This window comes from Mesoplodon densirostris, chromosome 13 (genome assembly GCF_025265405.1).
Source record: "Mesoplodon densirostris isolate mMesDen1 chromosome 13, mMesDen1 primary haplotype, whole genome shotgun sequence".
Lineage (NCBI taxonomy): Eukaryota > Metazoa > Chordata > Mammalia > Artiodactyla > Ziphiidae > Mesoplodon > Mesoplodon densirostris.
Genome location: NC_082673.1, coordinates 65,864,403 through 65,936,491, shown reverse-complemented (window position 1 = coordinate 65,936,491; position 72,089 = coordinate 65,864,403). Strand labels below are relative to the sequence as shown.

Here is a 72,089-nt window from a genome sequence, read left to right as displayed (position 1 = left end):
ACAGAAACTAACAGCATTGTGAAGCAGTTATACTCCAATAAAGACGTATAAAAAAAATCTAGCAATTACACATCTGGGTATCTATCCCAAGGAGATGAAATCTATCTTGAAGAGGTATCTGCAGTCCCGTGTCCACTGCAGCATTATTCACAATAGCCAAGATATGGAAACAACCTAAGTGCCCGTGAATGTATGAGTGGATTTAAAAAGATGTGGTACATACATACAATGGAATATTACTCAGCCATAAAAAGAAATGAAATTGAGTTATTTGTAATGAGGTGGATGGAACTGGAGTCTGTCACTCCAGTGATGTAAGTTGAAAAGAGAAAAACAAATACCGTATGCTAACACATAAGTATTGAATCTAAAAAAGAAAAAAAGGCTTCTGCAGAACCTAGGGGCAGGACAGGAATAATGACGCAGACATAGAGAATGGACTTGAGGACATGGGGAGGCAGAAGGGGAAGCTGGGATGAAGTGAGAGAGTATAATTGACATATATATACTACCAAATATAAAATAGATAGCTAGTGGGAATCAGCTGCATCACACAGGGAGATCAGCTCAGTGCTTTGTGACCACCTAGAGGGGTGGGATAGGGAGGGTGGGAGGGAGTGCAAGAGGGAGGGTATATGGGGATATATGTATACATATATGCGATTCACTTTGTTATACAGCAGAAACTAACACAACATTGTAAAGCAATTACACTCCTATAAAGATGTTAAAAAAAAAGAAAAGTGCTCCCTGAGAGAGTTTAATAATATGAGCCAAAGTATCTCAAAACCCACTATAGTTAAAATCTCAGGAACAAATCGAAAGAGAAGAAGGGTTATATACTCCATGCAAGCCTACCTTTTGTTCTAATATAAAAATTCCACTCTTGAGTATATATCCAAAAAAAATGAAAACACTAATTTGAAAGACTACATGCACCCCAGTGTTCACAGCAGCATTATTTATGTTTGCCAAAACAAGGAAGCAACCTAAGTTTCCATTAACAGATGAATGGACAAAGAAGATGTGAGATATATACACATATTCATACAACAGAATACTAGTCAGTCATAGAAAAGAATGAAAATTTGCCATTTGTAACAACATGGATGGAGATGAAGGGTATTCTGCTAAGAAAAATCAGTCAGACAGAGAAAGAGAAATACTGTATGATATCACTTACATGTAGACTCTAAAGATAAAACAAACTAGTGAATATAACAAAACAGAAACAGATTCACAGATATAGAGAACAAACTAGTGGTTACCAGTGGGAAGCGAGGAAGAGGGAGGGGCAAGATAGGGGTAGGGGGCTGAGAGGTACAAACGACCATGTATAACATAAATAAGCTATAAGGATATACTGTACAGCACAGGGAATACAGCCAATATTTTATAATAACTATAAATGGAATATAACCTTTAAAAATTGTGAATCACTATGTTGGACACCCAAACTTACAATGTACATCAATTATACCTCAATAAGCCCACCCCACACACAAAATATATATATAAACTTGGAGGGCAAGAATTAATATGTTCATTTTATGGCTGAAAATGAAATTAGAGCACTTCTGTGAATGAATAGTCTGTGTTGCTTATCTTGCTAAGTAGCATATTAATTTATGGTTTCTTATTGGTGCCCAAACACCAGGAATCATGGGAAGCAGTATAATGTATTAAAGAAGGATGCAGGATGCTTTTACGTATCTGAAAAACATTCAGGTCAAATTAAGTGAATAACAGTTCACATGGTAAGAATTAGGTTGTACCAAGAAGTTAGTCAATTTTTCAGGCAGACAGGGTTAATATTGCTAGTGATGGGGTGGGCAGCTATCAACATGCTATGATGGGTGGGGGACAAAAGATCTGCCTGCACAAAGAGGCTTTTTCTCTCAGCCTTTCTGAAAATCCTCTTGGAGTCACTTGTATTGTCACTGTCTCCAAGTGGATCTGGCAAATGAATTAATGCCTCATTGGACGGCATGATACCTTAACCTCCTTTATAAAAATGACCGTTTATCTTGACATGAGTGTCTGTCTGGTGGATCTAGGGCAAGGGCTCTCCGTGCTCCCAAGGTGATCAGGGATCATCTTGTGAATCAGTTAAGGTAGAGTAACACTCGTAATCTACCGATGGTTGATGGTTAAGTGGCAGAATAAGGGTTCAGTGTCTTAGAATCTGAGGCCTGTCCTTTATTGATTCCTAAACCACTTATCCATTCTTTCCTGAAATCTTAGCAATTTTTCTGTCCATTAACATTCTTTGACATTTTCATGCTCGTTGATATTTTGTGCTTTGCCCATAAAATTCCCTTTTCCTGAAAAATGTATTTTTCAGTTTTTTTCTCTATCTCAAGATTTTACTTATTTTAAGGACCTTTCTTAAATGCTTCCTCCTTTGTATTGGCTGTCCTGATATCTTCAGGAAGAATTTACCATTTATTATATGTGATTCCAAATACTTTGCAGATCTTAAAAAGCTTATTTCAGTGTAGCTGTGCATGTATCAATTCACAACTGAGGATGGGGGTAGCCTTGACCTTGCACAGTGCACACTGTAGGTGCTCAATAAAAAATTATTACTTAATACATGAGCTTTCATTATATAATTCATTGACTCCAGGTGGCATGGGTCCATGACTCGGAGAATGTGTAATCTAAGCTAACTCTCGGGAACTAACACTTGCAGACAGCTGATACCTGAAGGATTTATAAACTCAAATCATTGCCTCAGATCACAAAGTCTGATTTTAAAAAACTGGCCTTTGGAGTTCAACAGGCTATGCTCTAATCAGATCATATTCATTCTTCCATTCGGTGAAATGGATTTTAGCTTGAACCATCATTTATTCAATTCTCTGCAGAGTACAGCTTAGACTTAGATATATGCAGGCTATTCTGTCATTCAGGTTTAATTCTGTTTTTGATGCTGGAGGCTGCTGACATAGTGGAGTCCCGGACGGAAACCTAGGCTGCGCACCCACAGGGGGTTCAGGACCAGGTGCATCCAGCCTTGTCTGAATGGCTGACAGTGGGGAGTCACCAGCAACTGATTTTCTGGAGGTTATCTGAAAGCCTCATTGTGACGAGCTCACCCACAAAGAAGGAAAAGTTAAGGAATGAAATCTTGGTGTGAATACAATGTGGCCTTTTGAATTTAGGAGTGTGACTTCTGGCACAACCCTCTTAGCATCAATTAAGTTATCTGTGAACTCAGACCAGAACCATTTTTCTTTTTCATGCTACTTGCATACTGATGACAGAAATAACTGTAGACCTTCAGAAAGTTGCTCTTCCAAGTTGCTCAAAATAAAGAGAAACCCCTGCCATTTCCGAAATATGTAAGCTACTCCCAGGTGGCTCTTGGTCCATAGTTTCTCTTTCCTACACCCTCTTCCTCAGGAAAACAGTCTCCCCACATGACTGCTAAACCCAGGACTGCTGGCTGACTGCACTTCATCACACCGTCTTCCTTCCTGCCAAAATCCTGATTTTGCTCAGCTATCTATCCCTGCACCACACAGAGCACATGAGTAAGAGGAAACTGACACCATCTCCAGTACCAAGTGTGGGTAGTAATTAGCCTAAAGGAATCATCACATGGAGTTCTCTTGGCAACTATTACTGATGCAGAAATGGGCTTCTGACTTTAGTTGGCTCAATTAGATTAAAGTGAAAGACATATTCCTTCCTTGAGGGCAGTGGTTTCTCTTTCTCACTCTCTCCCCCCGCCTCCTTCTTCCCCTCCCTCCCTCTCCCCCTCCTTCTAGATGTGAACAAGAGATCACATGGCTATAGTTGCTGCTGGCAGCCATCTTAGGACCAAAACAAGAAGGACCATAAGGATAAAGCAAACACTCTATAGACAGCAGAGCAGAAAGACAGAAGAATCTGGGTCTCTGATATTGTAGCTTGAGCCCATGAATCAAATCACCCTGCAGTTTACTGCCATACTTCGTGCTATGTGAAATAATACCATTCCTTATTGTTTAAGCCTAGATGAGTCATGGCTTCTGTTACTGCAGTTGAAATCATACCAACAGATATATTATGAAAATAGCTAATTATGAAACTGCGAACACAAAATTTTGTGTTGTACTCAAACAAAACTTAAAGTTAACCTGACTCATTTAGTTAGTGATTTACATAATTGTTATCACACTGCATAATAATTAGATTTAAATTATAAACAATGCACGCAAATGACTAATTTCCCAGGGAGATGGTGGGAGAAGGTGACATGGAGCAATGAAAAGCTTACCTTATTCAGAACCACAGATGGAAATGTTCTACCCCATGTACTTCTAAGAAGAGGAGCTACACATGCATTTTTGATCAATAATCAGCTCCCAATTGGCAAGGGACTATTGCTTATTGAGTACTTACTGGAAGAGAAGCAGTCTCCTGGGTGCTTTTTATATAGTTGGAGTCATGCAGTCATTGAGAGCAGGAGATGTGGAGGAGTGGCTTAGAACTTGTTCCACTGGGGCACGGGCTGGATGCAGCCAATTCTGAATTGAAAGAGCAGATGGGGTATACGTATTCTCTACTCTGCTTCATCCAGATTCCACACTTGGATTCCCAAGATTACTGTCCTCTTAGTGAAATCAATCTTTCCCAGAGCACAACCACTTTGCCCCAAGGGACTGGTTCCAGAGGAACTTCCGATATCAGCCACATACAGTGTCAGAATCAGCCCTTCCACATAAAACTCTTAGACCCTGGTGTTAAGGCTGGATCAAAAGCTGAAAATAGCTACCCTTTTTTGTCAAGGTAAATTTATTTCAGGTGCCGCATTGCTACTTCTTGTCAATAAAACCTGACTGGAGCAATCCCAGAAAGCCTCATCGGGTCTCACCAAGTTCCGTTCTCAGGAACAGTGTTGGACCTGTGGTCCCTTATTCCCCAGAAGTCCTCTGGGCGCCTAGGTAACTCTCTTGAGATCCTGACTTGATCAAGTTTAAAAAGCACTAATCTAAGAGTGCCTGCTTTCCTACACTTGAACAACCAAGGGGGCTGCACAAGTGACTCATCACTTGATAAAGGATTGTTAAAATTTATATAAAACAACATATATTCAAATTATACACATGTATATGTATGTAAAATCAGATCATTACACAAATGTTCTATATCTTTTTAAAGGTCTCATGGAATTCCATCTATAAGAATACGATAAATTACTAAATCAATCTTCTAACGTTGAACTTTTAGATTGTTTCTATTTTTTCTCTACTATAAATATTTCCTCACAATGAACACCAAATGCATAAATTTAAATGTTCCTGGTAACATTTTAAAAGAACTTTCCAAACTGATCTCGGGGAAATCCAGAATCATTGTAAATGAATACGGGGACTATTGCGGAATGCGTCACTAAGTCTACCAGAGAGATTACGAGCCAGAACCACACAGCTGCTCCTTTTCAGGGCAAACGCTACCCGAGCAATGGACCCTAATTCCTCTTCTTTGACTGTCTCCTTGCTTTGTCCTGTTGGGCCCTACTAGCCTCCCACATCTACTTCCTCAGATTTTAGTGCTTCCTCTTTGCTCTCCCTCCCCGCGACTCCTGACCAAGGCCTTGCTCCGATTCCGCCAGCCAGGCACTGGGGTGCTGCAGGGAGCCCAGTCCAGGGCTCTCTGCTTTCTTCCTCAGCATTTTTTGGAATTGACAGCTTGCCCCAGCCCAGCTCTCTGTGACCACACGAGGGTTTTAAATTGTTCTGAGTAAGGCAGGAGTTACGGGAAAAGGCTGAAGAGCAGTGCTAAGACCTGCGAGTTGAAAACTTAGGGAAAACCCGCCGTTGGGCAGCACCCAGCGGCCCTGCAAGGCCTGTACTTGCCCAGCTTTAAGACCCAAGAAGGAGCATGGAATCAGCAACACAGACATCAGGGGTTTAATGCGTGGGGGAAACTTACGTGTCTGAAGCCAGGTCCTGGAGCGACACCCCACCGTGTGCAGCTGACTGCGGACAGAACATGGCGGCAGTCTTCTCCGGAGATTGCCAGTTATAGGGGTAATTGACATCAGGTGCGCTCATTAGTTACCAGGGAAACCAGCAGAGGGGTACGCCCCTTCCGGCCCCTTTGATGAGAACAATCACCAGCTGGGGCCTGGGGCAAGTACTAGGCAAGTTAGTCATGTGCCTAGGGCTTAGGTGAAGCAGGCCCTGGTCGAGCAGGGGATTACAGAGAGCAAGAGGACAGCCATGTTGAGTGGCCTGACCATACACCCACTTTCAGAGCACAGATCCACCCTTTCCCTAGGTGCCTTTTAGCGATGATATTTGATATTCTACTTTATTTCCTTTCTGCCCCAGGCTAATGTTTCCGCGACTGCACCTGAGCTGCAAGTTTCATTTATTTTTATCTTCTGTTGGTAAGCATCTGGACCCCTGCATTTTGAGAGGCACTGGCTTCTGATTCTATTAGTCCTTCTAGCCCTCCTTGGAGCTCCTGGAGACCCAGGTGCTTCCCCTGCCTCTGCTCTCGCGGTAATGAAGAGGCCGTGCTGCTCAGTCATTTAGTCATTCATTCATATTCATAGAAAAGCATAAAGACAATTTGCTTAATTACAGGGCTTGATGCTGCCATGTGTCTCCCAATTTTCCGTGTGTGGTTTCATCAGTGTAACAGTCACTCTGCATGAATTTAAGACCTTCAATTGCTGGGGAAATTTCTCCAGGAGAAGTAAGATGCAAAGAGGGAAATTGACTTACAGGATTCCATTTAAAGGATGCTTATTTGACTCTGGTCTTATTGAGGCTGAGCTGCTGCTTTGTGATTTGCATGTACAAACCAAAGTTAAGCTTCTGGTTTGCATTCTTCATTTGCTAATGAAAGTTTGTATTTACCTGCAGGTGAAGATTCAGACCTCACTCTCTCCTGAGATCACTGTGAAAGAAGGGAATGAATAATTGGATGGTCCCTAAAACATGGAGAGAAAAATGCTGCAGGTTTTCACCATAAAATTGAATTACGTGAATCTATCAGTTAATGTTTACAGGTTGTGAGGAAGTAGAGTGTAGCCTCTGTGACTTTCCTCCAAACGCACTGAAGAAATCCAGCCGTTCTAGGTTTGTTGGGTAGAATGCTTTGCGATCTCAGTGCAGAGTCTATAGGATTTCAAAACAACAGCTGGGGGGACGTCCCTGGTGGTCCAGTGACTAAGACTCCGTGCTCCCAATGCAGGGGGCCTGGGTTTGATCCCTAGTCAGGGAACTAGATCCCACATGCTACAACTAAGAGTTTGCGTGCCACAACTAAAGATCTGGCAAGCTGCAACCGAAGATCCCTCTTGTGGCAATGAAGATCCCACATGCCACAATTAAGACCCAGTGCAGCCAAATAAATTAACAAATAAATATTAAAAAAACAAACAAACAAAACAACAGCTGGAAAGTAGAATAAATATCATCAAATACATTTGCTTTGAGCATCTTAAGAACTAGATCTCCCTGTTTGATTTCAAAATTCCACTTTTATCAGATGTCAGTTGGTCAAACTAAGCAGTATTTTTTTCTTTCCAGTCATTTAGGGTCTAATGAAAGAAATATATGTTTCACTCTGGCTCTGCCCCTCACTCAAGCTGTCTGAATACTTGAGGCTACTGCTGGCTGAGATATGATCTGAAGCCAGGACTGATCATGTCTGAAGCTGGCATTAGTATTCCTTGTTTGGGTAGGATTGAACTAAGATTTGAAGTAAGCTAAGGATCCCTTGAGTTTTGGGTTTTTTTTTTTTCCATTTGTTCTTACAAGTTACAGAAAGAAGACATAAACCAGCATACCTACTTTGTTCCTCAAATTTAATCTGTTTTCAATACAGCTTTAATTTTTATGGACCCTAAACTGGGATTTAGTCACCACTCTGGTGGGCCAGTGCCCTTCATTATTTACATTCATGAGCTGATTTGTATTATAGGAGAAAAAGATGCCAGAGTTGGAAAGTTTTGTGATGAGTGTCTGAGAGGAGAGGTGGGGGAGAAGAAAAGGATATTATTATGGTGCTTTTTTCCAGCCTTTCAAGAGCTTATGTTTATAGGAATCATTGCTACACACAGAACATAAGCAGTGGTATGCAGAACCAAGCTTATCTCAAAACATGGTATAAAATAGGGGGAAGAAGGGGATTTTACATGGAACAAGGAAAGAAATGCAGTTGGTTTTTGTGTGTGTGTTCTTTTGCGGGGTGGGGGGGGGGGTTGGGGCAACTCTAACACTTTACATCTTTCAGAGTCAGAAGGGATGTTTCCTTGGGCAAATCTATATTGTTGTGATGAGAACTGGCAGCTACGTCAGCTAGGAGATACTATCTTGTTGTTTTGCATCAATAAAGAGGCTGAAGTTGAAGACAAATAAGACAGGTCCTGAGCAAAGCGATATACCCCCAGGTCTGCAAGAAATAACTGAAAGGGAGACTGAGGCCTTGTTGTTAGGCAGGTGGGTTGACCAAGTGAATCCCAGGAAGATCCAGAATATATTTGCTTCTATTTTAGGCACAAATATCTATTTGGGACACCGCACTTCAATTTGCTTGGAAACAGAGACACTGCACTCTTGCCTTAGGGCACTTTGAGTTAATGTCACATTACTGGCAGACAAGATCATCCTTTTTTGCTTCATTTCCATTGTTTCAGCATATTTGCATTCAATGTCTTTTTCTAAAATCTGATGAGAAAACTTTTCTGTTTGTTTTGTGCTGTATCAAAATAGGAGATTGTAGAAAGTGGTATCCTCCTAAGGGTGATAAGAACAAATGTGAAAACTGCCTCTTGGCAGAGGATAGTGTATGGAATGAGTCAGCTGCCTTTTTAAACAGAGGGCTGAGAATGGAGCGGGTGGGATGTAGGAAGGGCAACACATAGGAGTTTTGGTGAGTCTTCTAGATGGTGAACTTGCAATGAGAACAGTAAGAGGATGAAGGGTACCAAGAGTAACTCTTAAAAATTTTAAAGAAAGAATTTGTCACCCATTAGTAACTTTAATATTCAAATAGCTGCCTATGTGGTTGGCTCAGCTATCTATCTATCTATCATCTGTCATCTATCAGTCATCTATCCATCCATCCATCCATCTATCTTCCTTAAATATATGATGTCAATCCTCAGTACAATAAGGATATTTTCTTCAATTTATAGTATCAGAAACAGAAAAATTATAACTTTATGTTTATGTGGTTTTGATTTTAAAAATTGTATATTTAACTTATGACTTATATTGCTTTTTTGGTGGGTAAAACAGTGGTAAATTGAATACACACTTAGGATCTTTTCTGGGAAATAGTCCCTAATCAGAGTAAAAAGAGTCTCTATCAATGAACTCTTGCACCATGCTGATGTTTTAGCATCCTGACCTTAATAATGCTCTGTGAGGGACCAGGAGGAGAATGAATGGGAAGAAAATGAGAACGCTTACGAGAAAGAGATGGTGGAGAAGGAGGAAGCATACTAGCTCATTTAGCACAACTAGTCACATGGCACCACTTGACTGCAGAGGATTTGGGATATGTAGTCTTCCTTGTGTCCATGATGGGGAAGAGAGCCAGTAATCTTTATGCTTTATACGGTGCTCACAAAGATAACTTTATTGGACACGGAAGCTCCAATTCCTTTGAAATTCTAAAAAAAATTCTCACAAGGTCTATTGTTATCTATCCTTATTTAGTGACTCATGTGTGTGTCACTGTGCCAGACACAATGCACACATTTCTTATTTAAATTTACCTAAATGTTGCTTTGGTCACTTTATAGATGCTTAGGGAAATAACACAGCCACCCTGAGATTACATATTTAATAGTTGTACTAGTGGGATTTCAACCAACATCTATTTTAAAATCTCAAAAGTAAGCTCCCACATTGTGATTTGATACTCACCAAAGCTGGACTGATCAGTTTTGTAGCAGCTGGTGAATGTTGAGATCACCTTCCCTTTGAGTTGACTCCTTTCTTCCACTGGCTGGAATTCTAAAAGTCTGGAGAGTCTAATTCCTAACACACTCTTCTTTTGGAGAACTGTATTAGAGGCCTGGATTATTCTCCATTACCATAATGATCAAAACATTTTTTTTCCTTTAAAAACTCTATATAAGCCTCATCATATAAAATGTCCTAAAACAAAATAATCCTTTCAGTTATTCTATTATAAACTGTATGGGTCACTACTTGTGATCCCAAATTAAAATCTGTCATGTTACTTGGGATAGATTTTTTTAATGATAATACACACACACACATACACACACAAACACATACACAAGATCTTTTTTTTTTTTCAAATTTGCATAAATTTTATTAAAGATTCAAGGACAACATGACGCCCATACACCTCCCTGTTGCAACCAGGATTCTCTAAAATCAGACACTGAAAATAGTCTGGGGTACAAGATGTTTACTAGGGATCATTCCTGTGAAAGCAAGGGGGTGGTGGGGAGGGGGAGAAGCAGGATTGCAGAGAGATAGAGAAGTCAAATTACAATACAGACCTCACAAAGCCGCAGGAAACCTGACAGGGATCTCTGGAGGTAATTATTTGTCAGACTTGTCTCAGGTATGAACAAAAGGGTTGGGCCTTTATACCTCTGCCTTGCTCACTTGCATGATGAGAGGTGCCCTGGGAAAGGCAGGACCTTAGGCAAGGAGGCTGTCTCTACCAGAAGCTAACCTTGAAGGAGCTGACAGCTGAAGCCTTTCTGATTACCTTCTTCTGAACATCTGGGCTGTAATTCTTCCTTGAAGAAGGATCTGGGCTGCACAGCTCCATGTCTACCATGCTTCTACTTAGGAACCCATTTCATCCATTCTGAAAATCCTCTCCTTCTTCCACTCTACTCCCTTCTCCTCTTTTCTACTTCTGATTATACTCCTGTGCTTGCTTAAGGCAAAAGCCCAAGCAGAGAAGCTCTGCACTGTAAAGACCTCACAAGAGGTACACCACAGACTGTTGGCAAACTGGAGTTGCATATGGGTAGAAGGAGCAACAGGAGGCCCTACTGACCTAAGTTTATTTGTAAATTGTTAGCTAAGCCTGTAAATGAAATAAGTAATTACATAAGAATAGTTGACAAAATGATCTAACAGCAAACTTCTGAAAGTAGAAAACTTTTCCACTAAACCCAACTAGAATTAAACACAGGATGGCTTATAATTTATCCATCACAACAAGGAACAGTAAAATATTGCTATTTGGAGGCTATAAAATTAAGCATTTATAATACTATCTTTTAATTATAATGAGAATTAGAAAATAAGGTATTTTTAAATGATTTCATCTTATAATACTTAAATATAACCTTCCTTCTTACAACAATATTTAAGGTCCTACTGTGTGCCAGCCACTCCTAGAAGCAGAATATATATAGAAGTCAATTGGCAGAGCTCCTACCTTCAAGGAGCTTATACTCGAGACACATAATAAACAAGGAAACAAAGTCACTTCAGATATCCGTAAGTGCTATGAGAAGTGTCATTTAAACTGAGAACTGAAGGAAGCCCAAAAAAACCAAAAGGAGGAGTATTCCAGGAAAAGGAAACATATGCAAAGGTCCCAATGTAGGAATCAGTAGCTGTTCAAGAAACAAAACAAAGATCAGCATCATTGAAGCATTGTGAGCAAGAGTGCTCTTAAGTGAGGTAAGAGTTATATACTCAAAGTGTCTCTGTCAGGATCAACCATTCTTCCTCCTACTTAATCTGTTGTTGATTGTTAAACAATTATGTAAATACTTGAGACTGAAAGCTGATAAGCCAGCACTTTCAGATCTTGCCAGATCTCACATCTCTTGCAAGGAAAATTAATTTTACATGTAACATTAAGTAATGTAAAATATATTAGCGACACTTCCCTTTTATGCAAATATCTACATGTATTTTGACTGAGTTAAAGACAGTAAACAAATCATCTACTCTTCATAACATAAGTATATTCTGCATAATTAAGGTTTCCCTACATGTTAAATCTCCGCAAATAATTTAGTATCAATGGATTTACAGTATAGTTGAGTTCTACTCAGGAAAAGCAAGTATTTATTTGCTGGACATAACAAAGGGAAGTTTAAGCTAATATGACAGTGCCAAGTAGCTTTGTCATACCAATTAATTAGTTTTGATAAACACTATTAGGAAAGAAAAACAAACGATATACTTAAAAGAAAATTGCCTTGAAACATACCTGATAAAAGTGTAAAACAGAAATACTTTTAATCTCTAAGCATGAAAACATAAATGTTAAATTGTTTAACCAGTAGTGTTAAGAGCTAAAAATTTCAACATTAGAAATGACAATTACTGCAAGATATTAACCAAGGTCTGTTTTGTCTCCATGCCTCAGCTGAACAACTGCCAGTCTGGAGGTATCAAAATGCCCCACAACTTGATATTGGGGTGAATCTATGTTATACTAAGAAAAGATCTCAATACAGAAGCCCGTATATGTTAAGTAGGTTAAATCCCATTTGTTTCTTAATCAAACATGTCCAGCTCCTATATAGAGCCCTGTCAAACTGAAGAATACATTGTTATCCTCTATTCCTAACTTGCTGGTACATGTACTCTAATTTGGCCTCTTTCTCCAAAATATTCCAGTTTTGTTCACAGTAAAAATTGGTCATGACATAATTTCTCTCTTCTTGATGATTTCTGCACAAGTGTCATATGAAACTTTTTAGCAGCTATGGTACCCACAATTGCTGCCTCGCCACTTACTTGGGTATCACATAAATTTAAAGGGCCTTAACCCTAAAGGACTATCCCTGGCTGTGACAAATCTGATTAGCAGCACTCACAAACTGATACACAAGATCTTAATAATTTTTTTTGGTTTCTGGGACATTTTTCATTCCTACTTTGGTGGTTAATCAGAATTTTAAAAGCCGTAACTAAGAGGTTCTTTCTCTTCCCAGTAAACACTTGTATTGAAAATATTTAAAAGATTGATGATCAGATTCTTCAAACATGCACCTGCTTTGCTCTGGGAAATACACAATCAATAGTTGGGGCAGCATGTGTTTCTGTTCATCCCATTCCTGAAAAGACACTGAAATTCCCCTTCATGTGAATAGTAATCACAATGTTCAAGTGCGAACATAGGAGCTTAATGTTGGTCAGGTCTGCCTGGTCTTTGAGTCTCTTCAGTCTCCTTTCTAGGGCTGGGGTCACTTGACCTCACTTTGAAAGCTCAGTCTCATTCCAGGCTCTCAAATAAGTTGTGACTTCAGCTGGGTCTATGTAAGCACTTACAGCTCGTGACTGTACTGCTCCACACAGCACCAAGTCACCCACACTTCAGCATGGCTCTGATTATTTACATTGATATTTGTCCAGTTAGATCTCTGAATATCATTAATTTCTTTCAAGTGCTCTCCTTGTCTAAGTCAATAAACAATTATGATGAACTTCCCAGTATCAAGTATATGTAGTGTAAGATGTATGCCACCAGTCATACTGTTGGCACGTTGTAGACGCTTACTACCCATTTGTTGCCTATGTGGATGCCATTTTTCCTAATAGACTGGACTCCCTCTCTGTTTCCACAGATGGATGGGCACTCACCTCAACTTCCTTCTCACAGTGCCTGCTAGATGCAGGAAGCAGTTTTTTTTTTGTTTTTTTTTTTAATTTATTTTTGCTGTGTTGCGTCTTCGTTTCTGTGCGAGGGCTTTCTCTAGTTGTGGCAAGCGGGGGCCACTCTTCATCGCGGTGCGCGGGCCTCTCACTATCGCGGCCTCTTGTTGCGGAGCACAGGCTCCAGACGCGCAGGCTCAGTAGTCGTGGCTCACGGGCCTAGTTGCTCCGCGGCATGTGGGATCCTCCCAGACCAGGGCTCGAACCCGTGTCCCCTGCATTAGCAGGCAGATTCTCAACCACTGCGCCACCAGGGAAGCCCCAGGAAGCAGTTTTAATGCTGGGTTCCAATCTCTTTGGGTCTCCTAAGTGCCACTCTATTGATTATATCATACCAGTAATAAGACATGGTACTATTAATTTTCATAAAATCCCAAACATATGTAACTGATATAAGAAATTAAAGGACAGCAATTCGTACTCATTGTATCCATTGCTGTTTCTGATCAGCGAGCAGAAGTACAGTGTGAGGTATAACCTAGGAGAACAATATGTAATGTGGGTAAACTTAGCAAATGCTCAATTTGAAAGAAGCTGTAGTTCACCATTTGGCTATAAAAGTGAGTGTTTCCACATCCTTCATATCTTGGCATTAAGAAGAATGTGTTCAATATTCCAAGCAAAGGTCATGATTCTTTCAACTGTCTCCGATCCTTCTGGTAGACAATTACATTCTTCTGAAAGAAAACGACTTATTATGAATGAAGTAGCAGTGCTCCTATTAAACATTGAATATTAAATTCTGAAAGAACTTCTTTCAATAAACCCAACACAATGTGATACTTGGAAAAGTTATTTTCATCAATCCTTGTTTTACTTCCTTTTAGTTGTTGTTATTGTATTTCTTCCCTTCGACTGTTGGGATACTGTCTAAAGATGTTTCTGTACACCTCTGTCCAGTCATAGCTAATAGTACTAAGAAGCTAAACAAACAAGTATTTTAATTGTTGCTATTGTCACCTATTTTTAAGCGTTTTTTTTCAGTTTAAGAGTTAGTCTTTCTTAGACCTTGGAAATTGCCACAACCATGTCACCTGCCATAATAGCTGAAGACATAAGACATTATTTTCAAGCTCTGGAGTGTGGGGTAAAAGTTGAAACACTGTTTTAATCAACAATGATGGAGTTTCTCTGAGGGTACCTTGGCAATGGCAGAGTCATTAGAAACTCCTTGAAGTCAACTAGTGTCCACTTTATAATACCTGTGAATGACTGAAGTCATGTAGTAGATGTATATTTTAATATTAAATAAGATTATTTAATATTAAATATATTATTAAATATATTATTTAATTATAAGATTATTTAATTAAATATATGATTTAATTAAATAAGATTATTTAATTATTTAAATAATAAGATTAAATGCTTAAGATTTCCTTAAGCAAGCATTTTCTTTTACATGGCGAGATGAACTTTATCAAATAGAGTCTGTATACTAGAGCAGTGGCCCCAGGAATAAGCCAAATCCACTTCTACAAGAGCTGAACGTTATAGTCCAGATATTTTTTGCCTTGCTTATTCCAGGTAAGTTGGAGATTACTTGGAACTACAAAGGTAATGGAGCAATCTGCTTTTCAATGATACACACAAGTATCTGGGTTTACTTTGCTATTGTTCAAAAAGGGACAGACACCTGAAACAATTACTTCAGCCACTTGTTTAAACCTCATGATTTTTCGTCTTATCTAATATCAACATCAAGTAAACTCATTAACATCGTGAATTTAATGAGCTAGTCATATTTGCTCCAATACACATTAAGATAACTATTGAAATGGAAAACGTCTATCTCTGTGTTACTTATAATCATCTCAAAAAACCACACTGGTACAGGTTGGGTGCCACTGGATTAAAAGGATGTTCTTCTGACCAAGTGGTTAAGAGTCAAGTTGCACCAAAATGAAATAATTTGGAAGATAAAGAAAACTAAAGAGCCAGTTCTTTCAGTCTGATGCTTTATTGCTCACAATACACATATTGGTACAGACACAGTTTCCCACAGCAGAGCACATGATACTGTACTTTCTTAAAGAAGAGTCTTTGTCCCACAAGGACACAGCGATTAATTCCCAAGTAATGAAATGAGTCAGCATACAACTTTCTAAAACTGATAGAAGGAAGCCAAGGCATTCAGGAGCACATCAAAAGCAACATGCAAGTCCACGATGTCACAAGTAATCTGAAGCTAATCACTACTTGCTTTTCAATACAAATTTAATCTTGAAGCTTAAGTTCATGAAGGGCCTAGGTCCCTGAGCTAGCTCTGATTTCTATGGTTAACATAATTGGATAAATCCAGAGTTGTTAAGGACCCCTGGATAATATACACAGGTATAAATACTTTAAAATATATGGTGATGATATGATATAGAAACAAAGATATACATGTATATGTATATGTATATATATATATATATATATATATACACATATTTTCCACTTCGAAAATTAAGACTATAAGAGTACTTTTGGAATTATAATGCTTATAAAACAAATAGTGTACTATATTTTCTATACATAATAAATGAAATATTTAGAAAGTAAATATAGCTGACCTATATGTTTTTAACTCTATATTCTAGTGTATGGGTGAATATTTCCTCACCAAATATAAGCACAGGTAGGCTCTTGACTTCCTTTACTTTTCCTTTACTTGGAGTTTTATTGGTGGTGGCAAATATGAAAGCACTAGCTGCCTTCCTTAATCTCTCATGAAATGGACATACTTTGGACCCGTATCCATAATGTCCAGAGCCTTGCTCTAATGTTTATTTGTACCTCCCTGACCTCACTCATCTTACTTCTCCCACACGTATTGTCTTTTCTTTATCTAAATCAAATGTATCCTTGAAAGAAGTCCTGTGTTCTCTACAACGTTATCCTTAATGACTCCAGGCACCAAAGATGTCCCTTTTCCTCTGAAGAGTTCAATTGTTTGTAGTCTGAAATCACACAATTTGGCTTCCAATTATGCATCCTGTATTTCTTATGTTTCTGTGTTAATATGTTATCACGAGACTGTAATCTCCTTGAGGGCAGAGGCAATGCATTAGTCTTGAATTATTAAATTAGGATGTGGAAGTGCTATTGAAATTGTCAAGCACTACACGTACGTAAGGAATTGTTCTGACCCTCCTCTAGCACACTTAATGTAGTGCCTTTCACTGAGCTGGGAGAACTGTTTAGAAAAATAATAACCAGATAGAACTAGTTATCTTATTGTGTAGAAAGATTTAGAGGCGAATTGGACATCAGCAGAAAATTTAAAAATATATTAGCTTGCATTTCATTGATTTATTCATACATTTACCAGATACTTAGGGACATCATCCAAGTTTAGATAATTTGTGGAATACAAAGATGAAATAGACTTACTCTCAAGGAGTTTTTCATGTAGTTTGTTTATTAAGAATTATGATATATAAGAGCCTTGAAGGTCAACACTGGGGACTATGACTCAGTGGTTTTCAAGCTATGGTCAGAGGACTACAGGCATCAAAATTACCTAATAAGAGTCTTGGGGCAATGTCAAATAAACTGCATTTTAAGATAAACTTTCAGATAATTCTTATGTATATTAAAGTGGGAGTGATTTATTATTCTTGACTAAGGTGTAAACATTTAGCCTCCTTACTGGGGCATTTTGTGCCATTTCAGGAATACAGAAAATGTTCTTAATTGTCTTCTAAATTCAGACCTCTGGTTAAGTTCAATCTTATTCCACTGCCACGTTGTGTTTATTTTTCTGTTCTGGAAAGTCTCCATCTTTATCAATATCAGTTCATAACATTCTTGAGAAAGTTCATTCTCTCTTTCTTACAAGTCAGAGAACGACAGAATGCACAAAAATTAAGTCCATTATTCTGTGAGGAATGAAATAATCACTTATGGGTGTTGCTTAGGGGCTCAGATAAGTTGCAGGAACTCTAGCCAACTCCATTGTTTTTATCCCATCCTTTTAACTTGTATAACTTTCAAAATGCTTTTATTTCCATTATTTCAGCTGAGAGCCTGTAGTAAGGACTTGACCCAGATGCTCCTCCGCGAGGATATACAGGTGATCATTGTGTGGATTTGCTGTTTATTGGCCATAAAACTGTCTTTTGTTCTCTTGCAGGATCCAGATTTGACAGTTCGGACAATGTGCTGTCCCAGCTGAACTATTTCATCCAGCTTAATTTTTCCAGACGTAATCTCTAAAATATAAACCAATCACCTCATGTTGGATTTGCCATAAATGTACTTGGTGTAGAATAAAGTAAACAAGCCTGACAACACTGTCTACAAACATTCTTGGCAATTCTTTTCACAGAGATTACTTGAATATTAAAATCAGAACCATATAGATTTAGTTTATATCAGCATAGTCCATTTGGTTCTAACCATCTCAGAAACAAAACTATTCGCCAATGGGCACTCTCGTAAATGAGCTTTTCTGTTGAGTGACTTGAGATTACAGACTAAACATAAAAACAAAATATTACAGGGCTGTATCTGACCTTTCTTCCCCTGTGTGTTCAATGAAGTTAAAAATTAATCAATATTTCTAATTATAGTTCATAAAATAGGATAATACATGAACAATCTTAATTGCTTCTTTAAAACATTTCTGATGTTTCTAATTCATATTCTAAATATTGCCAAAATGTTATATCTTGAGATGATATTATATTGATTTAGTTTTTCCTTATTGGATTTTGAAATCCTTAAGAATGGGGAGAGCCTTTTATTTTCTTAAATTTCTGCAGTAGTTTTTCACATATGGAGTATTCTTTTATTGGCTTCTCAGTGAAGCTCTGAAATGCCAGACTTCCACTTATCTGTGAGGGAAGAAACATTGAGCAGCTCAATTCTACAGATGACTCCCCACCATGAAAATTGGGACATAAACAGAAACTTTAGAAGCATCAGTTCTTCCACAATTTGAACATGATTTTATGAAACACAAAAGTGTTCAGAGCAACTATATATATACATATACACACACACACACACACACACACACACACACACATATATATATATATATATATATATATATATACACACACATACATATTACATATATTTGAAAGGGTACACTTAATATAGTTCATGTCCAGGTTTAGTCTTGAATAAACTCACATAAAACTGGCTGCTCTGAGGAAAACCATGTTTGCGGAGGGAGAAGAGTTTGATAGGGGAGGTGGGGAAGGAGAGAAAAATGTATTTATTACTACAGAGTGCTGTAAGACTTCTTCATGTGTATTACTCTAAAAACTTATATTTGCTCAGCCAAATCTTGGTTTTGATGGTTATTTGCTGTGGACAACTACAGATAAACAGAAAACACATTGCTAGAGATGTTCATACTCTGCTTTTTCTAAGGAGAACAAGTGACTCCAAATATTTTACATAAATGTTCTTTTAGCCTGGATGGACAGGTTGTCTGTGGCTGCTCCATCATTCATATCCAGTTCCCTTACTCCATGATCAAATAGTCCAACCCCTTTGTGAGTTGCACTTGGGAGACATAAATAATGTTGCATATATTATTTATAGAATTCATAGAGCCATGGGTAAGCTATTTAAAATCTTCCTTTTCCTCCCCAAAGTTAATCTTTTCTCTCTTCTATCATGTTTATAGATTTAACATAGTTTGGAATGATGTAACTCTTATTCTTTAAGAGTAGTCTATAACCATGTGGACTCAGCTTTACTATGACATACTGTTATTATTACTCCAACACATTCTTCTGAAAATGAAACAATTCAAGTATCTATTTAAGACTTAGTTACACTAACCTAAGTTTTATGGCTATAGTTTTCTTTTGACTTAACTAGTTGTTTAGCACAAATCAGCCATGTGTTTGGGTATACTGTCAAGGTGTACTGTTCCGTGCATTTGGCCTGTTTAAGAGTGATTACAGAGTTTTCACTTTTCTCATTTCTCTTTAGCGTTTAGAATATTTGTGTTGGAGTGAAGCTCTAGAACTAAACTCATAATACTGATGGAGAAGTCTTAAGAGGAAATTTATGTCTGCTTGTTTTATTCATGATCTGTGCCCTTCACCTAATTACCTCAGGTCCAAGATCTAACCAAAGACACTCAGCAATTAATGAAATTGGAAGTAATAAAATAGCTCAAGGAATTTTATTAAGGGAGGCCTTAATAACATCACTCCGTCAGCAATTTTTAATCTAACTCTTTATTTTTCATTTGATGGTTTGTTAACTTTTGATTATTTATGGCAATATTTTATGATTTAGTACAGTCTGATAAAGAATACCTTAAAAAGTTATATTTCTGCTGTGTAAACCCAAATATCTATTGGATATTGCATGGGAACATTTAATTTCATAATGGCATTTGCTTTAGAGTTGAAACGCTATGAACTGTGCTCTTTTGAATTTCCCATGTGGTCTAAAACTAACAGATTATTAGCAAATAACTTTTTAAACATTAAAACAAAAACTGAGCCCATATATTAAATTTCCAAAGGTGGGAAGAATATATTGTGTTCTGTGTATAACGTATAAAACTAATCATAATTTTTTTCAACATCTGATATTACCACTCTGCAAAGAATATTTTTTTATTATTTAAGCCATCAGGTCACAAGAATTTTAATCAGCATGCTGGCTTAAAAAAAGAAAAAAGAAAGACATTTCTTCATTTCCTTTCCCTAATATCTATACAGTTTAGGGAATTAATCCCTGATCCCTGGTCTTATCATAAGAAAATCACAGCTATAGTGAGACTGTGATGAAGATAATGTTGATTAAATACCTACCAGCATGCTTGAGACATAGTAGATGCTCAATGATATCAGTTCTTTTCCATAATGAAAAAAATCTAATATATTCCAATCCCCATGGATAAGTAATTTACGCATCCATGTGTATGTACTTGTATGCACCTGCATATGTGCATGTGTGATTTGGGGTTGGGTCACTCTAGTGCTCTATCTATATGATCCCAAAATTAATATTTAATCCAGGATGAAAAGTCAGTTAAAATAGTTTTCTTAGTGTCGTGCATATAGACCTTTAGTGTATTTCCTGTAAGTGTCTGCTTGCATTTGTTTACGGAAACAGTGACAGGATAAGAATGTTTTCATGGAGTAGATGAGGCCAATTTTCACCAAAGCATATTTGGGACTGAGGTTCTGGATGGCAGAGTCTCCATGAAGCAGCATTTAAAAACTGAAGTTTGAAAAATAGAGTGATACATTCTTCGTAAAGAAGGTGTTTATGTGGTTATTATCATTAGCAATTAGGTTTCAGGAAAAAATCCACAAGATAAGTATATACCCTGGAAAGGGAAAATGCCAGTCTATGGGGCACTTAGAAGTACACAGTACTTTTTGACCCAGTCATTAAAAGTCAGTTATTACTGAACCACCACCAAGGACGATTTTTACACTTGGCCAGATCTTAGTAGGTGAGTCAATTGAAAGGGATTAAAGTAGGACCTGACAGATTCACATTCACAACTCTCTAATAATCACTGGAATAGAAGAGCAGGCCTAAGTCATAACTATAAAGAGATATTAATAATGAGATGAAATTAGTTTTAGCTCTATTGGAAATAAAGCCAACAAATTTTTGCATTGCTTTGATTTAGACTCTGTAAACAAAATGTCACAAGCATTTGAAAAAAAAAAAAAGAGAGAGAACCTACAAATGACAAGCAGGCAGGAAACAAAGACACTTGCAGACAAGTTAAAATCCATAGACTACAATGCTCAGTGGGGAGTCTTCGGCTGGAAGTGTAATAGCCAGCCTTTGGCTGACTTAGAATAGCAATTAAGCTTTTGAGAATGTTTCAGACTTTTAGCTAGATTCAGCTAGAAGGATTTGCTTGACATAGCTCAGTAGTTTATAGGATTTTCTTCTCAAATGCTCAGATAGGATTTTCTTCCTTAAAAGTCTCAGAGGAAGAAGTAAAACCTTATTTTGAATACTTGGTCTTGTCTTGGCTACTTTTCAATATTAATTATATGTTAGTATGTATCTTCACAGTTATTTAATCTTGATATTTCTCCTGTCTCACCCATCATTTAGAAGCCTTGTAGAGTACAGAGCTGGGTTTATCTAAATATCAAATCTACATGTCTTCTCAATTAGTAATTTTGGCTATTTTGGGGTTTGGCTATTTGCATTAAAGTTGAATGGTGACCACCTACACTTTGTAAGATATAAAAATCAACTCAGAATTTTATAAGCATTATGACTTTTTTTTCATATCGTGAATATATTTGTCTGAAATCTCATTTTTACTCCTCAAATTTTTTTTCTATTTTTCCCTGTAGTTTCAACTATTCATGAAAATAGCACTGTACTTTATTAAAATGAAATGCTAAATGAAAACATTAAAAATTTTCATGTTGCCAAATTACCACATGTATAAATAATTTGGGAGGGGTGAGAAAATACATTTGATAAAGTTATTTTGAATAAGGTAAACTGATGTCTAGATTTCATCTAAACTTCACAGCCCCAGAAAATACAGTGTCAAATTAAATGGAAAATTTCCACCATTTGGATCTTTCACAGATCTGCTCAGTTTTTCTATGATATACATTTTCTTGATATGAGAAGGAAGCTGTGAATCATTCTAATGGGTTAAAGTATCTTGGGGCAGTAGTGTTAGAGCACTGGTGAGGACTTTATCTGCCCTGTCGTCACATACCAGTATTGGCTGTTTCCTCTCTTAGGTTGATAACTGCACAGATTCTCATTTTCTTTATCATCCATTTTCTTCTACTTCATGAATCAACTTTGGCTAATGGTTATTTCAGAAGCCAAGCAGGTGTCATCAAAAGACACTTTCGTGGCAGCCAAGTAAGTGTCAGTGACAGTGATGTCATCAAGCTCTGTGCTGAAATGATCTGACTCCTTGATGACGCTGTAATTGAGGGCCACACTGTAGTTAGCCGGTTTCTCCACTGGCTTCTGCTTACAGTTGCAGAGCTTTCTGAAGGCTGCACGGAATTTCTGGGACATGAGATTGTAAATCACTGGGTTGATGGCACTGTTGAGATAAATGCAAATTCTGCAAAAGAGCAAGAACCAATTTTCTTGGAAAGGGCTAGAGAGAAATGAGTTGACAACCACAAGAGTTCTGTAGGGCATCCATAAAAGGGCAAAGAGAATGACAACCACTGCGAGCATCTTGGTGACCTATGGAGAAACAGAAATGCAAAGCAAACACAAATTAAAACAAAACAGAACCAAAACATGAAAATAAAACGACTCCGCCTCTGCCCTCCTCCAGCATTTAGTTCTCAAGATGTAGTCTGAGACAAGGACTTAAGTGCAGGCAGTTTACAGTGTTTGGGAGATGAACCCAGGAAGCAGGATTAAAGGCATAGAAGAGAGCGTGACAGAGGAGGAAAAGCCAAAATAGGGTGTGTTTTTGAGACAACTCCCACTGTGGGCAACTGTGGATCAAGTAATGCATTTCGGGATCATCTGTCCAGAGACAGGGAAGCTGAGGCATTTATCTACTGGCTGCCATCTCCCCTTTGTTGAGAGGTGCCTTAGGGGCTTTAAATGCATGGTACTTCCAAGTTTCACCTACCTGGAAACTCCTAAGGGCTTTAGACAGAACCCTGAGGCGGAGAAGAGAAGAGACAGTCAGGGGACATCGGATACCTGTAGTGCAGTGTTCTCAGCAAGCAGGAACCATCCACCATAGCCATGAAATCATGGCTGAAACCACAGTCTATCTAAGAGGATGTGACCCAGGGCACCAGAAGTGTCTGCGGTAAACACTAGGAGACCTAGGGTCTAATCCCATCTTTACTCACCTTTCCTTCAACAGCAACAGTTTACATATTTTAAAATAAGTTTTTAGCTATCTATAGTCTCTTACAGAGTCTGACAAATTTCAGCTTCCTCAGCCCAGACTTTCTAGATGTTCTGAACTTGAAAACTACTGCAGATAGAAGGGGCTGATACTTCCTCTTTCATCTTTCTCAACCTCTCAGCTGTTTTCCTAAAGCCCTCTCCACCAGCCTCTATCTTGTTCTGGCATTGTGAGAGATCCTGTTTGTAGACAGGGCTTTTAAAAGTTCTTTAGTGTAGAAATAAGGATTCCACAGCTAGATACCTACTCTGTCATTAGTATCTACTATAAATTCAGCTCCTGTACTTAATCCTGATAATAGAATCCATCTTGCTCTCCTGTGTTAGAATACCTTCCGTTCCCCTCCTAGCAGTCCTTCTGATACTGGGGCTCTGTCCTACCCTTAACTATATCTTGTCCACCCCAGGAACTCCCCATGAATTCCACATCGTGGGGGTAATGCTACCCTCTTGCTGTTATTCTATAGTAACTGCCTCCTTTCTTGGCTCATATTATTTGCTGTAATACTTCTCACTTAGGGACACACATAGCCTGTATTGTTTTTTGAACCACTACTATCTCTTTTTGAACAATTCCTACAACTTCTTTGCAATGGCACCTATGAGCTATCTATCCACCTACTCTCAAGTTACTGTGTTTCCTCTGCTTCCAGGGCCATTTGATCACTTTCTTGAAGTCCTCCCTCCCCTCTAAGAATGTGCCCCAAGCCCTCCTGCTCTACCTCACTCACTGTTCCCTGAGTGATCACTGTTCACTGTCCCTCTGACTCACTGCATATAGGATAATTACATTTTATATTTGGCTTACTGGGGTAGGGAAGTTGTTCAGTGGGAAGATATGATTTTCACATTGGTTCATATAATACCAAGTAAAACTTGTCAGAGATTCTTGACTTCTTTCAGAGATAAAGAGGATCTATTCAGACAAGAGGTTAATGGAAGTCTGCTTTTTCAAAGCTGACTTTTAAGATTATGAGTAAATACTTTAATTGATCCTAGGAAACTAAAGGCTTAATTCAGTGATAAATACTCTGAGCTTTGGAAGGAGTCATAGTAATTATCATCTTTATCGTCATCATCATCACTCACATCCCTGCTTTTTTCCACTGCCTGGTACTCCAGGTTCTCTGATATCAGGTCACTGCTTCACACTTACCAACATCCTCCCACTCCTTGCCAAGGACTAAGCATCTTATATTTGAGCCCCTGGTTTGATTTACAATTGGATTGCTAGCATCACATTTGAGTCTTTATAATGGCCCGTCATAAAGATATGTAAACATAATCTTATTTAATGCTTTTAATAACTCCACGTGTAAGCTAGTATTGGTTCTCTTTTGCATATGAAGAAATTGAGGTTTAGAGAATATATGTGATTTGTCAAAAGACACATGGCTAGTAAGTGACAGCCATGATTCAAGCTAAGTCTGCTTAAGCCAAAGCCCATGCTCTTTCCTTTATACTTTGCTCTCCCTGTTAAAGTCTTTTGCATTTTCATTAATGATATTTCTACCATGTTAATCCCACATGGTTGCCAAAAACATTTAATCTCTTCTAAGTATAATTTCAACATACTTATTGCTGCTGAATCTCTGAACTTAAAGGTTGAATTTTATATCTGTTTATTTTTCCCTACTATTTTCAGATGAAACACTGAATTCACATATAATATCTACCTACCTCTTTTTACTCATTGTCTCAAAGAAAAACAATCTGTTTCTAGGTTAGTATCTCTGCCATGCGCTTCCACAGGCCCCCAAGCATACTTTGGCATCACTCCCCAAACTTTTTATTGCAATGAGTTACATTTGTCCACCTGTCCAATAGATGGTGAGCTTCTTCAGGACATGAGTAAAGTTTATTCATTTCTCTTTCCTCAGGTATTTAATACAGTATGTGACATAAGATAGACCTCAATTAATGTTGAATAAATTCAGGCATGGAAAGAATTATTTCAAAATATGTAATCATGATCCTTTTCTGTTTTTCTTTTCATTCAGTGAACATTTATTAAGCACTTGCCATATCCTAGGGACTTTTCTAGATGTTGGGGATTCAAATGGTAAGGCTCTCTCCTCTTTTCATGTTGCTTATATCAATGCATTGTGAAGCCACTGACTTTATACATTAAAAATAAGCAGACTATGATATGTGCCTTGTGATATATATGAGTCCAGGGTTATGAGGAAGGATTAACTTACTCCACCGGCAGAGAAGGGGAGGCTTCATGAAGCTGGTTCCCTTGGAGCTGCCCCCTATTCACTCCATACTCCATCCTGGAGGAGACACCATTTCTCGAGTATTCCTTTTCTGGGTTTTAATATTCCAACATATTGTTAGAGGATTTTTGCAAACACTTAATTTTTTAATATTAAAAATCCCTTTAAAATAGAGATTGGTTAATTAGTAAAATGAGTCCTTAATATACTTCAGCCTTTTGTTTGAAATATACATTTTTTAAATGTTAAGGAGGTGTTAAAATAAAACAAATACAGTGATGTTTCTAAGACTGACCCGGAGGAAAATATGTCTCCAGTGGGATAATAGAGAATACATTTAATCTCACTCATAATTATTTTTAGTTAATTACAAATATCTTTGATTGAGCTTAATCACTTTCTAAAATGTTCACAAGTTTTTGGTGTAGCCATAGCTTGGATTTTAATAGTTCTTAATACAGGAGCAAATACCTAGAAAGGAAATATCCTAGAGATTGTCTTTCATACCCAATTAATTTCACTGTTGGTTGCTGAAGTTTTATTTCTGTTGTGGTTCCAAATAAGTGACAAAAATGCAAATTTGAAAATATCTTTGGGCCATTGTTTTTAGGCATTGACATTTTTACTGGGGAAATGCATGGGATACACAATGAGTTGAAAGATTGCTTATTTACAGAAGCCTCTGCCCCAGGACCTAAAGGTCTTTGAGAAACAGCATGAAACAATCTTCAGGGGAAAATGATCTTACCATATATATATATATATTTACCATATATTTTTGATTGGGAAGGAATTAATTTACCCATTTACTCTAGGAGATTCATTGGCATTCCTATTGTGTACCAGTCAATGTCCTGGCTCTTGAGGATTCGACAGTGACCCAGAGACACATTGCCAATGGCTTCATGTATCTTATAATATGATACAATGTGACAAATGCTAAGACAGAGGAAAGTTTTGGTTCTATGAGAGCCCCTGATCTGGACTTGAGGTTGAGGATTGGTGAGTGAGGATTTGGTCTCAGTGATAGTTAAGCCAAAATCTGAAGATAAGGAGAGGCAGGACAAGTGTTACTGCAGAGACTGGGTGTGTGTGACAATTTGGAGGCATGAGATAGTGGGGCATAACATGAAGACCAGAAGTAATTTAGTGTGCAAGTTCTAACTGCAGACCATGGAAAGAAGTGGAGCGATCTCTTTTCTCTAGGAAGCTTGTGGAAATCATAACAAAATCCATCATTTTCTGTGGGGTGCTTGGCATTCCTTCTGCTAGGACAGAAGGGGAGATGCAGCTGCCAAAGGGGATGTAGAGTGTTGAGTCCTAAAAGGGTCAGCTCCATGGAGCTAAAAAAGTCAACGAAGAAGTAGGCAGCCATTTTTGCAGAGTATATTGAGGGCAAGGAAAAGAGGTCATAAAAATCAGTTGATTGAAACATAGTGTTCAGCTGGAGAAACTGCTTACAGAGATGGCTGAGAAGAACAGGATGGGAACAGGAGGGTCTAAGGTGGGCAGGCCTCTGTCCTTGGCCACCATGGTGAAGGGTTATCTTTTTCGTGAGTATCAGCTGGAAACTTTAGAATCAAGCCCCACTATATATATTTTACTCTTTATGATATTTAATTATGTGGAATAAGTACCATATAGTTCTCACAAGAGAGTTTCAATTCAGTCCTCAAAACATCATTTTGTAATCTATAAAATCTCTAGATAAAGACCCTATTCAAGGATTTCTTTTCTTCCTTTAAAATTTTTTTTTAAAAAGACATGAACTGGGTAGATGTCTATCTGACTGTTAAGGTTGAGATTACATTTCCCTGAGTGGACACAAGCTCAACTTTGCATATGTGTGCTGTCTGTGAAAAACCAGAGGCTAACTAGTTTCTCTATTCTAGGCTGCTGAGGAACCTAGTTTTACTAACTGCTATCTCTAGTACTAGTACTATGACTTTTACTACAAGTTCTAAAACTATTAGCTAATGTTTGTATATTACCTTTAAAAAGATAGTGTTAGATTTATAGAAAAGTTGCAAAGTTAATACAGAGAGTTTCCAAATACCCTACACCAAAGTCTCCCTATCACTAAGACCTTACACTAGTATGGTGCATTTCTTTGTCACAATTAATGACTATTCTTACACAGAATTAGTTAACTCCATACTTTATTCAGATTTCATTAGTTTTTCTCTAGTGCCCTTTTTCTGTTCCAGGATCCCATCCAGGATACCACATTATATTTAGTCATTACATCTTCTCAGGTTCCTCTGGGCTGTGACAGTTTCTCTAACTTTCCTTATGTTTGATGGTCTTGATCGTTTTGAGGAGAACTGGTTAGGCATTTTATAGAATGTCTTTCAACTTGAGTTTGGATGATGTTTTCCTCATGGTTACAATGAAGTTATGGATTTTTTGGAGGAAGGCCACAGAGGTGAACTGCCATTTTCAACACAACATATCAGGGGTGCAGGCTATCAGCTTGACTTATGACTAATGATGTTAACCTCATACATTGCTTTATTGAGATATAATTTACATATAATTAAGTTCACCCACTTAAACTGTTCAATTCAGGTGTTTTTAGTATATCCACAGAGCTGTGAAACCATTACCACAATCTAATTTTAGGACATTTTCATCATCCTGAATAGAAACCCTATACCCGTGAGCAGTCACAGTCCACCTTCCCCAGTCCTAGGCAACCACTAATGTACTTTATGTTTCCATAGATTTGCCTATCTGAATATCTCATATAATTGGAATCATGCAGTCTTTTGTGTATGACTAGTGTCTTTCACTTAGTGTAATGTTTTTAACGTTCACCCATGTTGCGGCTTTTATCAGTACTTCATTTCTTTTAATTGCTGAATAACATTCCATCCTATGTATATACCACATTTTATTTATCCACTCATTTGGGTGGTTTCCACTTTTTGCCTATAATGAATAATACTGTTATGAACATTGGTGTACAAGTTTTTGTGGGCATGTATGTTTTTATTTTTCTTGGGTCTATAAGTAAGAGTGGAATTGCTGGGTTGCATATTGATTTTTAAGTTACAAAGTATTCAAGAATATTAAACATTTAATATTGGATGTAATTCTGATAATTATTACAATAATGCCTAGTAAAAAGTACTAACCAATTTTACAGATCAGGACTCAAGAAAGATAAAGAGTAAAAGACAAAACTAAAATAGTTGGGACAACCCTCTTAGGCTACTCTTGTAACTTGGAGAACAACTACAAGACAGAATAGCATGAATAAGAGGAAATGAGTAGTTTTGGAGAAAAGCATTATTTATCTATACAAATAAAAACTTTAATTTATCAGGCAAGCCTGCTTAGAGTGGGTTCAAGAGAAGATGGGAAAAGTGGATAGTGATTATAAACATATCTTTTGAGTTTTTCTGGGAAAAGGAGTAGAAAAGCAGAAGGGCTGCCAGAGGGAGATGAAGAGTCCATTTTTCTAAAGATGAGAGACATCACAGCATGTTTGTTTTTTGCTTAGGGAACAATCCCCATAGAGAGGGGAAATCTTATGATCCAGGAGAAAGAGAAAGAAGACAATTGGAAGAACTATGTTCTTGAATAGGGAACAGAGTCCAGTGCCCAAGTGGTGTGGCTGGCGTCTTCTCAAGTGTAGACACAAAATTACTTTTTCAATATCTTCTTTTCTTTTCTTTTTTTGTTCTTAGCCACACTTGATCTAAGCAATCAAGATAATCTGGGAGAAAATGCCACTTTCTTGTCAATACCCTGAATCCTGAATGAAGTCCTGATAGCAGTTAATTGTTTAATTCCTTGGAATTAACAAAGTACTTTCATTGTCCTTAAACCATTTTCTGTTCATGTCCCAGTGAGATCTGTAGGACAGGTGTTATTATTCCCATCTCATTGATGAATGGAAACAGCTCAGAGAAGCAGAGAAATAAGGTCATACAGCTCACACATAAATAGCAAAGCTAGTTATTAAACTAAGCTAGTTATTAACTAACTCTAAGTCTAGTTTTCTTTCTAGATAATTACAAAAATCAACATATATGGTAAGCTGAAGCCTTCAAATTTGCTGTAACATATATGCAATGGAATATTACTCGGTCATAAGAAAGAATGAAATAATGCCATTTGTAGCAACATGGATGGACCTAGATATTGTCATACTGAGTGAAGTACATCAGACACAGAAAGATGAATATATGATATCACTTATATGTGGAATCTAAAAAAATGGTACAAATGAAATTATTTATAAAACAGAAATAGAGTCATAGATGTAAAAAAAACAAACATGGTTACTGGGGGGATGTGGGGGGGAGGGATAAATTGGGAGATTGGGATTGACATATACACACTACTATATATAAAATAGATAATTAATAAGGACCTACTGTATAGCACAGTGAACTCAGTACTTGGTAATGACCTATATGGGAAAAGAATCTAAAAAAGAATGGAAATATGTATATGTATAACTGATTCACTTTGCTGTACAGCAGAAACTAACACAACATTGTGAATCAACTATACTCCAATAAAAAATGTTTTTGAAGTATTTGGAAAGGATAACGTTATTGGCAGGAGTCACTGGTAGCCCTGGAATCACATACGATTTTTTGCCCCAAATTGGAGTGTTACATTTAGAAAGTACTGATTAGGGAGAAGAAAACTGTCATATCAAGGCAGATAGGAATCCTTCATAGCAATTTCCTAGGGAAAAAAAATTTTTAATGTGAAAGTAATAAAATGGAATAAAAAATAAAATGGAATAAAAAAATAAAATGGAAACTTCTTTTTTGGGTTACAGATCAATTAATAGTATGCCATTTATGAGGATCTGCTTACATAGAATCTGAGGACATTTTGATTAATTATCAGAGATTGGTTTATTAGTCTGCCTAGGAGGTCATGGGGAATGGTTGATACCTCAGTACTCTGGGAAATTTAGTTGGAATTCTTGTACTGATTCAGAAAAAAAATTGATTTTTGATTCTATGTATGATTCAGAAAAAACCCTGTGCCTGGTCATGGGTCCTGCTATTATCTGGACATTCTCTCCTGGGAGATAAATGCTGTGGCATAGTCCTTCTGTATGTTAGGGAGGGACAAAGTGCAGTGGGCATAGAAGGAGCTGGAATTGGTGTCCAGCATCTTGGTTTCACAATCCACCTCTGAGTTCTGAGGAGATTGGGCAGGTCACATCACTTATGTCTGAACCTCATATTCCGAGCCAGTAAATACACAATCTGGATTCCTCTCAAAAGTCTCTCCAGTTTGAACATTCTGAGAAAATCCAACTTATATGTTATTAATGGTAACACAATACTCAGACATGTTTGTGATCATTTTCACATAAATGGGATTTTGTTATTTGGGGATTATAAGGCCAGGCAAAGGGAAATAACACCTGGAGCATATGTATCCCTGAAGATGCTGATGAACTATAGGAAGAGATTCAGTTCCCAATCACAGTGATTGTTGGTAATCATCTTAATTGCTGCATTCAGAGAGGTGATGCAGTTTCTTGAAGTGTTGAAAAATTACTAGAATTTATATTAATTTCCTGTAGCTATCTAAGAACACAGTGCATCTCTAGACCCAGGACCCTGGTTTCCAGACCTACTATTATTTCTTTTTTAAAGTTCATTATAGGGCTTCCCTGGTGACACAGTGGTCAAGAATCTGCCTGCCAATGCAGGGGACACGGTTCGAGCCCTGGTCCGGGAAGATCCCACATGCCGCGGAGCAACTAAGCCCGAGCGCCACAACTACTGAGCCTATGCTTAGAGCCCACGAGCCACAATTACTGAGCCTACATGCCACAACTACTGAAGCCTACGTGCCTAGAGCCCGTGCTCTGCAACGAGAAGCCACCACAATGAGAAGCCCGCGTACTGCAACGAAGAGTAGCCCCTGCTTGCTGCAACTAGAGAAAACCCGCGTGCAGCAATGAAGACCCAATGCAGCCAAAAATAAAATAAATAAAATAAAATTTAAAAAATAAAGTTCATTATAACTGAAATATTGTTGAAGACATGGAGTTATAGAAAGATATAGAGGTATCACTTTGAGAAGAAAGCAAATAATTAAATCCTTTTTTAGGAGTACTGTCAATTTAAAAACTGAATTTATAGAAGATTTAAAAAGAATAGCCAGAGAAAAATTACTTAATAAAATGTACCAAGGCCCATTCAAACCTTTGGCTGTCATTTAGGTGCAGAATATCTAAATTTCAGGGCAATCTGAAAAAGCTTTCTTAGAACTAAAAAGGCAAAGCCATATTACAGGAAGTGACAACCATATCAGTAAATGTCCTCAAAGAATATTTACCACTCTTATAAGTGAGCATCAAGAGCATCTTAGGCTAACTTCAGCTTGTAAAGAGGCTCTTTATCAATATTGGATCCCACATTCTATAATGCCTAAGCTCTGTTTTTGGCTTCATGAACAAAGTAAATCAACAACTAACTTTTATAGGATTGCATAACAGGTTGGGAGAAGCCCTTTGTATGCATGCCTGTGATATAATAAGTGTTCAGTTAACAGCTGAATTATTATTGAGTAAATACTTATTTTTTGCAAATGTTAAAATGTAATTGTGGAGGTATGTGTGGGTGTAGGGCTCTTGAAATTAGCGAAGTGCTCTAGTTCTTGCACTTCTGACTGGAATATCTCCATTTTCAGAAGTGTACATCCTTCTGGACACAGTTTGTTGGTTAATGGATATAAAAGTTAGCCTTCAATCTTCTAATGCCACTTTTTGAAGGGTGACAACACATTCTGTGTTTAGAGACTATCCACGTTCTCCTGCATTGCTGCATATTAGCAAAGTGTTCTGTTACTGGGAATATTTTGCTCTCAGGTGGCCTATGATCAATGTGATCGATGACTTCTTGCATTTTGTTACATCAGTTGAGCCAACTGAAGGAAAAACTTTACTAGACAATAATATAAATCTGAATTTAGCCAAGCTTCTACACTGATTGGGGTGCTCTGGAATTTTCCACTTTCAGCTTGTTCTACTTTGTTCTGACTTAGTATCTGCACAGGCAGTTTAAAAAAGACAGTTATAATCAATGTGGGGTGCTTCATATCCTGGTGTGAGATCATTGACGGGATTTAAAAATTAATGATGGGGCCAGAAAAGGGCTTGGAATCAACTCAAAGTCAGTTAAAGTATAATAAAAGTGAATAAAGGCTGAGTGGTGATTCATGGTGGAGAGATTGTGGACTGTCATATGCTGTGTTGTGGATTACTTACAGATTTCTTCACAAGAAGCCACACAGGGATGCTAATGCATGGGTTCTTGACTCCACCTGTCAAGTACTATATCTAAATGTTCTATTCAGAATAGCCATTCTGGCAAGAATTCTGAAGTGTTTTCTGGGCTCTACTCTGATTAAAAAGGTCCATAAAAATGTTAGCAGAGGTTCACAGTAGAGAAACTGTGGTTGTATTTGGTGATGCTGAGGAAGGAGAAGTAGTGATTAAGTGAAAAAAATGGTGATACAAAATTTTTCAAGTATAAATTTGTAAGTGTGGTATGTCCAGTGAAATTGAAAAAAAATTTCTTCACAATTCTAGGGGTGTTGAGGAAGGTGGACTTGTCCAGCAGAACTGTTTCTTGAGTGAGACGACTGGGGGACAGGAACCTGGACTCTGTGTCCCAGGGGGGCTTCATGTGCCAGTAGAGCCACAAGTAGCCACTGCTGTTGGTAAGATACAAGAGCACAGATGAGAGCTGAAGTAACAGGGTGGCATATTTCTGTGCAGAACATGATGTGACCCTTCTGTTGTGACATGTCCAGGTCTCCAGAATAATCACTGAGCGTCACCAAAAATACCAAGTGTGAGTCACTTCTTGTGGGAAATGGGCAGAGCTCTGCACCCAACTCTGATGTGGGATGAACCCTCAAAGCTTGTACTTTCTTTCAAGAGCAAAGACAGGCAGAGGCACAGACACATGAAGAGTGAGAAAAAGTGATGGAATGTTGAGTTGTCCCAGTTAGTAGAGCTAGGGTTCAGGGTAAAATGACACCAACACCTCTCAGGGTAAGAGAGACTCTGAGTGGCCGGCCGTGAGCCTCACTTTCTGAAAATCTCTGAGAATCTGTGTTAGATGGGGACTGTGCAGTATTTCTTAACATGTTTCAATCTAGAATGAAGAAAACTGGATGAAAATGAAAGGTATTCCAATCTAGCAATGGGAATTGGTAGATGAAGGAGAGAAAGAGAATTAAGACTTATGAAATACTTACTATGTACCAGTCAATGTGCTTGGCATTTTCTTCATGATAGCCCTACTTTATCTGCATTTTACAAAGGGTAAGACTGATGCTGAGAAATGTCATACATTAAGGAATAAAGCCACAGTTTAAAAACATGTATAAACATGTATATTTGACTCCAAAGTCTCCTTATCCTCCTTACTATAATACCTTGAATTTGGGGAAGAAATACTTTTTTCCTGAAGTTTGCAAAACCAAAAAGAAAAAAAACCCATAAAACGTGCTGCTTAAAGGTTGGAATTGATGAAGGCTGTATGTGCAGGGGAGCAGGGAGGATGAAAAACTAATTCTTAAGAGAACCTTCCTACACTGTTGGTGGGATTGTAAATTGGTGCAGCCATTATGGAAAACAGTACGGAGGTTCCTCAAAAACATAAAAATAGAGTTACCATATGATCCAGCAATCCCACTTATGGGCATATACCTGGAAAAGACGAAAACTCTAATTCCAAAAGATACATGCACCCCACTGATCAGAGCAGCGCTATTTACAATAGCCAAGACATGGAAGCAACCTAAATGTCCAATGACACATGATTGGACAAAGAAGATGTGCTATATATACACAATGGAATACTAATCAGCCATAAAAAAGGATGAAATAATGCCATTTGCAGGAACATGGATGGACCTAGAGATTATCATACTAAGTGAAGTAAGCCAGACAGAGAAAGACAAATACCATATGTATCACTTACATGTGGAATCTAAAATATGATACAAATGAACTTATTGACAAAACAGAAATAGACTCACAGACATAAAAAACAAATTTTATGGTTATCAAAGGGGGAAGGGGTGGGGAGGCATAAATTAGGAGTTTGGGATTAGCAGATATAAACTACTATATATAACATAGATAAACAACAAGGTTCTACTGTATAGCACAGGGAACTATATTCAATATCTTGCAATAAACCATCATAAAAAGAATATATATATATTTATCAGAATCACTTTGCTGTACACCAGAACTAATACAACATTGTAAATTACTTCAATTTTTACTTCAATTAAAAAAAAGGGCCGAGATGATGTTAAAAAAAAAAAAAAAAAAAAAAGAAAGCTTCATTCTTAGCTCAACACAGTGTTTATGTCTTAGCACCTAACAGAGATATTCCTATTCATACTGCGATACTAAGTCTGGATAGAACATATTTTTGGAATGTTTCTGATTTCAAGTTCTTCTGCTAAGAGTAGAAAGCAGCTGTGTGCTAGGTAACATGTGCAGCTAGACTTGAGGATTAGATGCAAAACTTCCTGCAACGCTTGCAACTATTGTAGTTTCGGTATTGATTACAGAGACTGATAATTGTGCAGGATGAAAGGCTGGCTTCCTTCCTGTGGCTTGGATGTTTTCTTGTTCACAGGAGGAGGGTATTTGGAAACATGCTGGGAAGGGAAAAACTCAGCTGCCACACCTGGGATTCAAATTATAATAACATCTCAATTTAGAAAATGAAATGTCAGTCTGAATTCTTTCATGAGCCATGCTGGAACAATGCTGCAGTTCATCTGCCGTGGGTTGAACGTCCTATTTAGTCTTTTCTGAGTGTTCTCTCTTCCAGGTAAATTATTGGAGAATGGCTAAGCATGTGGAAAAGCTTGTCTTAATAAGTCTTGCTTTGGTTTCCTTACCTTTGTACCTAGGGTATGTTTAGTTCCTTTGATCATTTTTCTCATTGGAATGAGACCTTAGAAATTCTGAATGAGGCATCTTGGCTGGCTCTGAGCTGGGAATCCAGTTACTGGCTATCACACATCTGTGAAGATACTAATCCTTCCTGAGGGAGCTATTTCCCGATCTCATCTCTCCCCTGTGCTTCTCTGGCCTCACACGGGAGACACTGTAGACTGTAATACAGACGAGTGAGCCCTCAGCTGCTCACCCCCCTACCCAGGGGATGGGAAATCAATGAGAATATTTTAAGACATAGAATATGAATGATGGAGGGGGAGGGAGGTAATCTCTAAATAGCAGTAAAGCTCTCAGGGCTGCCAAACTTTTAGTGGGCATTTAGTGGTCTTGCTTCTAAAGGTCATGGACAAAGTCCCTTATCATGGGGCTGAGAGCACTTGGGAGGCAGCCAACTCCTTCTCTACCTGTGTCCGTCCCTGGAGAGACAGCCCGTACCATGCTTGGGTCCATCTGGAGTTACAGAGCTAATTTTCGAGCTGTCCCAAAAGAACCCACAGAGACAGTCAAAAATGGGGGAGATACGTTTCTTTTCTTCAGCAAGCCATAAATTCAGCATTTTCACTGAATTTAAATTTCTGATGTGTTAAACATGGGTCTTAGAAGATTTGGTTTGAAATTTTAGCTTCACTAGTCATTACCATTCAAAGCTTTCTGGAGCCTTGGTGTCTGAATTTAATATAGGAAAATATATGTTTGAAGATTAATTGCGAGGAGGACATGAAAACAATACTCTCTAAAAATACAGATTGGGGGGTATAAAGCCTCCTCTAAGTTCCTTTCATCTCTTCCTGTTTATTTCTTCTGTACTAATAATCACATTCTGAAGAGATCCTGTTGCTTCATTTGGTTCTTTGTTTATAGTCTCTTTTTTTGTCCTTAGAATGATGAGGGCTGCTTGAGGATCCCTGTTCTGCCTTACATACAAGGAACAACGTGAAGGTCTGGTACCGAGTAGGTGCAATAAATGTTCAGGAAAGAAATGAATGTACAAATGAAGAAACAAGTCACTAACGCTATTCTAAGTTTTGCTCCCTCCATGGAATTCCACGTGGTTGTTTGATACTTCCAGCCCTAATTGCAAACGTCATTCTTATTTTGGGTCTGTTTTCTTTCCTGGTACATAAGATCTTGATGGTGGGAATAATGTGTAGTGCACATTTTTATCTCTAGCCATTGAGGCAAGGTTTGGCATCAAAAAATGCTTGAAGTTAAAAATTAAAATCAGTGTGTAGAGATTCAGTGTCCAGAAGGGTCATGATAGATCAGACTGAAATTATGTTGAAGAAAAATTTCTGGGGAATAGTCTGTAGAAATAGAGAATTGTTGGATATGTTGTTATGAAGAACTTATGAAATGTAAAGAGCTAAAGAGATGCTAACTCAATATGATTTATGCTGAGTTCATTTCCCATTACTGGATGTTGACTGATACTCTGTTAATGTATACCAAAGTAAGGTGAAGGTCGCCTCCAAAAGATACAAATCCCACTTTACAGCCATTCTTGTTCTGTTCTTATCTACTGCTGTCAAATTTAGTCATCTGTGGCTTCTCTGTCACTCATGAAACTGTAGAAAACTATTTTTCTAGATATCACTTTGCATCTTAAATTTGTATTTTTAGAGCCTTTTGAAATCAAGGATCCTCCCATGTAACAGGCAAAGCATTTTCTTCAGGAGATACAGAGTCAAGTGAAGGCAGGGGATATACTAGCTGCTAACTTAGCCTGCCTGTGATAAGCTTGAACTTTTCTGTTTTGAATAATTTTGTGGAATTCAAACATATTTATTTAATATGTACTTATCATTTGTTTTTGAACACCCGTCATTTACCAGTGCCTGTACTAAGTATATAATATTTTTACAAACTCTTTTTTTTTTTTGCGGTACGCAGGCCTCTCACCGTTGCGGCCTCTCCCGTTGTGGAGCACAGGCTCCGGACGTGCAGGCTCAGCGGCCATGGCTCACGGGCCCAGCCGCTCTGCGGCATGTGGGATCTTCCAGGACCGGGGCATGAACCCGTGACCCCTGTATTGGCAGGCGGACTCTCAACCACGGCGCCACCAGGGAAGCCCTACAAACTCTTAAATAGGATTAGTTCAGGGGTCAGCAATCTTTTACTATAAAGGGAGAGATAGTAAATATTTTAGCTTTTTGGGCCGTATAGTCTTTGTCTCAACTACTTAACCTGGCTATTGTAATGCAAAAGCAGCCATAAATAGCACATAAATGACCAGGCATGGTTCTGTTCCATTAAAACTTTATTTAGAAAAACAAGCAGTTGAACAGGATTTGGCCCATGACTGTAGTTTGCCAACCAACTGAAGAGTTGAACACTTTAAATAAAACAACAAATGGCATATAATGTATTTCAAACTATTGTTGTATTTTATGACTAATTTTTTTCAAGTTCTTCATTTCATTATCAACAGAGCTTATGAGAAATATAAACCAAATAATGCTGGCTTTTAGCTCACAAACCAAATTTTGATTTAAAATTTGATTTCTCTTATGACAGAGTCATGGTTAGCATTACCTCTCTAAAAAATATCACCTAAGGGGCTTCCCTGGTGGCGCAGTGGTTGAAAGTCCGCCTGCCGATGCAGGGGACACGGGTTCATGCCCCAGTCCGGGAAGATCCCACATGCGGCGGAGCGGCTGGGCCCGTGAGCCATGGCCGCTGAGCCTGCGCGTCTGGAGCCTGTGCTCCGCAACGGGAGAGGCCACAACAGTGAGAGGCCCACGTACCGCAAAAAAAAAAAAAAAATCACCTAAAAAATGTAACGTTAACACTGTACTTTCAATAATCCTGGGAGCTACTTTTCTAGAAGATATGATGCACTCTCATGGGTGACTAAGTCAGGAGTGTTGCAGAACCAGTATAGGAGCCAGTTGGAGAAGGTGCATTTACATGTTGATTGGTAGTTGGTCCTCCTGTCCCTAAGCAAGCCAGTCCTTTGGTTTTTATATCAAACCCTCCTAATTTACTAATGTCAAAGACTCTTCTTTTACAACAGTCACTCTGTGTTGGTATCCTGGTCCCACCACTTACCAATTGTTAGACTTTGGGCGCTACTGAAACTATTTCTGAGTCTCAGTTTTCTCTTCAGGGAAATGGTGAAAGAAATTTTACCTACCTCCCAGGGTTTTTGTGTGGAAACATGAGATGATGTAGATCAAGTGCTTATGCTAGGGCTTGGGACATAGCAAATGCTAGAACAGTGAAAGGTATTTTTGAAACTAAGAATAGAAAACACTCATTACTTACTATGCATCAAGTGCTGTTCTAAATGCTTCATTTACACATTAACTCATTTAATCTCAACAATATTGTGAGGAAGGTACTATCATCTCCATTTTACAAATGAGGGAACCCATATACCACTTACAAGGGGTAAAACTGGGATTTGATCCAGGCAGTTTGTCCCAATCTGCAATTTAACTACTCCAGCTACCATCGAAAAAACAGAATTCTCTTATCCTGTCCCTAAAAAGGCAACTGTCTCTTCTTCCCCAGTTGAGAAGGGAAGATAGAGGTTGTCAGGCTTTCTCTTACAAAAATGAAGAGGCCTAACTCTGTATTTGGGTAAAGGAACATTTATCACAAACCTCTCTCAATCACTGACCTACCTAGAGGTCCCTATTCCCATTGCTGGGAAATACTTCAGTTCTGAATTAGAACGTAAAATGCATTTTCTTTTAGAATAAGTGCTATACAAGTTTATGAAATATAATTAAATAGTATCACTAATGCTATACTTCCTGTGCATAAAAGCCAAATGACTAATGTTAAGCCAGCCTGTTTTAACATTTCATCAATAGGAAAAACCCTGTTATTTCAGGCATTGATTTATAAATGATATTTACTAATGCCTGCATATAGAATCAAAATAACACTGCACTCTGCAAATGGGCTATTTATTTGATATCTCTGACTGTCCTATTTAAAATCATACCCCTCCTATTTCAAGTTTTCATATCCTCCTTATCTGCTTAATTTTTCTCTACAATCTGATACACTATGTGTGTTTGTTTATATATTATGTGTATTTATTCCCTGATTCCCACCCCCACCCCCCTTTAGGATGTAAGGTCTATGGGACTGGGATTTTTGTATTATTTTTTCATCACTGTTTCTCAAGGTCTAAACAGTGCCTGGATCATTCAAGCAGGTGTTCAACACATTTTGTGGAATGAATGAATCAATTTAACTGTCACATATATAGGAAGAAGTTCCCCTTTTCTTAGGCAGATAGGCCCACTCTATACCTAATCTCTGAGATACTAGTACTGTGGGCAGGTATGTGAGGAAGTAGAGTGTGGCACTGCTATCAGAGGGTTTAGATCAGATGTTAGGATTAAACTCCTTCCCCTCCTATTTTTTGACTGGGGGCCCTGAGCTTAATGTTGCTAAACCTCAGACCCCTCACCTTTAAAACTGAGATGAGAAAGTTATGTCTATGTCAGAGGCACAAATGAGATGAGATGTGAAAATCCCTGAGAAACATGCCTGGTTCAATGTAGCAAAAGCTCAATAATATTACCTATCAAAAAGGTTAATAAACAACCGACATCTAGGCAAGTGGGACAGACTACTTGCCTGGTTACACTGGTGGGAGGAAGACAAGGCAAGTGGCCTGGGGCATGATTTTAACTGAAGAATCTAAGGTAGCATATTTAAACAGTGACTCTCCACCTGGGGTGGGGAGGCTTTGAGGAGGGTTGTAAGAATCCCTTGGAAGTTTCAGCCTTTTCCAGTGAGCGGCCTGAGGTGACCGCTAAAAATGGTTCACTATTCACTTGACCGAGAAAACCTCACAAAATCATGTGAGTCAAGAGGTTCAAATCTTTGTGCTCACTTTAAGAACACCATGAAACTGTCCAGGCCATTAAGGGTATGCATATCCGAAAACGGTTTTGTGAATTGTATCCTTGCTAATCACCATGCTTCAAGTTGTCTTCATGACAAATTATTGGTGTTTTTGAAAGAATAGTTTATATTCCTCCATGTTACTAAATAACTTGACTCTACCCTTAATATTGGGATTGTACTGAGTCAGTTTAGTTGAGGCAGGAACATGGCCTTATTGAATAAATAGAATTCTAGTTATATTATCTTTACTCTGTAACTCTTTAAAAGATAGCAGCAGCATCTGAAAGTGGGTCTACATTTACATCGGTTTGCAAAAATTATTGTGCCTTCCTTAAATGTTACCAAGAGTTTCATAGTGGTCATTAAAAATTATTTGAGAAAATTCATACCATCACAGCCTAGAAATTTCTGTCTTTTGGCTGAGTTTAATAGGACCATGAGTTTTCCTTTGGTGCCTCAGTTTTCATGATTTAAAAAAAAAGTTCCAGAGTGCATGGATAATTTTCTATTTTAAAGCATGTTTAGAAGGGGACAAGAAGCCTGATATGATTTAATAACCTCTTTTGATTAATTATTCTGAGGAAACGGGTAGAGTTGGGAGGAGCCAGCAACAGAAGCTGTTATTCATTAGCTTAAGAGCCACAGAGAATAACAGCAGTTTTCCACCTGTCTGAGTTTTGGGTCTGCGCTGGATTTTGAGTGGCTGGCACAGACTTCTTGAGATGGGAGAGCTCCCCTGAGGAATAAAAAAATATTCTGCGTGATGCTGAAGTGTGAAGAGTAGCACTGATAGAAAAAAGTGTTATTATGTGGAGTCTCTCTGGCTTTTGCCTTTAGCATCTCAAGAGTCTTGGTGAGCCACAGGAAGCTGGTATGCTTGAATTTGAACAAGAAGGGTCAAGCACCCTCGATCGTGTGGATCCCTATTTATTAAGGGCGTCTGCACCTCATGATACCCTCTTTCTCTGAGATAAAGTCAAGAGCAAAGTTAAAGTAAAGGACTGTGTGCAAAATGGAGTGTGTTGCTTTTGTCCCAAGGCTAGTTGCTTTTACGTGTGTTTCTAAAATCCTCTAAAGATAAAGTGGACAAATATCATATGATATCACTTATATGTGGAATCTTAAAAAAAAGGGGGGGTACCAATGAACTTATTTACAAAACAGAAGTAGAGTCACAAATGTGGAAAACCAACTTATGCTTACCAGGGAGTAAGCGGGGTGGGTGGTGAGGGATAAATTGGGAGATTGGGATTGACATATACATACTACTATATACAAAATAGATAACTAGTAAGAACCTGCTGTATAGCACAGGGAACTCTACTCAGTACTCTGTAATGACCTATATGGGAAAAGAATCAAAAAAAGAAGAGTGGATATATGTATATGATAACTGATTCATTTTGCTGTACACCTGAAACTAACACAACATTGTAAATCAACTATACTTCAATAAAAATTAAAAAAATAAAATAAAGTGGAAAGAGCCAACATGTTTGAGGGGAAGGAAAAACAGCCCAAACACTAGGCATGTCAGCTGAGGATGCTGATAAAGGAGAGATCTGGCTCTAGGTGATGAGGAAGGAGTTACTGCCCATGAGCTGGTCTTATTCATGATATTTTTTGAGTAAGGGGTTTATCCAGGTACCTGGCTCCTCTCCATTTGGAGGCAGGGCTCCCCATGGCAACTTTGGCGAATGTAGAAATCCCTGCCCTGTGGCAATGCATCACATCTGATGTGATCTGGCCCTTTGTCCCAAGATCCTTGCCTCCCTGAAGGGGAATGAAGTGCTAAATGTGAAATCGTACCCATTGTGGACGTGTCACTTGCTGCAACAGAAAAGGAAACAACCTTGAGGACCATGAAATGGCTCATCTAAATAGGGCACCATGCATAAAGACCTCTGACTGTCCGAACAAACTGATGGATTTTCCTAATTTGCTGGAGAAGATGTTTATTGGAATAAGTCCCAGAGGAGGTCCACTGCAAGTACTCAGACATCACTAAGAAATTAGACCGCCTGTGATTTACTACTGCTCCAGTTCATTTTTTCTAAACAGGAATGCGACTGAACACGTACCATTCTACCTGTCATCTACTTTTCCCATTTCCCACAATGAACTGCCATGTCCCCTCCTTCTGCCATTGCCCCTTCATTCTCAATCAATATTGTCCGTCTTATCACTGAGAAAATAGAGACCAGCTTGTGAGAACTCACCACTTCCTGCCCCAGAACTTAAAACTGATCTGCAACAACACAGTCACCCTCATCTCTTTTCCTTGGATCCTATTCATTTCTTCTTTCATTCACTCACTTTTCCATTTATTTATTTAACAAACATTGATTGGGTACCTCTATGTGCCAGGCACTGTGCTAGGCGCTAGGTGATGATGTAAGTGGGTCAGTGACTTAGACACAAACCCTGCTGACGAGGAAAGGAAGGACGCACCCTTTTCTCTCAGAGGCTGACTGCTTTGCCTGCACTCTTTATGGTATCCCTTCTTGCATCCTCAGGAAGAGTGCTCTCTCTATACTCGGTCTCACTTGCGTATCTACAAATAATTCCTCCCACTCTACCAGCTCTTTCCCATCAGGATTTATACAGGCTCAGGTTTCTTCATCTTAAGAAATAAAATACAAGTAAAACAAACATAAATACCCTGCCCTGTTTCTCACTGTCATTACTGTTCTCTCTCTCATAATCGTTTGTTAAGACAGCTGTTTACTCTTACTCTCTTTCCAGTCTTTTCCCGCTTAGAAATTCATTCACCAACTCCATGAGGTCTGATTTATTCCCCCTACACTTTATGGAAACGCTACTCACAAAGGTTACCAATGCATGTTTTAGGTGCGTTTTCAGTTCTTATCTTTTCCTCTTTAGTGATCACTATTGAAAGTCCCTTCCTCTGGCTTTTGGGACTCTACTCCTGTTCTTCCTCCTTCCCCTTTGGCAATTTCTTTTTTTTTTTTTTTTTTCAGGTACGCGGGCCTCTCACTGTTGTGGCCTCTCCCATTGCGGAGCACAGGCTCCGGACGTGCAGGCTCAGCGGCATGGCTCACGGGCCCAACCGCTCCGCGGCATGTGGGATCTTCCCAGACCGGGGCACGAACCCGTGTCCCCTGCATCGGCAGGCGGACTCCCAACCACTGCGCCACCAGGGAAGCCCTGACTTTTTCATTTTTATATCCTAGTACCTAATACAGTGCCTGACATATAGTAGGTTTTCAATTGAATCATAAATGAGAAGGTACGAATTTGTCCTTACTTCCACTATTTTCCCATTCCATATAAGAATGCACTGGAAGGGACTGTAATAATTGAACAAGGCCATCTTTAATTCCAGGATCATACCTCCACTGTGCACTACAGTTGGTTTATACGAAGGTAGTGACTTGATTGCTCTTAACTTTTTCAGAGACTTGTCTAATTGATTTGTAAAGAAATTCCTGGTGGTCCATTCTAGCACTTTATAATATCTAGTCAAATATTTCTCCTGTAAATTCACCCTGAATCTGAGCTTCTTTCTATCTTTCCCAGTAGAACAGAAACTATCTCAGTGCACACTTTTTTCTCACTCTTCCCAGCCAGATTTTTCTATATGCATAATATTTCAAATGTTTGCCAAGTAGAATCACTCACAAAGCTGAACTCTTATCAGAGGAAACACGGCAGGGTGTCAATACTGCACATGGGTCACTTGACTTTAAAAATTATCTTTGAAAAGTGATGGGGTGCTCTGCTGTTACTCCGTCTCTTTCCTTCTCATTCTCATGATCATGCCACCTCGCTCACTGAGTCACTTCCTTATTTTCAAAGCTAAGAGCTGCTGCCTGCGGAAAGTATGCTGAGTTCTCCCATAGTCATAAATCCACATAAGACTCAAACAACAAAGGCACGGAATGGAGAGGCGAAGGATGCTGTACTTACTTGCAGCTACTATAAAATTATATTCAGGCAATCTATCCAAGAGAGATAGCTTTTGGCTAAAAGTGTTGTTTATAAAAGGTTGCAATATTTTCTTTTCCAAAATAATATTATCTATTTTTATGTCAACTAAATATGGATGTTAGATGTTTTACATTATTCATCCTATTCCATGTGCACATGCATTTAGCCTTGTTTAATTTTCAGAGCTAATTTAATTTTTAGTTTATTCAAGTTCTTTTCAGGTGCCTCCCATGCAGCTCTGCAGAGCTGTGTCTGACTCTAGTGGCAAGGACACAATGCCCCAGTTTTAGATAAATCCACTTATTCATTTAACTGAAGCTTCTCGCTCTCTTTGGCTCATTCTTCTTTCTTTGCTCTCCCGCCTAACTGGAGTCATCCACTACAGCTATGCCTTTGACACTCTGGGTGTTCCAAGAGGGGGAAATTGTGTGGTGTTTTTTTTTTTTTTTTAATCTGTAGCAAAGAATCCAGTCATCTTCTAGCCTCCTAAATGCAGACATTCCTCCAGAACTAGGTTTTTGTCAGTCTGTCCTTCCATTTAAAAAAATTCAACTCTAGGGGGCTTCCTGGTGGCGCAGTGGCTGAGACTCCACCTGCCGATGCAGGGGGCATGGGTTCGTGCCCCGGTCCGGGAGGATCCCACATGCCGCGGAGCGGCTGGGCCCGTGAGCCATGGCCATTGAGGCTGTGCGTCCGGAGCCTGTGCTCCTCAACAGGAGAGGCCACAACAGTGAGAGGCCCGTGTACCTCAAAAAAAAAAAAAAAAATTCAACTCTAGCCAGAGTCCGGATCAAGATGGTGCAGTAGGAGGACCCTGAGCTCACCTCCTTCCAGGGACACACCCAAACTACAGCTATATATAGAACAACTATCTCTGAGAACAACCTGGAGACTAGCAGGACAGCTTTTCTACAACTAAGGATATAAAGAAAAGGTCACATTGAGAAGGGTAGGAGGGGCAGAGATGTGGTGCAGTCAGAACCCACAACCCCAGTTCAGTGATCCACACGTGGGAGGGATATCACAACCATGGAATTCCCCTCTGAGGAGCTAGGGGTCTGAGCCTTACACTGGGCTCCTCAGCCCAGGGGTCCTGCACCGGGAAGATGAGCCCCCATAACAGCTGGCTTTGAAATCCAGAGGGCCTTATGGCCAGGAGAGCTGGAGGGCTGTGGAAAACTGAGATTTCACTCTTAAAGGGCTTGCACATAAACTCATTCCCTCTGAATCCCAGCACAGAGGTAGAAGCTTGAAAAGAACCTGGGTCATACACAAAGGAGAGTCATTGACTAACATAAAGGCAGGTACCAGAGGCACAGGTATCTGACGGCACTTTCTCTGGGGACGAAAGCACTGGTGGGTGCCAATTTTCTTTTACTTTCCTTTCACCTAGCTGGCCCAGTGCTGACAAGTGCCATTTCTGTCACACTCCATCAACCTAGGTAAAACCGTGCTCCCCACCCTGGTGTTCTCTGGGACCCACCTCACTCAACCCACCTATCCTGGCTGGCCCCTCTGAAGTGGCTCTTGTCCTCCCCAACCTGTCAGGCTATTCTAGCTGGCACAGTGCCCCTTCAAAGTGGCTTCAGCTACAGGAAGCCAGCCCCACATATGGATGTATCAGCAGCAATCGAGGTTGGACCTCCCAGCCAGCTGCACTGAGGGCCAGCCCCCATATCAGCATGCCTGCAGCAGTTGCAGACAGGTTTTGTAGATAGCTGGGACAGGGACCAGTCCTGTCCATCAGGGAGTCTGCAGAAGTTGTGGCTAAGCCACACAGCTAGCTGGCCTGGGAACCAACTCTGTCCACTAAGAGGTCTGCAGCTATCATGGCTCAATCACAGTAGGAGGACATGCACATCCCACACAGGGGATACCCCTGGAGCACCTGCCTCTTTTGACTAGGTGAGATCATACCATTGAGCCCCACAGAACACTTTCTACATAAGGCCATCCTTTCAAGACTGGGAGACATAGCTGATATATATAATATACAGAAACAAACGCAGAAAGTTAGGCAAAATGAGGAGACAAAGAAATACCTTCCAAATGAAAGAATAAGAAAAAACCTCAGAAAAAGAACTAAATGAAACAGAGATAAGGAATTTACCAGATAAAGAGTTCAAAGTAATAGTGTTGTAAAGATGATTACAACACTCGGGAGTAGAATGGATGAACTCAGTGAGAACTTCAACAAAGAGGTAGAAACTATAAAAAAAGAACCAATCAGTATTTTTTAGTAACTGAACTAAAAAGTACACTGGAGGGAATAAACAGCTATTTAGAGGATGCAGAAGAATGGATCGGTGTTCTGAAAGACAGGGTAATGGAAATCACCCAATTAGAACAGCAAAAAGAAAAAAGTATAGTTTAAAAAATGAGGATAGTTTAGAGACCTTTGGAACAACATCAAGTGTACTAACATTCACATTATAGGGGTCCCAGAAGGAGAAAAGACAGAAACCTACTGGAAGAAATTATGGCTGAAAATTCCCTAACCTGGTAAAGGAAACAGACAATCAAGTCCAGGAGGCAGAGACGCCCAAATGAGATGAATTGAAAGAGACCCACACCAAGACACATTATAATTAAATTATCAAAAGTTAAAGATAAAGAAAGAGGGCTTCCCTGGTGGCGCAGTGGTTGAGAGTCTGCCTGCCGATGCAGGGGACACGGGTTTGTGCCCTGGTCTGGGAAGATCCCACATGCCGTGGAGCGGCTGGGCCCGTGAGCCACGGCCGCTGAGCCTGCGCGTCCAGAGTCTGTGCTCCGCAACGGGAGAGGCCACAACAGTGAGAGGCCCACGTACAGCAAAAAAAAAAAAAAAAAAAGAAGTAAAATAACATATCCAAAGTTACAGAGATAGGAAGTAGAATTGAACTTACGTTTTTCTGACTCTAGAGCTCATGCTAGACTCTGCCTTCGGGTAGATGTCCAATGTACGGGACCCCTGGCTCTAACTGCAGCCTGAGCTGGGAACTTGAGCTTTTCAGAGAGGTGGGAGGTATGAAGAGTGGGGAGGGCTTTACAGGTGGGAAAAATTACATGAGCAAGGTTGCAAAATCAAATGAGCTTATTATACATGGGAGAATCTGGTGAATCTGGAGAATCTTAATATAGTTAAGACTGTTCTTCCTCTTGTATTCTGTGCCATGCTTGCTAACACCACTGCCTGCCCAGTCACTCCAGTTGAGAATGTGGGACTCACTTTAGGAACTTCTTTTTCATTTGCCAAATTAGTAGTTAAATCCCACTGATTTAACTCTTGTATATCCTTCCTAGACTTCTCTACTCTTACGCCCAAATTCAAGTCTTCTTTGCTTTTTGCTTGGATTGCAAAAGCCTCATTTCTGTTTCCCTGGTTATGGGCTGGCTTCATTGTAAAATTTTATGAGTGAAGTTCCCGAAAGTCAAATCCAGTTTGCCACTGGCCTTATTAGAGTTCTTCAGTGGTTCCCTGGTGCCTTAGCACCAGATTTAGTTGCTTTCAGTGGCACACAGGGACTTCCAAGGTCTTACCCTGGGCTCTGCTTGGCTACGTAAATTCTGCTGGTTTCATGTTGGCCTGGCGAATGCCTACTCATTTTTCTGAAGTGAAGTGACTCTTCTCTGTTGAGGGCCTGCTCTCCAGCCTTATGTATGGTGCTCACTCATTCCTTGTTGCCTCTTCTGCACACTGTACAGCCTAACTTTGTATTTTCCAACTGTTTTTTTCAACTTAAAAAAATTATAGTTGATGTACAATATTATATGTTACAGGTGTACCATATAGTGATTCACAATTTTTAAAGGTTATACTCTATTTATAGTTATTATAAAATATTGTCTATATTCTCTGTGTTGTACAATATATCTTTGTAGATTATTTTATACATAATAGTTTGTACCTCTTAATCCCCTAACCCTAACTTTCCCCACTCCCTTTTCCTCCCCGCCACTGGTAACCACTAGATTGTTCTCTATATCTGTGAGTCTATGTCTTTTTTGTTATATTCACTGATTTGTTTTACTTTTTAGATTCCACGTATAACTGATATCATACAGTATCTATCTTTCTCTGTCTGACATATCACTTTGCATAATACCCTCCAAGTCCATCCATGTTGCTGCAAATTGCAAGATTTCATTCTTTTTTATGGCTGAGTAATATTCCACTGTATATATGTACCATATCTTCTTTATCCATTCAACTGTTGATGGATGCTTAGGTTGCTTCCATATCTTGGCAATTGTAAATAATGCTGCTATGAACATTGAGGTGCATGTATCTTTTCAAATTAGTGTTTTTGTTTTTTCACACCTGTCAGAACGGCTATCATCAAAAAGACCACAAATAACAAATGTTGGTGAGGATGTAGAGAAAAGGATACCCTTGTGCACTGCTGGTGCGAATGTAAGTTGCTGCAGCCACAGTGGAAAACGGTATGGAGGTTTCTCAAAAAACTAAAAATAGAGCTACCATATGACCTAGCAATTCCACTCCTGGGTATATATCTGAAAAAAACAAAAATACTACCCCAATACTATCACCATTTTTGAATGGTGATCTTTTGTATTTTACAGAAAGTTCCCATAAGACAATGATTATTATTGGTTTTCTGGAATAATGCCTGACATGAAATTGGTGCTCAATAATTGTCTATTAAATTAAAGAAACCATGGATGAACAAAGCCAGAAAAATGATGAAAAGGTCAGATTTTAGAGGGCTTTGGAAGCCAGTCAGAGGAGATTGGGGATGTTTCTTTTTTTTTTTTTTTTTTTTTGCGGTACATGGGCCTCTCACTGTTGTGGCCTCTCCCGTTGTGGAGCACAGGCTCCAGATGCGCAGGCTCAGCAGCCATGGCTCATGGGCCCAGCCACTCCGAGGCATGTGGGATCTTCCTAGACCAGGGCACGAACCCGTGTCCCCTGCATCGGCAGGCAGACTCTCAACCACTGCGCCACCAGGGAAGCCCATGGGGATGTTTCTTTTTGAAAGAAGATGATGTGTGAAAATTGTTTTAGGAAAATTAGCCACATAGGAGTGCTTGGATAGATTTATTCTCATCTTAATACTTCTGCTCACACTGTTTCCTTCCTTAAGTTGCCATCCCTCTGCATCTCTGTGCATTCGGTCCAATGTAGCTCTCTCATTGGGGAGGATATTTGAAAGGCTCTTTGGAAAGCCAACAGGATTCTGTATAAAAAGTAAATTATGATTTGAGTCTGCCATGTTTCTAAGTCAGTCTGTTCTGTCTGGAAGGGGGAAATCTTGCTCAAAAGTCTTATCTAGTAACAAACTCACTATCATACTAGCTGGTTGCTAGTTTTTCTGTTTTGGAATTCAAAAGACATTCAATAAAAGACAATAAATTTTAATTAAAATCAGTGAAGGATATGGAATAAATAAACAATAATTTTTCAGGGAGCAAAATAGAGTGTTGGAATTGACTTAGCTCCAAAGTATACATGTATGTACTCTTTTACACTTTCATTTATTATGTATGATACACACACATAGAGAAGTGTACTGATCAGTATTTAACAATTGGCTCTCCACAAAAAAAGGGAGGGGCCCTGAAATGTCTTATTTGCTGATTTCTGCAGTGTTAGTACTCCAACCATGACCAATTTTAAGCAACTAGTGTGATGTCACTGAACATAGATTTGGGAAGAAATGCTAGCCACCTGCTGTATTGCAAAGCCTGTACTCTTTGGCTGCAACACATGACTATCTATAAACTCTTTTGGAAGCCTGTGACATGCCAAATTCAGTGTTGAGGGCACTGGGGATATGGGCCCTACTCTTACAGATGTTAGTGGCAATGGGAAGACCAACAGGTAACAATTATGATACATAAGAATTACTAAACCAGAAGTATATGCAATGTACTGTGGACACATAGGTAGAATACCTAACACACATGGTTATAGCTAAGCATTCAGTTACATAGATCTGCCTGAGACATTCAGGGAAGGCTTGATGGGATGCATGGGGGGCACTGTTTGATCTGAGACTTGGGTGATAACTGAGAGTTTGCCAGATGAAAGATATTCTGGCTGAGAGAACACAGCAAGTTCAGAGAACTACAAATAATTCAGTATCACTGGAGCATAAAGTCTGAGCTAGGAAAGCCATAAGTGATGAAGCTAAAAACATATAAAGGAGCCAGGATCTTACTTGTTATGCTTAGATGTTTAAACTCTAGGCCTCTGGGAACTTTAAAGCATTTTAGTAACATATCTGTTTGTTAGAGAAACCCCCTAGTGAGAAATGTGCAGAATGATGTGGGGGAACAGGGGAATGGTAGTCAGAGAGGCTTGGTGAGGTGTGTCCTGAAATAGAGCAGGTGAGAAATGGTGAACTAGGACAATGGTAGTGTGACGGAGTAGGTCAAATAATGAGTTATCAGCTAGAATCACTAGCACTTGACTATTACTTGGATTTGGGGTGAGTATATAGGACAGAAAAGAACTTAGAAGGACTCCTAGATTTGTGGCTTGGGAAACTAAAATAGGAAAGAAAAAAGAGGTAGGGGTTTACGAAGGAGAAAACAATGGATTTAGTTTTAGACATATTGGATTTGATGTAATTACACGATGTCCAAAACTCAATTAGGCGTAGGGGTCAGGAGATGTCTTTGCTAGCGCTGTGTACTAGACTTTCATAGTTGGGAGTTGTAATCATGGCTGTGGGTGTAAGTAGGTAGAGTGACAAAGGTCAGGGCTGGGGACGAGAGATGGGAGTTAGATATAGCAGGACCACAATCTGGTTCAGGCTTCCCTCAGTAGACAGTTCACTTTCATTGCCCCACTTCAATGATACTAGACTACTCTCTCCTTGAACGTGCCCAGTCCTCCCCCTATCTATTCCTCTCTTTCTGTTGAACTTTCTTCCTTTTCTCTCTGTCTCCTTATTGCTGCTTTTAGACATTCCGCCCATCTTTACAGGTCCAGATCAATGCCATGTTCTCCACAGAGCTTTCCTCCATTCTCCGCCATTTTGCTTTTCCCCTCATGGAGGTTTCGTCCTCTATTGTAGAACATAATGGTCTGCTCAGGATTATTTGTGTACATGGCCAATAGTGAGCTCCTTGAAGATGAAGAGTGTGTCTTTCTATATCCCAGTAGCCCCCCCACCTAGGAGAGCACTAGGTGCTTTTAGGGTTGTGAGTAAATGTTTCATTAAGTTGAGGAGGATAGCGAATATAAAGTGACCTACTGCAAAATTCTGCTTAATGTTGACCTAGCTCTAGCTTTATACCTTTCACCCTTCCCCCAACTCATAAAAAAAGTAAAGGAGACTAAGAACATGGTTACAGCCCAGACTTAATCTGTCTGGAACTTGGAATATCTGCAATTTGAAGAATTCACAAGAGGCTACGTAAAGAAATATACTTTGTCATTTTCAAGGTTAGCTGATTTTAAGGTGTTTTTTGGTGTGTGGTAAAATCAAAAATTCTGTACGAGTGCAGGTTTTTCCTTTTTGTAAGCATACAGGAAAATTTATATTTCTTTACTGGTGAAATTATGTCTCAAAGCTGCAAGCATAACATTGGGAATACACAATGTGTGCTCATCTAACCGAAGGACACAAAACATGTAACTACAGGGCACTTTTACTGAGGCAATTTATGACATATGTAGTTTTTCCTTATATAGGATGTGAACTGGAAAATGGAAAACTTTTCTTTAATAATAAAGTAAGATTGCACACTTAGATAACTGTGTGCTAAGTTACAAAAATTGCACTTTTTTCCCATCTAAGAGATCTTTATACTATTAAGAATATAGTTGAACCCAGAAAAATGGAACAAATAAAACAATTAAAAATGAAAGGTGGATCTGTGAAAACAGTACCAAAACAGTCCCAGTAAACTTGAGGAACCTCTGATTTAGGCCTAATGCTGGAGAGTTTAGTATCATTAGTACACCCTTTTTTGTTGTTTTTTGTTTTTTGCCGCACCCGCGGCATGTGGGATCTTAGTTTCCCGACCAGGGATCGAACCCGTGCCCCCTGCAGTGGAAGCACAGATTCTTAACCACTGGACCGCCAGGGAAGTCCCAGTATGCCTTTTAAGGTTAATCGTTGATGAAGCTACCCACACGGCTTAAGGGACTTTATGTTTCCAAATGTCAGCCCTACTGCCACCATTATGCCTGCTTTCCTTTGTTTCTTTTTTTTTTTTTTTTTTTGCGGTATATGGGCCTCTCACTGTTGTGGCCTCTCCCGTTGCGGAGCACAGGCTCCGGACGCGCAGGCCCAACGGCCATGGCTCACGGGCCCAGCCGCTCCGCGGCATGTGGGATCTTCCCAGACCGGGGCACGAGCCCGTGTCCCCTGCATCGGCGGGCGGACTCTCAACCACTGCGCCACCAGGGAAGCCCTCCTTTGTTTCTTAAGTGTCTTTCCTTGTTCAAAATTTCTTCTTTAGGGCTTCCCTGGTGGCACAGTGGTTGAGAGTCCGCCCGCCGATGCAGGGGACACGGGCTCGTGCCCCGGTCTGGGAAGATCCCACATGCCGCGGAGCGGCTGGGCCCGTGAGCCATGGCCGCTGAGCCTGCGCTTCCAGAGCCTGTGCTGCGCAACGGGAGAGGCCACAACAGTGAGAGGCCTGCGTACCGCAAAAAAAAAAAAAATAAAAAAAATTTTTTTCTTCTTTAAAAAGTAGGTAACACTTGAGGCAGGAGTTGGAGGGAGGCAGGGGGAGACGAGAAAAGACACATTTAAGCCCTTTCTTTATCTGAGTTCTTAATTTTCCATGAGCACGTCCTACTCAGTTTACTCAGAGTCAGAGTCAGGAGGCTGCCTAGGGGAATGGAAGTCACTGAGAAGTAAAGGACTGATGGAAGGGTAGCTGATGGTACAGGAGGGAGGAGAGACAAAAAAAAAAAAAAAAAAACCCAAAAAGCCCTACAAATTTTGTCTGATGCATCTCATCTGATTTGAGTAACTCCATGAGGAATTGTTAGTATCATTTTATTAATGAGAAAACTGCGGCTGAGAAAAACTGACTCACATTCTTATCCATTTTCTTTTACTTTGTGCTATCCTTGAGAAGATTAATTTCACATTTTGTGTAAAAACAGCATATAAAATTATATATCTGTATATTGACTATAATGATATAAAAAAGTTCAAGTGAAAACATGAAAAAAATATGACTAAATGCTAATAAATTGTGGCTTTTGAGAGATGGGGTAAAGGATGCTTTTTTTTCTTATTCCCAGTTTTCTGTGTTTCCATAATACATGACTGCTTTTCTATCATCAGCAGCAATAACAGCAACAACAGCAACAAATAAAAGGCATATATTGCTTTAAAAGGAAAGCTGCCTTTGTCTCTTGGGTTACCAACATTCCTCTAGGAAGGTAGAAGGCTTTTAAGAAATTTATGTAAACAAAGACTGTTTGGCATTTCAAAGGCTTCTTAAGCCAAACAAAATCCATAATGAAAATTTTCCCATAAACTTTTGGAGTTTCTACTTGGACTATGTTGCACAGTTTCCCACCAGTTATACTATAAAAAACAAACAAAAAATACGTTAGTGTGACTCAACTGAAAATGAAACTGATAGCCTGATCTATAAAATATTCTGCATACCCCGTATCCTGTGGAAATAATATATTTGAATTGAATGTGTTTATCCATAGTGTAGTCCTTTACCAAGATATTTCTGTGTCTCCAAAATACTGAAAGATCCAATCAATTCCTTTGAAATATGCAGTCAATGATAAAGATATTTTATCTACACAATGCTGAACACCTGAACTGACTGAACAGCGAGAGATCTTTTGGGAATGTGTAGATAGAGCTGAAATGGGAAAAATGTGATCATTTAAACCATGTCTTCATTATCATTACAGCCAACTGTAAAGCAAAAGATTTCGTCAATCAGATAATTCTTTTGTCTACACAATTCCAAGCCAGTATTCTGAGTAATTTGTTTCATTGAATTTACCAAATATTTAGTTGGTTTCCTAAAACATAATTGAATCTGAATAATAGGAAGAAAAAAGATTCTGGTCTGAATTTTCTGCATAGGGGATATAAGTTAAAAGCAAACAAATGAACGAGCAAAAACCCCACACTTGTCCCTTACATATAAATACTCTTTTATTTCTTCTTAAAACGTAGTTCTTTTAGGCTATGCACATTTGACTTTCATTACTTGGTTAGAAAGACCTGGTGCAGACAGAATATTTATTAAAATGTAAATTAAAATTGCCTGAAAGAAAAAACATGCAGAGAAAATATTAGAATAATAGTCCTTGGGTTATAGGAGGTGGAGTTAGAACCTTTGGAAGATTTAAGAGAAGAACCGTTTCAGAAGAGGAAGAGCCAGATCAAAGGGTCACTGATTTTGGACAAAACTGACTCCCCCTCATGGCTCTCATTCCATTCACTGGAGGCACGACCGTTCTTCCAGACTCGGAACCCTGAAGCCACATTGAATTGTTCCCTCTTCATCCTTTGTATCTGATATGTCCACATCTCACCCTCTCTTTCTTTGAAAGCTCTCTCCGGTTCACACCTTACTTTACATTCTCCTGATAGAGAGTCGTACTACTTCCTGCCTGAATTACTACCAACAACTTCCAAAGTGGTCCCTCTGCCACAAGTCTCTCAGCCTCCAATCCTGCCTGGTCCACAGCTGTCCGATTTATTGTCCCCAAACATCACTTTCCTCATTGCTGCCACCTGCTCACCACTCACTTTCTTCATTGTCCCTGCACTAAGTTCAAACTCCTTGCTCTGCCTGATAGTGGGGATCCTCCACAGCCCTTTCCCTCACTCTCCTTCTCTCTCTCTCTCTCTCTCTCTCACACACACACACATCAATTCAATCTTACTTTTTGCTGTTCCCCAAAGACTTCATTTTAGTCAACCAAATCACTACGTACTATAAAAATCCCCTTCCTGACCCCTTCTCCAAATCCATACCATTCTCATCCCAGCCATGTCCTTTCTGTGTAAAGTGCTGTCCCTCTTGACTTTTACTTTCCAAATTATCCTCATCCTTCCAGAGCCTTCTCAAATGCCACCTCTTCCATGAAGGCTTCTCTGATCCCTCTAGACCCATAATTTCCTTTCCTTTCTCTGAACTCTCCTCCTATCTATAATCAAGACTGAATTACACAACATATTACTGCAATACACTTCTTTTGATTTATATGGCATCCCTTGTTTCTCAAGGAGGGTGTTATTGACATCTGTAACAGGGCACTTCATTGTGCAGGGCTGTCTAGCACATTGCAGGTCATTTGGCATCTCATCTCAGCTCCTGATGCTAAGTGACAGGGATGTTATTGTGACAACCCCAAATTCTCTGAATACAATTCCAAATGCCCTAATTATTAAAAAGATCCTTGGAGAAGTTGCTATATCATATACACACCTGCTCAACAAATGATCTTTGTTTAAATGGTGAATGCATATTTTAAAGAATAAATATTTCCCTTACAGTTGCCAACATATTAAAAAAACTCAGAATGAGACTTATTAAACATTCAGATGAACCAACACTCTATTTTAGGTGTCTTTCATAAGGTATTTCATTAAACCTTCACACCAACCCTGGTTGTTATTTATCCTTATCCTTAAAGATGAGGAAACTGAGGCTCAGAGAGTTCTGCTTACCCATGGTCATACATCCAAGCTTGAGTACAGCGCTGGCATTTTAAAGCCCAGGGTATTTGGAGTCAAATCTTTGGCTTTTTCTCTTACCACTCAGCCTCTATAAGGGCAGCCTATTTGTAACAGCTTTGAAATAAGAGTGTGAACATGTAACACAATTAGCAATTTAAAGCACATTATTAATGCTGATAGGTGCTAATGACTATAATTGAAAGGGAAGATATTAGACCAGACAAACAATTTTTTAGAATTTAAAACAAGGATCTAAATTAGAGTCTAATGAATGAATCTACTCCCTGACCTTCTTTGCTACAGACATTACCCCATGTTTAGTCTCTAACTGAGATGTACGTATTCTTTACTCTCTTATTGTATTCTTTACTCTCTTAATGTTTGCCTTGGCAGATAGCCAACAGATCTCTCTAAGTTTCCCTTAATCAAGTTTTGGGTAATAGATGCCCAATACAAGGCCCAGTAAATATGCCTTGTATTAGGTAGTACTGCTAGACCCAAAGCAACAGAAATCTAAGAGCTGGCAATAGTTGCTCAACTCTTCCCTAGTTGCTCAAGTCTTTTCTATCACCTGGGCAGCTTTAATACTAAATGTTATATAAACCAAGTATCATGGTATCATTTAAAATGTCATATATATTTCTTTCTAGTGACAGTTCATTATTCATTTCATGCATGTCTAAAACACCTACATTTATTAGTAACTTATTTTACTATGTGCCCAATGTCCAATTACAATTCTTCATATTTCAGCTGATCTAGAGTTTAGGAAGTGATAGTGTGGATGATTCATGTGCTTACTTTAAAAAGTACACTCATGGGTTTCCCTGGTGGTGCAGTGGTTAAGAATCTGCCTGCCAGTGCAGGGGACATGGGTTTGTGCCCCGGTCCGGGAGGATCCCACATGCTGCGGAGCGGCTGGGCCCGTGAGCCATGGCCACTGAGCCTGTGCATCTGGAGCCTGTGCTGTGCAACGGGAGAGGCCACAACAGTGAGAGGCCAGTGTACCGCAAAAAAAAAAAAAAAAAAAAAAAAGTACACTCAGTTTCTATCTGTGCACATAGGAAGAACTATATTCCTGCAGGATTTTAAAAAACAGAAAGAAAATTCAACCCATTTGAAAGAGCCAGTATTGTTGATTTCAGGTTTTTCTTTTCAGCTCTGAGGATGTTTACCATCTATTTTTTTTCTGTTTAACAAAGAAGGAAAAGGACCTGAAAGCCAAGTTCATAGATAACTTAGAACAATTGTGTAACTATAGGTAAATGTGCATATGATATAAAAGTATTTCATTCCTGTATTGTCTTATAAACCATATCTACTGAAACAAATTGAAACCATTTGTTTAACTCATATAAAACCATTATTCAACTGTAACCACCTGAGCATTCAGGTGATCTGAAACATAAAAGGATTTTTAGTTATGCTTAGCAAGAAAAACAGACATTTAAAAAAAATTCAATAATTGTTTGTAACAAATTGAGCTTGGTGTTAGCCTTTTATTAGAACATTTCCTGAGCAAAGTGCATTTTGAACTGCTACATGCTGGGACACTTTGTAGGGAGGTGGAAGAGAAGGTAATAGAATCTTTCTCCACTAAGACTAAAAAAAAGAAAAAAGTCCAGTAACCCCTCTCAGTTTCATTATTGTTTTGACTCATCTTTTCTCAAACTATCTTGTGAAATATTTGTCAGACAATAGAATTCTTAAAAATATCCAGCTGCTCCCTATAGAAGCCAGAAATGGTCTAAATATTTTGATAACATTTCTCAGAGAGGCGCAAACACTTTAAAGGTGGAATTCTAGGGTTTTTGTTATATTTCCTTATATCCTAATAGCATGTGAACTGGTATCTGCTGATGTGCTATCAACATTTTCCCATCTATTTTTAGATCTTCAGTTGTTTTAGAGGTGGATTTAATATGTAAAGCAGAAGCTTACACTGTGAAACATTTGCATGATTGTATTTTAGTTTTACCATTAGCTAAGTAGGGCAAAGTTGATCCCATCTCACAGGGAACTCTCTCCCACATCTTCTCTGTGGACTTGGAGGTTCAGATTTGCTTACCTGCTTCCTTGAAGATACTGTGCTGTTGAAATACCTACTAGAGGTCTTTGAATTCAAATTCTTGTTCTGATGGGTTGAGTCATTTTTCCATGTCTTAGAGTTTTCTTTAGGATCTGAAGGAATGGGATTTAAGAAGAGGATCCTAGCTATGAATCCATAGAGGACAGTGGCCAGGATCATTGGAACAACATAAAAGACACCAAAGTCCATTAGGTAAATAGGTGAGTAGTAATTCCTGGAGATCTTGTAGCCACAGGACACCACAATAGCATCTTTATAGGTGCTAATATTGAGATCCAGCAAGAAGAACCACAGCATACAGTAAATGGATGTGAAAGCCCAGACAAAGATGATGATCTTTTTGGCTCTGGAAAATGTGCAGAGAAACTGGGCTTTGATGGGGTGACAGATTGCTATGTACCTCTCAATGGTAAATGCTGTGATTGAACAAGAGGATGCATTAATGCCCAAGTACTGGAGGTAAGTAATGCAGAGGCATCCAACGTAGCCATAAACCCAGGAACCATAGATACTGTCCGTTATGTTGGGGAGGCCTGCGGCCACCAGGACCATGAGATCAGCCACTGCTAGACTCACCAGGTAGCAGTTTGTGGGCGTCCTCATGTGCTTGGTTCTCATGACCACCAGGACTACCATGATGTTGCCCACGATGCCCAGACCACAAATAATAAGCACAAGTAAGATGGTGACCACTTGGTATTCTAGGGCCACCACGGCTCGAGGCTGAAGCTGTGTTTGGTTCAGTTCACTTACTGTCTCGTTTTCCATCTCTAGTGGCTTGAGGTTTCTCTGAAACACTTCTCAACACATCTTCTTTCCAGTGCCCTGCCTTTATCACAGTGGTTCTCTCCCCCTGTGAAGAGTTACAGTTCATATTCATTCACAGCATCACCAATTCTGATCAAGTCACAGTCACTTACAGGTAATTCTCCTCTCCTTTCACTTCCCATTTTTCGGCAGTAATAGGGCTCATATGTACCCCCCAAAACCCCTTTTATTGCAACTCTAGTGTAGGATGGAATAACTGTTTTGACTACCTTACCATAAAAGGGACCAGTTTTTTTCTTAATGGAGAAAAATGCTCAAGAAAAGAGACAGAGAAAATGCTCCTTGTTTTGAAAGAGTGCTCAATGGAAAAAAAAAAAAGAAACAATATCTGCTACCTGAAAAATAAATACAAAGACATCTCTCAGATGCCTGGGAAAAGTACAATGGAGAAGCAAAAGATATGAGGGGGGAAAAGCCAAGAGGCTCAATGATCAAGCTTGACAGAAAATTAGCATCTGCCTCCTCTGCTCTCAAAGGGTGAGATCCCTTTGCTACAAAATAGCAAGCCTTTAAAGCTACCTCTCCCCATGCCCTCTGCCCTGCAGACCCAACAGAGAACAATTTCTTCTCTTACCTTTTCCTCTGTAGTGTTGCCTGCTTTTCCAGGTGGATGAAGCAGTATTCAGCGCGAGTTTCCAACGCTGCAGAAAACCTCATCTACTTTGTTTGACAGGGAGACTACTTAGCAGTGCTCTGTCTTCAGAACTGCGGTTCTTCTAAACCCTTGCAGCCTTTCCAACTGATGACAGACCATACAGCCGCAGCAGAAGCAGCAGCAGAAGCAGCAGCAGAGAGCCTGTCAAATCGTAGATCGTCCCCTAATGAGAACATGCTCGCTCTCTCTGTCTCCCCCCGCCCCCCTCCCACACACGCGCAAACACACACACAATCTCAAATGCCAGTCAGTCCTCACTGATTCATAATCTTCTCCCCTCGAAGGATTTACTTTTAAATGTGCTAGTGATACAGTTCTAATCTGGAAGGCTGAAATCACCAGCAAGGGGTCCAGAGGCAGCTGGTCTTATAGTTGTTTATAGTTTAAGTTCTACAGAAACTCCAGTACCTGAGGCAGCCCTGAAATATATTTACACTCCCTGTTTGATAGGACTTGGGGATGGCAAATCCTTCTCAGTCCAGACACAGCCCTTGAAGCTTGAGATATGTGTCTGAGCTGAAATCAACTTCTTTCCCTACTATGGAAACCCTTAGACTCCAGTGAACCAGTGAAATTGACTCCCTCCTCTCATATTATATGAATGGAAAATGAGTTGAAATGGATTCTAAACCATTTCAGCTGCAATCTTCTGAGGCTTATAAAGATTTTTTAAAAACCTGTTTGAGCTAAGAACATCTATTTAAACCTACATATGATCTATGGACGTTGTTTTTCAACTCTGGCTCTGCGTCACTTACTAGGATCTCTCTAACAGTTCTGGACGCCTCTCCCCTCTTCACCCACCCTCTGGACTGCCAACCAACATGCACCACCCAGCAATGTTTTGTGTCAATTTATTTCTAGATGGAAATCTAAACCAGGGCCACTCTGACAACCTCCTCTGAAACAAAACTTTAAAAACAATCTTTTTTAGGAAAGTGTACTTCGGCTTGATTTTTATTTCTCTGAAGTAGCCCATGGGCAAATCTTTATACTTTTTAATGGGATCTCAGAAAATAGGTCTTTCTTCTCCAGGCACCAACTTTATACACGAAATGTTAATGTTTGTCCACTTTTATTTCAGACTGAGAATGAATAACAGCCCTTAACTTAATGCCCTATATAGTGAACAGGTTGATTCTCTACTCTAAGAAGTTTAGATGTTCTTTTTTCTAGAAGATGTCAATGGAAGAATAGATTCGGTGTAGACAGGACCATGAAGGAATCAGAGTCATGTTCAAGGCTAGGTAACAATGGGATGAAGGCGAAGCTTGAATCATATTGAGTGAATTCCACCCTCTGAACCATTGAGGGCTCCTTGAGTATCTACTTCTCCTTCTGAATCTACCAGAGTTACAAATTAATGACCCAGGACTCAGATTCAGGCTTCAGAAATGTATTGTTTGGCCTGCACAATGTAGGCTCAAAGGTAGACTATCGTCTGTCTACCTTTCAATACTGAGAGATTGTATAGTAAATCTGGATTTCTGCCTCTCATAAACATGGAAAGATCTGGCAACCAAGAGTCCATATTCCTGCTAGAAATAATCATCTGAAGCTGAGTAGTGGTTGTGAGTAGCAGACTGTGGGGGGACAGGATGCATCCCCTCCTCTTTTCCTCCCTCTTTTCTGCCACACAGGCCAGCTTCACTCAGTAATCCTGCACACCTGGCCTCTGTAGCCTTTCGAGTCTTGACTCTTGTATCACATGCAGTTCCTGAGAGAGACAGTAGAGGGTACCAGCCAAATACAAACTCTTTTACCCTGAATAGGATTTCTGCCCCCCTTCTAGTTTGTTCCCTCAACTGGTTTAGCAGATTCAGTGCCAGCTTTACTTCTCTCCCTGCCCTAGAGGACAGAGATTACTCTGAACACCTTGTTTCTGGTCGAGTCCTCTGCATTTTGGAATGAAAAGTGCTTTCTAAGGTGAAAGCATGGCCTCCCTACCCCATCCCAACCCCACCACCTCCAATCTGAAAGGCCTCTTCACAAGTCACACTTCATAAAGCACATCTTCCCCTCTCATTGTCCCCAGGATTTTAGTCAGCTTTCAGGCCTTCTGAAGAGACCTTATTTTAAGTCTTGGGTAGTAAACATGAGGGGAGAGAACATCTACAATGCTACCTGCCCTGGCAATTCCACCTCCCTCCAAATCTTAGCACATTCTTCAGCATTTCTATGTAAGGACATCATTCTGAGTCTTCAGTTGGTGTCCCTATTCATTCTTTTAGCACTTAATTGTTAAACTCTTACTATGTACCAGGCATCTAGTATATAACATTTTGTTTTCACCTTCAAATAGGTCATGGTGTATTGGGAGAAGCGGACTTATGAACAGTTACAAATATGCATAGATACGTTGAGAGGGCTTAGGTTGTGAAGGGGAAAGCATTTGTGGGTGGCAGGTGCAGCAGACTGAGGGGCCAGCGAGGGCTTCCGAGGCAAGGTCACATCTGAGAACAGTCTTGAAGAAAAGTAGAGCTTCTTTTTGAAGGGTGGGATGAGTGAAGATATTCTGACTGGAGGAGATAGAATATATAAGGCCCAGCTGTGTAAAATGGCAAGGATTTTGGGGGGTGGGGGGGTAATTTTCTGATTCTGCTTTGGCCGTGAGGAGTATGAGCTGGTGACGAGACAACCGCTGATGACCACCAGGCAGCTTGCAGAGTAAGGAGCGCTCCTTTCTGCTCTGACTCAGACCACCCTTGGTTCCGCCTTCCCTCCCCTTTAGCTAGTTCCTTCCTCTCTGGAGAGTACAACCTTCTGCTTTCACCATCCCAGCCTTGCCTGTCCCTTATGGTCCTGTCTGTTTTCAAGCTAATTTACGCTCTGTGCAAAATTATATTTTCAAAGTAACTGTGATTTCATAAGGTAGGTTTTTTATTTGTAAATCTCAATCAGACAATATCTAATAAATGCTCCCTAAGTGTAAAGAACTGCACAGAAATGGACCTAGAGTCTGTCATACAGAGTGAAGTAGGTCAGAAAGAGAAAAACAAATACCATATGCTAACACATATATATGGAATCTAAGGGAAAAAAATGTCATGAAGAACCTAGGGGTAAGACGGGAATAAAGACACAGACCTACTAGAGAATGGACTTGAGGATATGGGGAGGGGGAAGGGTAAGCTGTGACAAAGCAAGAGAGTGGCATGGACATATATACACTACCAAACGTAAAATAGCTAGCTAGTGGGAAGCAGCCGCATAGCACAGGGAGATCAGCTCGGTGCTTTGTGACCACCTAGAGGGGTGGGATAGGGAGGGTGGGAGGGAGGGAGATGCAAGAGGGAAGAGATATGGGAACATATGTATAAGTATAACTGATTCACTTTGTTATAAAGCAGAAACTAACACACCATTGTAAAGCAATTATACTCCAATAAAGACGTTAAAAAAAAAAAAGAAATAGTGTACAACTAGATTACACTTTACATTTTGGAATGAGATTTTTTTCTCACAATAATATCTTAAATTCTAACCAACTGTGACTTTTATATCTTTTGAGTAATTCTGACTAGAGAGAAATGCATCCTTTGAAAATAGTTCAGTGGCGTCTGTTTTGAAAAAAGGTTGCTAAGTCATGGTTACAGCATGTAGATGGTGCACAAACTTCTCATTGCCCACTTTCAGTTTTGCTCCATTTCCTCTGACCTTTAGCCAGGCCTTCTCAGTCGTGTGCCACTTGGCTAGCATCAATAAGAATGAGCATCACACTTACGGGTTCCTTTGTAAGAACGCCCTTGGACTCCAAGCTGGGAGTTTTTTTTTTTTTTTTTTTTTTTGGCCTGGCCTCAGACTTGACCCTAAAGCTTGAGGAAAGATTTAGCACTTCTGCTTCCCACTCTTGGTGTTCCCACCCAGACATCTTGCTCTTGCTATCTGGCTTTCCCTTTCTTGGCTACCCCAGGGAATCATCTGCTTGGCCAAGTCTCTGTCTCTGAGACACAGTGGCTGACATGATTTTACACAAGAATTCTACATAAGAGGAATTCAGGAAAGCCCTACCCTGGTCTTTGAAGGTGATCTTAGCTGTCTAGGTAGTAGCTGGCTATCAGCTGGTTGTCATGAACCCTTTAGTAGAAAGATGATTATTTATGCTATCAGCATTTCTCAAATGTTAGCGTGCATCTGGATCTCCAGGAGAGCTTGTTAAAACCTGATAAAACGGTCCCCAAATTGCTGTTTCAGTAGCCCTAGGGTGGGACCTGAGTATGTGCATTTCTCATAAACTCCAGGTGATGCTGACGTTGTTTGTCTGTGGACCACACTTCAAATAACCTTGTACTATATGATCTAGCTCAGCGGTTCTGGTGTGGGAGGTGGGAGCAATGATGAATCAGAATAACCTAGAGAAAATTTTTAAAATTTACATATCAGCTTAGCCCTCCTAAGTATTTTGGGCTTTGGTGTATGTCCTCAGATTGGACTAGGGCCTGAGAAAGAGAGTGGGGCTCTGGACAAAAGCAACTGACTTGTTCTCCTCTGTATCTATCAGTTTTTTTTCATCTCTGCTATCATACATGGAGCTTGGCTTGGCAGGTGGGGGATTGCTGCAAAAGAGAATATCTATGCTCACTGTGGTCAAGTGGCACTGGGGTCAGAGATACTGTAAAGCATCCAGCTAGGTCAGTGGTTTGCAGGACCCAGACCATGCTGAGGAGAGGGCAAAATTTAAGGGGGTGCCAAAAACCTCAGTAATTAATACCATCAATATTTTAATGCAATATTTTTAAAATTAAAGTTTATGCAAAAAAGTCTATGATGAATACAATATCAACTTTTTAAATAAAGACAGCATCAATATAACGAATTTTCCCTTTCCATCCTTTGTTGAATTTCAGAATCGTCTGGGGAGTTTAAAAAAATATAGATAGTTAGGTCCCTTTCCCAGATATTCTTATTTAATTAGTCAGGAAGTGAAGCCTAACCTTTGGTATGTACAGTGATGATTAAGAACCACTGAGCTACACCAACAAATGTTGGTCTCTGGAGGTGAGGGAGTGGTGGTATGTGGGCGTCCAGGCTGCGGGAGGGCCAGGGAGGTGAGTAAACTAGGTGCGGGTAACCCACCCAGATTTGGAAAGGTGACAACAGAAAATGTTGGCAACAGAACACTAGCACAGACTCTGGTTCCTGAGAAAAATTATATAACTATACAGGTTTCTAGATTTAGAAGAGCAGAGTGAGGTACAGCCTATCGAGTTGAGATTCTGACACAGAAACCACAGAAGACTGGGTCACTGGAACTGGGATAGAAGGTTTGGGTTCTGGAAGTAGTAAACAAAGTCAACTCAGGATTTGATGCTAAGTCACCTAGATACTGAACTAAGTATCCTTCAGAATTTCCCTGTTCAGGTGTAAGCTTGATCACAGAGCTCTGAGTAAAAGAAAGCATTTGGCAAACATTATAGAAAAGATGTCAAAATTCATTTTCGCTGAAATTTAAATGTTAGCTAGAGAAAACTGTTGGCTGTTGATCAACAAAGAAAAATACTTTATGAAATGGGATTATGAAGTTGTGTTTGTGCTTATTGAAAAGGTACAGAACCTGAAAGCTAAGTAAGTTGTACAGTAATGTTGTATATTTTGGGCACAAAGTGCCCTTCCTATTTCTCAACCATGTATACTCTTATTTTTCCATTCCCTAGTGTCCACATTTCTGGAGAAAATAAGATCTTAGATTTAAAAATGAAGTACAGTAGAAGTCAACCTAAAAATATTTTAAAATGAAAAAGTAGAAACACATAGACATAGCTTCTTACCCTCTGCAGTATGTAGCATTTGTTATCTGGTTGGGTGAAGCATGTTCAGGAAGTGTTAACACCAGTTACACAAGTTTCCCCAAAGTGTCATGACCTACACAAAAGATTGAATAAGAATTTTAATCAAAACTTCTGAGCTCATAAATCAACTATACTTCAATTTAAAATAAATAAATAAATAAAAAGAGAAAACGTCTGAGCTTCTTATTATTTTGATTTATTGCATGTTTTATGGAACACTAAAGTTATTTTTTAAAATTCATATAATATTAAAAAGTTACTGTAATTTAGTTATTATAAAATTCCATTTTGTAAGCTGAACATGGCTGACTCTGGCTGCTAGGAATTTCACGTCCGAATTTGTATCCTTACATAAATGGTTGTGTAAGACTTTATCAATAAAATGCTTTTTTTGCTTACTAAGTCTATCAACTTTGTATTTGACCTTCAGTTCCTCCTCTGCTCTTATTTATTTATTTGTTTGTTTGTTTGTTTGTGGTACGCGGGCCTCTCACTGTTGTGGCCTCTCCCCCTGCGGAGCACAGGCTCCGGACGCGCAGGCTCAGCGGCCATGGCTCACGGGTCCAGCCGCTCCGCGGCATGTGGGATCTTCCCGGACCAGGGCACGAACCCGTGTCCCCTGCATCGGCAGGCAAACTCTCAACCACTGCACCACCAGGGAAGCCCAATCTGCTCTTATTTATTATGTCAGAGACACAGATGCAGACACATAACACTGCTTCCCAGATATGTATATATCATTTAAAAAATCAATTTTATCGAGGTACAATTTATATAAAATAAATTCACTTTAAATGTAGAGTTTTGTGAGTTATAGCAAATACATATAACTTTGTAGCCACGACCACAATTAAGATACAGAAAACTTCCATCATCCTAAAATGTTTCCTGTGTTCCTTCCCATTCAATTCTGTATTCCCTGAACAATTCTATGTTCAGGTAAATGTTGCTCAGCTTTCTATCTCTAGACTATATTTATCTTTTGAAGAGTTTCATGTAAGTGCAATTATACAGTACGCACTCTTATGCACACATAAATCAGCATAATTTTTTTTATGTTTACCCATTTTGTTGCATGAATTAGTAGTTTTTTCCCTTTTATTGCTGCACAACATTCCATCATATGGCTATATGGATATATCATATTTTATCCAATCGCCTATTGGTGGATATTTCACTTGTTTTCAGGTTTTGGTTAATATGAGTGAAACTTCTATAAATATGTATGCAAATACAATGTCTGTAAAAACATTCTGCCATTTTTCTTGGATAAGAATTACCAAATTCCAAGAGTGAAAATTGTTGGGACATAAATTTAGTATATTCTTACATTTTTAAGAAATCACCAAAATGTTTTCCAAAATGATTGCACCATTTTCATACAAATTTACATAATGTTTTGTTTTCATAGAAAACTATATAATGGCTACATATAAAAAATTCAAAGCAGAAAGTAACTGTACACACTTAGGGTGAACTCTGCTTTATGCATTTGTGTGTCCCCCAGCATGCAGCAGAGAGAATACACAGAGTATACAGAAAAGGCACTTCGTATACAACATGAATTTGTTGTATAAATGAGTGAATTAATTTTCCCAAATGATTGCCTTAAACTTAATTCATAGAACAGGTATGCTGAGTAAATGACATAATATATATCAAGCACTCAGTCCAGTACTTGGCACATAATAAAAGTTTAGTATATTTATTATTCTATAAATGCAATGTGTTCATGGAAAATAAAACTGGTATTATTAAATTTGCTAAAACACCACATACCACCTTTAAAATTTCTAAGTTATAAAATATGTCTTGCTGAATCCAATGGGGTTTTTTAGTGGTTTGGCTAAGATATATCTCTGTGGAGATCCTAGTGCTGTATCTCTTTTATTCTTCTAAAACCCAGTAAATGTGAATTATAACATTAAATGTTTTCATGCCTCCATAATTGTTTACTAATTAATTAACAAAATACAAGCATTTGTTCATTCACCATAATTATGTTCATAATGAATGAGGGAATTTGTAGAACTGAAATTCTTACTGACGCCTTTGAAATTACGATTGTGATAGGAAACATTGAAAAAAGTGGCTTGTTTTAGTTGTCAGGAATTGTTGGCTTACATAGTATGCTAAGACAGAAAGGAGAGCACAGAATACTGAAACTGTACTTTTTTTTAAAAAAAGGGAAAGGAAGACTGTAAGTAGTTAAGAATAAAATCCGGTCACTTAATTATTAGATTGTAGTGGCAGCTGACTATTTGGTGTTACTGATGAAATCATCCAAGCACTGATGTGCAGAAGGGATGCATCTCCCTGAGGAAATGTTTTCGGACCCCCCGCACAGGTGGCCCAAACCCTTGGAGAAGGTGGGTGGGGCTTGTTGGGAGTGACGGTGATAGGAAGCAGGGGTTTGTTTGAAGGAGATAAGTAAGATCTGCCAAAATCAAAAGTATAGCATCTTAGAGAATCAAAGGCCACCTCAATACTGAAAATGATTTTGTTAAAAATAAAAAGAGGCATTAATGTGGAACAAATTTTCAGTTTGTGACATGTCATAGTAATTTCCTCTAAGGTGAGATACTGCTGAAGTATTTTGTTACAATGTTTCTTAAACTTTCAGTCTTCTGGGAAATACTTTTCGAAGAAGAATGGCAAGAAAGAAGTGTGGTGAATGAATTGAGACAACATTGCAGAGTGATTTCTCACCTTCAGTGTGGAGGTTCATTTGTCAGTCCACCTGCTCATACATTCACACTTGTTAAATGCTGCCTTTTTGAGTGCCAGTTATTTGACAGGCTCTCTGCCAGACTCTATAGATAGAAATGTGAATATGAAAAGCACAGAGGACTTCCCAGCCTGGCAGGGGTGACTTATACAAACTGCCAATTATAATGCAGTGTGTTAGCTGCTATAATTGATGTATGTACATATTTTTAAAGCTGTAAGGTGTTAGGAGTGACTAATTCTATGTGAAATGGTATGGAGTAAATTCACAAGGCCAAGGAGAAGGACTCTTTGGTCCAGGAGAGAAAAAAGCAATAAAGAGTTGGACAAATGGCCCCTGACCAATCAGCTGGGGTGTAGGGAAGCTACCATGCATAGAAAATTCTCAGTGGACAGCAGTAGGTGCCACGTTCTCTCTGAGGATGTCCCATGGTGAACGCTACTCTATCACACGTGCAGTGCCTGACTCCTCCAGCCTTGGACAAACATAGAGCCCAATGCAAAGGCATATACAAAGCCCATGGTTCTTAACAGACTGACCGGTCTTTCATCCTGGTTCACTTACTGTCTGTGTGACTTTTGTGAGTCATTTAACTTTTCTGCACGTTGATATCTTCATTTGTAAAGTAAGGATAATAAGAGTAGCTATCTCATAGGGTTGTGTGTGGGTTTTTCTTAGGATTAAATGAAGTAATACGAGTTAAAATTATTAGAACTATGTCCACACAAGAGTGTACTGAGTAAATGTTAATGGCTACTATATTTAGAGGAGAAGAAAAAGACTGTTTTCTAAATCTGCTGATTTAAAAAATAAATAAATTTATTTATTTATTTATTTTGGCTGCGTTGGGTTTTTGTTGCTGTGCGCAGGCTTTCTCTAGTCGAGGTGAGCGGGGACTACTCTTTGTTGCGGTGCGCGGGCTTCTCACTTCGGAGGTTTCTCTTGTTGCAGAGCACAGGCTCTAGGCACGCAGGCTTCAGTAGCTGTGGCACATGGGCTTAGTTGCTCCACAGCATGTGGGATCTTCCCAGGCCAGGGCTCGAACCTGGGACCCCTGCATTGGAAGGCGGATTCTTAACCACTGCACCACCAGGGAAGCCCAAATCTGCTGATTTTTGAGGCATGGTCCTCTGAAGTTGTACCCAGCAAAATTCTTGTTGATTTCAAGAAGTGGCAGGGCTGTCTACAGAAGCTGGATGCTCCTCTGTATTACAAAGAAATGACAAAGCAAAAACAGGATTCGAATCTATTTAATGATGAAAGGAGTGCAGAGGTAGCTCCTTTTTTGCTGAACAAATTCTTTCTTGTTTTTTTCAAGAGGCAGTGATATTTTATTTTATTTTATTTATTTTTTGCATCTCACTCTATTTATTTATTTATATTTAACATCTTTATTGGAGTGTAATTGCTTTACAGTGGTGTGTTAGTTTCTGCTTTATAACAAAGTGAATCAGCTATACATATACATATATCTCCATATCTCCTCCCTCTTGGGTCTGCCTCCCACCCTCCCTATCCCACCCCTCTAGGTGGTCACAAAGCACCGAGCTGATCTCCCTGTGCTATGTGGTTGCTTCCCACTAGCTATCTATTTTCCATTTGGGAGTGTTTATATGTCCATGCCACACTCTCACTTCGTCCCAGCTTACCCTTCCTCCTCCATGTGTCCTCAAGTCCATTCTCTACATCTGCGTCTTTATTCTTGCTCTGCCCCTAGGTTCTTCAGAACCATTTTTTTTAGATTCCATATATATGTGTTAGCATACGGTATTTGCTTTTCTATTTCTGACTTACTTCACTCTGTATGACAGACTCTAGGTCCATCCATCGCACTACAAATAACTCATTTCATTTCTTTTTATGGCTGAGTAATATTCCATTGTATATATGTGCCATATCTTCTTTATCCATTCATCTGTCGATGGACACTTAGGTTGCTTCCATGTCCTGATTATTGTAAATAGAGCTGCAATGAACATTGTGGTACATGACTCTTTCTGAATTATGGTTTTCTCAGGGTATACGCCCAGTAGTGGCATTGCTGGGTCGTATGGTAGTTCTATTTTTAGTTTTATAAGGAACCTCCATACTATTCTCCATAGTGGCTGTATCAATTTACATTCCCACCAGCAGTGCAAGAGGGTTCCCTTTTCTCCACACCCTCTCCAGCATTTATTGTTTGTAGATATATATATATATATATATATATTTTTTTTTTCCTTTTTGCGGTATGCGGGCCTCTCACTGCTGCGGCCTCTCCCATTGCGGAGCACAGGCTCCAGACGCGCAGGCCCAGCGGCCATGGCTCACGGGCCCAGCTGCTCCGCGGCATATGGGATCCTCCCAGATCGGGGCACGAACCCGTATCCCCTGCATCGGCAGGCGGACTCTCAACCACTGCGCCACCAGGGAGGCCCTGTTTGTAGATATTTTGATGATGGCCATTCTGACTGGTGTGAGGTGATACCTCATTGTAGTTTTGATTTGCGTTTCTCTAATGATTAGTGATGCTGAGCATCCTTTCATGTGTTTGCTGGCAATCTGTATATTTTCTTTGGAGAAATGTCTATTTAGGTCTTCTGCCCATTTTTGGATTTGTTTGTTTGCTTTTTCGATATTGAGCTGCATGAGCTGCATGTACATTTTGGAGATTAATCCTTTGTCAGTTGCTTCATTTGCAAATATTTTCTGCCATTCTGAGGGTGTCTTTTCGTATTGCTTATGGTTTCCTTTGCTGTGCAAAGCTTTTAAGTTTCATTAGGTCCCATTTGTTTATTTTTGTTTTTATTTCCATTTCTCTAGGAGGTGGGTCAAAAAGGATCTTGCTGTGATTTATATCATAGAGTGTTCTGCCTATATTTTCCTCTAAGAGTTTTATAGTGTCTGGCCTTACATTTAGGTCTTTAATCCATTCTGAGCTTATTTTTGTATATGGTGTTAGGGAGTGTTCTAATTTCATTCTTTTACATGTGGCTGTCCAGTTTTCCTGGCACCACTTACTGAAGAGGCTGTCTTTTTTCCATTGTATATTCTTGCCTCCTTTATCAAAAATAAGGTGACTGTATGTGTGTGGGTTTATCTCTGGGCTTTCTATCCTGCTGAACAAATTCTTGAAGTAAGTCAGGGAGACTAGGATGCCCATTCTTATGACTCTATCTGACTGAGGCTTTAGAGTCCCTCTGCCTGCTCTAAAGGGATTCTCCCAAATGACTGATGTTTACCAAGCTCTATCAAATGAGTATTTAAACAGAGAATGAAATTGCTAAGCATTGTTACCCTCAAACTGCAAGTTGAGATGCAATATTGGGTTGTGAAATCAATTTAAAATTTCAGGACAAATTTTTTTTTAGATTGCAAATAATATGGGTATTATTTCATAAACTTCTAGTTTCACTTAATTTATATAAGCAATAATATGATGGCTGACGCTGTTATAGTGCCTGACACTGTTCTAAGAACTTTAATGTATAGTAACTCAGTTAATTCTCATAACAATCCTAGGAGATAAAGCTCATTTCCAACTTCATTTTGCAGGTGAGAAAACCAAGGGGTTAAACAACTTCACAAGGACAGAGAGTTGATATATTCCAGAGCCGAGGTGCAGACCTGGAAGTCTGGCTCTAGATGGTATGAGGTACGTGGTGATAATATATAATATACATCTTACTGTGGTTATGGGTCAAATGGGTTTGAAAGCCACTCTGATGCAGAGAAGATAGGCAGCCCCCACCATACCAGCATCCCTGGGCAAATGCACTAGCTCTGTAGGATTTCCAACCTCTTGGCAACCACAGCCAGTGTTAATATTCAGGTTACTTCTGAATCTTAGCCAAATGATTTAATCAATATAAGAATGAAAGAGGAAGGTA

General features: G+C 39.3%; 1 protein-coding gene across 1 annotated transcript; it reads right to left on the bottom strand.

Moving 5' to 3' along the window:
• Positions 1-22,385: 22,385 nt before the first annotated feature.
• TRHR (thyrotropin releasing hormone receptor) lies at positions 22,386-58,988 on the bottom strand. Its single transcript, XM_060116326.1, has 2 exons — positions 58,200-58,988; positions 22,386-22,793 (listed from the first exon to the last, which is right to left on the bottom strand). Exons 1-2 carry the CDS (start codon positions 58,986-58,988, stop codon positions 22,386-22,388), a joined length of 1,197 nt encoding a protein of 398 aa, XP_059972309.1.
• Between the last annotated feature and the right edge of the window lie 13,101 nt (positions 58,989-72,089).

What these genes read in the sequence shown, in the direction of transcription:
- TRHR (XM_060116326.1), bottom strand. Translation starts at nt 58,988, where the DNA reads ATGGAAAACGAGACAGTAAGTGAACTGAACCAAACACAGCTTCAGCCT. An exon ending in CAGTATCTTCAAGGAAGCAG is followed by an intron (nt 22,794 to 58,199) that starts GTAAGCAAATCT and finishes GTTTCTCCATAG; the next exon opens with GTCACCAAGATGCTCGCAGT.